The 72,089-nt window shown below is 30.8% G+C and overlaps 1 protein-coding gene and 1 long non-coding RNA gene across 2 annotated transcripts; one reads left to right on the plus strand and one right to left on the minus strand.

Moving 5' to 3' along the window:
• The first annotated feature begins 30,260 nt into the window (after window positions 1-30,260).
• Window positions 30,261-36,200, plus strand: LOC128284021 (uncharacterized). The gene is made up of 4 exons (XR_008274310.1): window positions 30,261-30,406; window positions 32,252-32,331; window positions 33,610-33,691; window positions 35,917-36,200. It is a non-coding gene; the product is annotated as an uncharacterized LOC128284021 (long non-coding RNA).
• Window positions 36,201-43,535: 7,335 nt separating this feature from the next.
• LOC108460027 (uncharacterized) lies at window positions 43,536-44,477 on the minus strand. The gene is made up of 3 exons (XM_017759413.2): window positions 44,105-44,477; window positions 43,861-44,022; window positions 43,536-43,769 (listed from the first exon to the last, which is right to left on the minus strand). The coding sequence occupies exons 1-3, from the start codon at window positions 44,336-44,338 to the stop codon at window positions 43,692-43,694; spliced, it is 474 nt and encodes a 157-aa protein (XP_017614902.1). The 5' UTR covers window positions 44,339-44,477; the 3' UTR covers window positions 43,536-43,691.
• Window positions 44,478-72,089: the final 27,612 nt, after the last annotated feature.

Genomic DNA, 72,089 nt, shown 5'->3' on the forward strand with positions numbered 1-72,089 from the left:
TCCGATCTAGTTAAAAGAATTAAAGTCTCAGTTGCAAGAGTTGACCGATAGAGGATTTGTGGGACCGAGTTTTTCACCTTGAGGTGTTCCTGTTCTGTTTATGAAAAAGAAAAACAGCACGATGAGAATGTGCATTGATTATCGTCAGTTGAACAAGGTGACTATCAAGAATAAATATCCTTTGCCCAGAATTGACAATTTGGTTGATCAGTTGAAAAATGCTACTTTGTTTTCAAAGATAGATCTGTGATCGGGCTATTATCAGTTGCGCGTAAAAAATTCAGACATTCTAGAAACTGCTTTCCGAACGAGGTATGGACATTATGAGTTTTTAGTTATTCCTTTTACATTAACGAATGCTCCTGCTATTTTTATGGACTTAATGAACAGAATTTTCAGACTGTATTTAGATTAATTTGTGGTCGTATTCATTGATAACATTTTTATTTATTCGCTGATGAGATTGAACATGCCGAGCATTTGAGAATAGTGCTACAGACTTTGCGTGATAAGCAATTGTATGCAAAGTTTAGCAAATGTGAAATCTGGTTACAAGAAGTTGGTTTTCTGGAGCATATTGTATCAGCATCTGGTATACGAGATGATTCCGGCAAAATTTCAACTATTTTGGATTAGAAGCCTCCGAGAAATGTTTCTAAAGTTTGCATTTTTTGGGACTTGTCGGTTATTATAGACGATTTGTGAAAGGCTTTTCTATGAGTGCTACTCCGTTGACAAAATTACTTCAGAAAGATGTGAAATTTGTACGGTCTGAAGAGTGTTAGAAAAGTTTTGATCAGTTGAAAGTTTTGTTACCTGAAGCTTCAGTATTAGTGCAACCAGAATCGGGTAAAGAATTTGTGATATACAGTGATACTTCGTTAAATGGTCTGGGACGCATTTTGATGCAGGAAGGCAAGGTTGTAGCCTATGCCTTGAGACAATTGAAATCACATGAAAGGAATTATCTGACTCACGACCTTGAATTAGCTGCAATTGTTTTCGCTTTGAAGATTTGGCGCCATTATCTGTTTGATGAAAAATGTCATGTGTTTTCTGATCATAAAAGCCTAAAATATCTGGTGAATAAAAAAGATTTGAATCTGCAACAGAGAAGATGGCTAGAACTATTGAAAGATGACGAGCTAGTTATTGATTACCATCTGGGAAAAAAAATGTTGTTGCTGATGCTTTGAGCCGAAAATCATATTTTGCTTTACGTGAGATGAATGCTCATTTAGTTCTATCGATGATGGTTCGATTTTAGCCGAATTAAAAGCAAGACCGCTATTTATTCAGCAGATTTGTGATGCCCAAAAAATTGATAAAGAGATAATAGCAAAACAAGTTCAATGTGAATTGAATTCTGATTCAGAATTTAGAGTTGATGATAATGATTATTTGAGATGTCGAGATAGAATTTGTGTTTCAAGAAATCTAGAGTTAATTTAGATGATTTTGAAAGAAGCCCATAGTAGTCGTTTATCTGTACATCCAGGCAGTTCGAAAATGTATAATTATTTGAAACAACATTACTAGTGGCCTGGATTGAAAAGAGATATTTCTAACTTCGTTTTGAAATGTTTGATTTGTCAGCAAGTTAAAGCTGAACATTAGGTGCCATTTGGTTTGTTACAACCGATTATGATTCTGGAATGGAAATGGGATAGAATAACGATAGATTTTGTTTCGAGTTTGCCACTATATCTGCGAAAGAAAGATACGATTTGGGTTGTAGTTTATTGATTGATGAATCAACTCAATTTATTCCGGTACGATCTGACTACTCATTTAATAAATTAGCTGAGTTATATATTTCCGACATTGTGAGATTGCACAAAGTGCCATTGTCTATTGTGTTAGACAGAGATCCGAGATTCACTTCGTAATTTTGGAAGAAACTGCAAGAGGCTTTAGGTACGAAATTTATTTCAGTACTGCTTTTCACCCGTAGATAGATGATCAATCTAAGCGGATTATTCAGATTCTAGAGGATATGATGAGATGTTGCATCATTGAGTTTGAAGGTACATGGGAACGATATCTGCTATTGATTGAATTTGCGTATAATGATAATTTTTAATCGAGCATTAAAATGGCACCTTTTGAAGCATTGTATGGTCGAAAATATCGAACACCTTTGTATTGGACTGAGCTTAGTGAGAATAAGATTCACGGGATTGATTTGATTAAAAGACTGAACAAAAAGTAAAAACAATCTGAGATAGTCTGAAAGCAGTTTCCGATCCTTAGAAATCATATGCAGATTTAAAACGAAAAGATATTAAATTTGAGATCGGCGATAAAGTTTTTCTAAAAGTCTCTCCTTGGAAGAAAGTACTTCAGTTCGGTAGAAAAGGTAAATTGGGTCCGAGGTTCATCGGACCGTATAAAATCATAGAGCATGTGGGGCCAGTTGCATATAGATTGTTGTTGCCACCTGAATTGGAAAAGATTCATAATGTATTTCACATATCAATGCTTCAACGATACAGATCCGACCCATCACATGTGATTTCCCCATCTGAGATAGAAATTCAGTTTGATATGACTTATGAAGAGGAACCGATTCGTATCTTAGCTCGTGAGATTAAAGAATTGCGAAATAAGAAAATTTCGTTAGTAAAAGTAATATGGCATCGACATGGTATTGCAGAGGCTACGTGGGAGCCCGAAGATGATATGAGATAGCAATATCCAAATCTGTTCAACGGTAAGATTTTGGGGACGAAATCCCTAAGGGGGGAGAGTTGAAACAGCTCGGTTTAGACCCTAGTCGGAATAGTAGTTTTGGGACCACAAATTCGAGTAAAAAAATATTTTAATATTATATTCTGTGTTTATAATATGTGAATTGATATCTGTGAAAATTCTGTGATTTAATTTTATCGTTTATGTACTTAATTTTGAAAAAGGACCTAATCGCGTAAAAGGTAAAAGTTGCATGTTATTTGTTAAAAGTGCCTATTTGATATGGCTTATTATTTGTGAGGTCCTTTTGTTATAAATAGATCATTGAATTTATGAATGGACATATATGCCAAGGGTTAGTGGATTTTAAATGTTTATAATAAGGTTATTTTAGTAAAAGATTAATTAATGTTTATTAATTAAACAAAACATAATGTTTGCATCAGCTTTTCATCATTTGGCCGAAAGTACAAAGAAAATAAGAAAAAAACAAAGCTTCCATGGTGTTTTAGGTTTCAACACTTTGAGCTTGAATTTAGGTATGAGTTTTGATCCGTTTTTGATAATTTCTACGTTTTTATAATCGTTGCTTTGTATTCTATCAAGCTCATGTCTCACTTTCTGAATTTGATGATGATTTTGAGTTGAGCCATTGATGAAATTATGAGCTTTGTTGTAATGACCCAAAATTCACAAGCATCGAAAAAGTGCAATATCAGGCATCCGTCTTAGTAAATCGAGTTCAAAAATAATTATTAGAAATATTTATGAGTCTAGTGATGTATTTAATTAGGTTTAAATTAGGTGAATTTAGCTTAATTAAGAATAATTAGGAAAAATGAATAAATAGAATAAGGTGTAAATGTTTAATTATAAAGTAAAAGAAAATAGGAGGGACTAAATAAGTAAATAAGCCAATGGCTTAAGATGAAGTGGTAATATATGGAAAAATCTTAGATTTTTCTTGATTTATATTATAAAAATATTATTTAATTAAAACATTATAAATTATATTAATTAAAATTAAAGATATTATATTAAAGGAAATAAAATATAGACAAATGTATGGTAGTGATTTAATACAAGTGTATTAATATTTATATATATATATATATATATGTGTGTGTGTGTGTGATATTTTATTTAATTAGTAAAAGATATTTATTAGATAAAATAATTAAATTGTGAGATTTTTTTGTGTAATGAACAAATTAGATAGTGACATTTGTAATAATGTGAATATATACATTTGTATTATATTTATTTATTTACTTACTTGAAAATTAAGTAAAAGATAAATACTAATTAAATAATTATATTAGGAGATTTTTAGTAAATAAATTGAAAGTATGACAGTTGTATGGTATTGATATTGTACAAATGTATAAAAATATGTGTACAATTACTTGATATTAAAATAAATTATAATTTATATTAATTATATTATAATATTTTTGTATGATAAATAAATAAAAGAAAGACAAATAGATGGTCATGATAATATACAAATGTAAAAATATTTATAAGTGCACATTTGTAATATATGTATTTGTGTCTTAAATAGATATTTATTATATTTATTATTATTATTTAATTAATTGATATTATATTATTATATTAATGAATAAATTAATAAATTGACAAAAGTAAGGTGATAGTAAAATACAAGTGTAATAAATCATATACATACAATTGTAATATATTTATTTATTTACTTATTATTTAAGAAATAATAATATTTATTAAGTTAATATAATAAAATAATAAACAAAAGTAAAATAAAAAGAAACAAAGCAAAAGAAGCAGAAAAGAAAACAGAAAACATTCGAACCGGGGAAGGAAAGAAAGAAAAAGAAAAAAAGAAGAAGGAAAGATTAGGGTTTTAAGGTTGAAGCTTTAAAAGGTAAGTCAATTAAGTCCTTTTCTCTTAATTTTGATGTTTTAGAAGCTTTAGAACAAAGTTTTGTTGAAATTAAGTTGAAATTTTGAAAGTTCTTAGGTTTTTGAACATAGTTCATGTTGAACAAAATAATGAATTAGGATTTAATTGAATGAATTTTAAGTTAGAATTGATTAAATGATTAAATTGTAAATTAGGCTATAAGTTTTGTGTTGTAGGGAATAAATTGAAAGAGGTTTCAAATTAGAGTTTTTATTATGAACATTAGATAGTTAAGTAGAATATGGAAGGAAATTGAATACAAATAAAGTATGAATTGAGTTACAAAAGTAAATGAGTTAATTAGGATTAAGTTGGAATTAGGGTATAAATTGGATAGAAATTCAGTTATTATTATTAATTAATGTTGTAATTAATAGTGTAAATTATTATTATTTTCGTAGCTAACAAAGAACCCGAGGCATTGGCACAAAAAGGAAAGGAGAAAGTTATTGAGAAGTAATTGCGAAATCCGAGTTTGTATTACTATAATTCAAATTATTTATTTATTCATTAAATGTTAAATTAATTTATGTCTATGGTAAGTAAATTATAAGGTAAGTGTTATTGTTGAATTGAATGAAAATTGAGTTAAATGATGAATATGTATTGAAATTGAATTGTATGTGGATTGAAATGGAAAAGTATATTGAATTGAGTTGTAATTAAATTGAGAATGAAATTGAAATTGAAAAGTAATATGAAATGCCCTATTAACTAGTCGGGCTGAGTCGAATATAATTGGCATGCCATAGGATTGGAAGTGTTCAGGGATGCTTCGACCTCGAGTCAATGAGACACTGGATGTCACTATTTTACTTTGGATAGATTCGATGAGGTTCTGGGTATCACTTTACTTCGGCTAGGCCGATGAGACACTGGGTGTCAACTTTGCTTCGAACTATCCGATGAGGTACTGAGTGCCAAACTGGTGTGTTTGGTTGGATCTGTGTATCCGCGAAAGTCCGAGTCTATTAATTGAGGTAATTAAAAGAAAAGTTAAGTCGAATAAAAGGAATTGGTTGAGCCATTGAAAGAAATGTGAAAATGGAACATAATTGAAAATGTGATTTGAATATGAGTATGAGAATGGAAAGCATGAACCAATGGTTCATGAATTAGATAATGGCTCAACATGAATGTATATGATTTTAATTGACGAATAGCTAAATTAAATTGTATGAATATATTGAGAGTGGCAAATTTATTATGTTTAAATTAGTTTAGTTAATATTAAAGTTATATGAATTAATTTATATGATTATTATGTTTATAATTTAAATTATGGTAATAACACTGAGTATGAAACACTCAGCGTACGATTGTTTCCGTGCGCAAGTTAATAGGTATTCAGAGTCTCGGTTCAACATCCAAGCGATCTCGACTCTAGCACAAACTCGATGATGTATTCTTCTTTTAGTAAAAGTGACATGTACTTAGGTGTTATTTTAATACTTTAAAATGCTATATGATTTTTGTTGTAAAGAATGATATTTGATATTGTGGTGTTTAAACAATGAAATGGTATGAAAATTTATATGATATATTTGGTATAATTAATACTAACATGATCTTTTGATACTTGGTTTAATGAAATAGAAATAGAATTATCATAACATATTTGGTATAGTTGGTAACAAATTGAAATAGAATGAATGAAGTTTATTTAATTAAACATTATATGCGAGTGTTTGCTTAGTAAATTACTAAGTTGATGTTAAGTTATGTGTAGGTGTATCTAAACATGAAATTGTATGGATTGTGATATTGGTTTTGAATTGGTTGCAATTTCAAATTGCAAGGAAGGTTAAATATTTATAAAGGGGTTATATTGAATTTTTCCTTAAAAAAAAATCAAATAGAAAAAGTTTTATATGAACTTATGATTATATTATAATATGTTCGATAATTATTTGAATATTAATCGTAAATTGTCAAGTAATGCCTCGTAACCTTGTTCGGTGACGATTTAGGGTTAGGCGGTGTTACATTTGTAATGTTAGTTGATGAAAAATGAAAGACATGTGTTAGATTAATATATTTTGTATTTGAATTTTTGATGAATTTGAGTTATTTGAGCTAAATTGTGAAAATGAGATTTTGAGGAACTAAAATGTGAAATAAATGAAATATATGGGCTTATTAGGGATACATGAATATTCGGCTATGCTTGGGTATAAAGAAATTATGTGTATTTTGTGATTTTGTGAATTAAGGACTAAAGTGTTAAAATGTGAAAATGTGAGGACTAAATTGTAAAATACCATAAATATGTGTATTTGAATTGATTTGAATGAATGTGAGATTGAATAAGTCAAATTTGAATTTATATAGATCAAGAACCAAAGAAAACAGAATTAGATCGGGGAAAGTCGAAAGTAGTCGAGTAGTCAATTCCGTTCGTTCGAATTCGTGCGAGGTAAGTCGATATACAAATAAATGTGTTTGAGTTGAATTATTATTGCTTATGTGTTATTGAATTGGGATAAATGACTATTCAAGTTGAATATGATAAAATCCAAGAAAGTTTCGATATTATGATGACGTCCAAAAAGCCTCGTACGAACCCTAGGAATAGTTAGGATTCATATGTCATGAAACAGGATCGATATGTGTTTTCATGTAAGACCACGTCTGGGATGTTGGCATCGACTTATGATTTATGTGTAAGACCATGTTTGGGACATCGGCATCGTATTTGATTTCGTGCAAGACCCTCTATGGTACAGTGGCATCGATATTCGATTACATGTAAGACCACGTTTGGGACATTGGTATTGTATGAGCTTTCCGAGCTATCCGAGTATCTTTATTGATTTCAAATGATTCAACGGGCATTTTGAGAAATGAATAACTATGTGGATGTGTATCCGAATCAGGTACGTTTGAAATGTTTATCGTCATTTGAGAATAAAATGTAAGTATATGTGCAAGTGATGATAAGTGATATAAGTATAAGAAAATATGCGATATGTGTAACTGAATTGGGAATATGTGAAATGTATATGAACTATGTGGTTTGTGATAGTATTTAACTATGGAGTATATGCATTTTATGATACTTATATGAGTTATAATATGAGTTTATTTGTATATGATTTACTAAGCTTTTGAAAGCTTACTTTGTGTGTGTTTTTAATTGTTTTATAGATATCGAAGCTACTGAAGGCTCGGGGATTGTCGAAAATCATCACCACACTATTGAACTCTATTTTGTTACCTTTTGAAAATGTGAATATAAAAGTATGGCATGTATTGGCTAAAAGTATTGGTGTGTTGTATTGTATATATCTAGCCATGTGCTATGGCTTGGATTTGGTTGTGTATAAGAATGAATGATGGCTACAAACCATATGATGCATTATGGTCAATATGATATGTTCATGAATGGCCAAGTGAATTGGTCAATTTGGTAAGTTTTGGTATGTGCTGAATTGAGGAATTGGTAAGTTTATGGCATGAGATTAAATGAAATGAATTGAGGTTATGAAACTCATATTTGGTATGACTTTGGCTTAGGATTGGATATGTTTTGATTTGTTTATTAAACATGAAAATTGGTTGGTGATTATATGATATGAAGAATGTATGTTATGTGATTGAAATTAGTTGAATTTGTGATGCAATTGTTACCTATTTGTTGCTTGTTGGGATGACCCAAAATGGGTGGCAATTTGGCTTTTCAAATAGCCTATGTTTGTCCACAGGGGTAGAGACACGAGCGTGTGTCTCAGCCGTGTGCGGCACACGATCATGTTGCACGGCCATGTGTCCCTTGGGGTACCCTACGATTTAAAGTCAGTATACCCTATAGTTTTGACACGGCCTAGACACACGAGCGTGTCTAATGGCCGTGTGTGGCACACAGCCTTGGCACATGGGCATGTGTGGCCATTTCGCAGGGTACACGGGCTAGACACACGGGCGTGTGGTCGGCCGTGTGACCCAAGTCAGAGAGTTACACGGGCTAGACACACGAGCGTGTTTTGTTGCCGTGTGGACAAGTTAGTATGTATGCCCTGTTTTTCCACAGCCTAGACACACGAACGTGTCTAATGCTGTGTGAGGCACACGGCTTGTCCACACGGATGTGTGACCTCTGTAACTTTGAAAAATATTTAAGTTTGAAAAGAAATTCGTATGAGCTCGATTTAGTCCCAACCCCCTTTCTAAAGCATATATAAGGTCTTGTTGACCTACGTAAGCGACTCTTTAATGATGTTTGACTTTAATGCTATGGTGATTATGAAAGGAATGCGAATTGTTCCGATATGTCCGGTAATGCCTTTTAACCCTAGTCCGGTGACGAATTTGTAAAACTGTTAGAGTTTTGAAAAATGTCATTGTTGAGAATTGAATGATTTAGGTGTAAAATTGATGGAAAGTAAGCTTAGTTTAAGAAAAGGATTAAATTGTAAAGCGTAATTGATATTTTTGTACATTAGGGATTGAATTGAATAAAATGTAAAATTAACATGAAATTTCTATAGAAATAAGAAATAGGAGGTCCCTAACGAGTAATTTTAAAATAGGATTTCAATCTGAAGTTTTTGATTAAAAGTTATGTTTGTCCCCGGTTTAAAGACTAAATTGAATAAATTGTAAAATATGCTTGATTTTATGATTGGTTTTGATTTGAATGGAATTTAATAATATTATATGTTTTATGATTTTATTTAGCTAACGTTGACACAAAGCCATCAAGAGAGAAAGGAAAATCGAAAGTTGATGACAAATAGCTTGGAATTTTGATTTGTATTTCTATGATTTGAGACCCATTTAATTGTTTTATATTCATGTTATTTTACATCATCTATCTTCAAGGTGAGTCGTTATTGGATTATTGAATTGAATTACTACGGTTTAGATTGACTATCGAGAGAGGGGCTAAATTGAATAGAATAGAAAGTTGTATGGATTGATTAATATGTGATAATTGGTTTGAAATTGAGTTAACATATGTTGTTTATATGATTTTTTTTTAATTGATGGATTATTTGGATATGATTAAATATGATTTGAATGATGTTTCTAATGAATTGGAAATTTGGTTACCTTATTACATATGCAGACCGAGTCAGATATAGTTATCATGTCATAGGGTCAGGTTATTGTTTGAAAACCATCGTTTTTGGGCAACCCAGGGTTTTAGATTGCACACATAGAGTCATTGTTGCTGGCCAATCCGGGGTGACAGATTGTTTAGAATGTGAAAACCATCCTTTTCGAGCAATCCAAGATGGCATTATGTACTTGTGTACCGTCATCATTGCTGAGCAATCAGGGGTTATGGATCTACTTATTTGTTCCGAGCCCGTGTTTGGTTAATAGGGTTATAACATGAGAATTGATTAAATGATATGTAAATGGATAAATGGAATTGAAATGCAATTTGTGGCAACATGTAAAATGAATTGAGAACGAGCCCTAGGGGCGAATGAATAAGCAAAAGGCATTAAGCTCGAGAGTAGGTGAAATGTTTAAATGAAATCAAATATCTACATATGTAAATGTTGATTTTATGAATTGAATAAGAATGGTACATATAATAGTATTACGAATTAGTTAAGTATTACGTGATAGGAATGGTATGTGGTAAGTTGCCATGTTCAAATGATGCTTTGTATGATTATATTGTACTATAAGATGTTGGTATGAAATTAGATAAGATTGTTTTATGTTTTGCAATTAGGTTGATTATATGCATACGTTTTGAATTTTTTTTATTGTTTTAGTTTAAATCATAGATTTGCCACTGAGCAATTTGCTCAACGTATGATTTGTTTTCTCCGTTGCTGAACGTATGATTTGTTTTCTCCATCATATAGAATATATTCGATGAATCGAGCAGTTATCTCAGTATCCAACAATTGATCCCTGACCCAGCAAAGTTCATATATTTATGTTAAAGTGTGGTATGTACCTAGTTTTGTTAAAGTCTGGTATGTACCTAGTTTAGGTAAACTTTTGAACTAGAAGTTGATGTATGAAATGGATTATATAAATACAATATGTATATGTGTTACGTAATTGGTATAAATTGTGTAAAATGTTGCAAAGGTTTATGACCTTGATGAATTTAGGTAAGAATACATATTTTTGAGTGGTTTGCACTAAATGGTTAACTTATATGTGATGATTCAATCGTAAATTGTTGAATAAGGCATTGAAATGCATGAATTAATGCTAGAGATTGTGATATATTGGCTGAATATGAAATGCTTGTGTTTGGTAGTTAATTTGAAAAGTTACAAGTTGATATTCATTTAGAAATTGCAAAAGCAATATGTGGCATCACCACGTCAAACGAATGCCATTGCAATAAGATCGAGGTTTCATGCCACAATGCGACATCGAACTTGCTCGTCGAGATGAGACTGAAATAATATGTCACATCGCGACGTCAACTGTCAGTTTTGTCAACATTAAAATTTAGTCCAAATTTGACCTCGGCTTCGCATTAGAGTTTTCATAAGCTCATAAAACCCAAAAATAATTATGTCATATCATATGCTCATCTTAATTGTATTTACATGTTAATTGGTATTAATTGAATATATTTTAATTGTAGTTGCTTCGACAAGAAATGTGACACTTTGTAGCTTAAACCCGACGATCGAGTTGGGTATAGGGTGTTACAACATTAATTATGAAAATAAATTATATGGGAAAGAAGTTATTTAGTTAGAATAATGAGCAAGTAATTTGGATGAGTGATAATATCATAAATTAAAAATAAAAATAACATTATAAAAAATATTTGTAACGCCCCAATTTTCGGGAATTCTGTGAATGTTGGCATAGGTTTAATTATGTTAGTGGGCCTCTAGAAAGCCCAAGCATAAGATAGAACCCGGCAACTTTAGTTAATTTTTGTTCCATAAGAAAAAGGGGGTGAAATTATGAAATAGGACCTATGTGAAAATGTTTGAAAATGCTATAGGCTAAATTGAAGTGGCCAAATTAATAGGAGTGCAAAATAGGAGGATTTGCATGACAAACCTCCTATTTTACATGAAGTGGCCAGCCATCATGTTGTTGTAGACAAAATGTGCACTTGATATCCATAATTTATGGTACAAATTTATACAAATTGATAATAGGTTAGGTAAATGTTTCATGATAATAGGTTAGGTAAATGTTCCATGATAATAGGTTAGGTAAATGTTCCATGATAATGGGTTAGGTAAATGTTTCATGATAATGAGTTAGGTAAATGTTTCATGATAAGAATTTCATGTCTTTTGTATTAAAGAATTAAATGGATGAAATATGAAGTTTTATTAAAAGAAAAATGGGTGAAAAGAACAAAGTTTTGTCCATCTTTGTTCATCATAGCTGAAAGTTAGAGAAAAGAAAGGAGAAGAGAAAGCTCTTGAGTATTCGGTCATTAGGAGGAGGAAAATTGAAGGTAAGTTCTTGGTACCTTGCTTCTATTTTGAGGTTCATGAGTTCTTCTTGATTCTACCTTAACTCTTGAAGTATATTTTGATTTTTAGTTGTGTTGTGAGCATTTAGTCATGAATTAAAATGAAGGAAATGGTTGTTGTTTCATGTTCTTTTGATGAAAAATGGAAGATAGGTGAAGTTGAGCCAAACAAATGAGCATGCATGTGCCTTAGATGTTAAAGGGAAAAATCAGCTAACATGTTGTGCTTTAAAATGATGAAATGGAGATTATACTTAAGTAAAATCATAGATATGTGATGATTGATTGGTGATATACATGTTTAAATAACAAGCATGCAAGTTAGGTGTGAAAGAGTGATTTGGTAATAAATCTGCTTGGGACAGCAGCAGTAACGTGACTTTGGAAAATCACCATAAATTGTGGGAGATGAGTTAGAAGCTGCATAAATTATGTAATTAAACCTTAATGAGTCTAGTTTCAAATGGAATAAACTAGAACATATTTTGAATTCTGTAGAATGAGAAATTTGATTCGTAATGAAGAGTGGTCAGATTAGTCAAACAGTGAAACATGGGAAACTTTGAGAAAAATATGGTATTGATTGGCTAAACCAAAAATTCTGAAAATTTTATGGATAGAAGATATATGAGTCTATTTTCAAGGAAAATTAACGGCACATGATTTGGAGTTTCGTAGCTCTAGTTATAAATAATTTAGTGATTGTTTCTCAGGAAGACAGCTTGCAGTGAAATTATGATTATGTGGTAAACATTGACAAAAATTTGTTAATGAGTTGCTTATTGATTTCTTATAAGCTTACTATGATCTGTAGGTGTGGTTGGCCGAATATTGTAAGGGGTTAATACGTAGTTTGTATTTGAATAGTTAGATTAACGTGTTAGTAATCCAATTGTAGGCGGTTCGTGTGTGGATCTCGTCAAGATATCGTCGCAAATGTGTGTAATCGACACCTCTCATAGACTAGATTGGCAAAAGCGAAATGCCAAAAAGTCGAGATTTTGGGAATTTGCGAGTGTGCGAATGCTCGTAAGATAGTTGGGTTTGTATATTTGGTAATCTAAAGTAATAAACTGCGATGACGCGATTTCGTACATTTTGATAATTTGGGCTTAATCGGCCAAAGATCGGGTTCATGGGCCAACGGGCCCAATTCAGTAAGTATGTGCGATAAGTGTTCTGATAGTACGTAAATAGTTAGGATATGCATGCAAACCCTAAAAGTAGCTAAATTACTATAATACCCCTATGTATGAAAAATTACTGTTATACCCCTAGGTGCAAAATTACCGTTATACCCCTAGGGTTAATTTTGACTTAAAAAGCATGACGATCTGATTCTGTATGATGTATGCCATGATTATATATCTGTTGCATGGGGACATGGGTTATATTATGGAGGAAGCGTTCTGGTGGCTATGCCACAAATATCTGATCTGGTGGCTCTGCCACATATATCTGCTCGTGGCTCGCAACGATTATTCAGATCCGTGACTCTGTCACATTATTCGCTCGCAGCCATGCTGCAAATTCGTGGTGTGTAGCGGTTGGGTGGGTCGAGTTGTCTCCCACACGGTGTAAGGTTGGTATGGGGTGTATACGGTTGGATAAGGTTGGGTTTCGCATAAACATGTAATATCTGCTCGTTCGCTATGGGCCTATGGGCTTTATTCAATTACATGCTCGGCTAAGGCCAACTTATTCTATTTCGTGGTTTGAGCTGATATAGGCTATGGTTGGGTTAATTTACATACTGAGTTTCCCAAACTCACCCTTTTATTTTCATCCACGCAAAAATCCCCAACCATAGTGGGCTTGGAGCTATGAGGGAATTGGAGTGGCCACCGCTCGAAAGTTTGATTTTCTTCCGTGAACTGGACATCCTTTTAATTACGTTTGAAGTTTTGGGTTTTAAATGTAATAAGGCCGCTTATTTATTTTTGATGGTTTTTAATATGTATTACTAAGATAGGTAATACTTATTTTAACTGTTGAAATTGGATAGCTTTAGGTGCGTTTTCAAAAACAACAGTTGATTTCAAAATAACACGACAACAAGCAAAGCTTCCATGAAAGTATTTTCCAAAATTAATCACTTTTCCTAAAAATGACTTAATCAAATCGGTTTCCTAGAAATATCCATGACGTTAAGGTGTGGCAATGGCGGTATGCATGTCAGGATTGGATCCAAAGGAGCTTGGTACTTAAGCGGCGATGGACTCACCACCTCTTTTCCAGTTTCCTACTTGGTGCACAGCTTCCTTTCACTTTAACCCTTAATGAATTAATCTTTTGAACATCAAGTACGATTTTCTGGACTTAGAATGAAATTTTTTTTTTTACGTTTTGATGTGGCATGCCGGATCCGGCCATAACTTCTGGGCCGGGTTTGGGGTGCTACAATATTCAATTAAAAACTTGTATATAAAAATATATATATCTTATATAATATTATAAAATAAAAAAAAATCAATCAAAATAAAATATAAGTTAAATAAAAAATTATAAATCCTAAATGATAATATATTATTTCAATAATAATATAAATTAAGATATATATAAAACTTATCTAAAATTGTTATCACTATTTTTTAAAACTTACTTAAATATTAGAAATATTTAATGATTATAATATTTTATTTTCTAAACCTATCATATAAATTAAAATAAAATTAAAAAATGTAAACAACCCCGATAATATATAGGGTTAAGTATAAAATTAATACCCGAACTTGTCCACTTATCCTAAATTGATACTTCTGGTTTTTTTTTGTCCTAAATTGGTACCCGAACACTTTTCCTTCCACTAGTTTGGTATTTGAGCCTAATGGCGTTAAGATTTTGTTGATGTGGCAGTGCTGGCCACTCATGTTCCACCACGTGTAGCACTCCCAAGACCCCTTTGACCCTTGTTGATCCAACCTCTTGGAAAAAATGAATTAAAATAATCATTTATAAAAAAAATAAAAAGAAAATAATTATTTTCCATCAGTTATTGAATCGGTTGGAACAAAAAGCTTTTTGATTGCTTAAGAAACCTTTTAGATTATACTTGAACATCAAAAGCCATATTTGATTTGATTTTATTGACATTGAATCCTTTTACCAGTCCCGTTTCTATCCTTCAACATTTGTGCGAGAAAGCCTTTCGATTCCATCTAAAAAATTCTTCGATTACCCATATGAGAAACCCTTTTGATTACCCAACCATCTGAAAAATTCTTTACCATCTCATTGAAAGAAACCTTGTTTCATCATTAATTAGTCAGCCCTTTTGATTACCCAACCATTTGTGGTATTCGAATCAAGATTACCCTATTTTCATCATCGATTATTGGTATTTTACTCAACTTTTTTGAGTTTTTTTCATCATCGATTACTCAACATAACTTTTTATTGATTGGATAACTTTCTTTACCCATATAGAAAGCACTTTTCATCATCGATGTGTTTTTTATTGTGTATGTTTTAAAAATAGAAAGTTTTTCTTTTTACCACTACTTGGATTTTGAATCATTCTCAGAAAGTGACACTTTTTTATTGGGACCTTCGATTTTCTGGTGTAAAGAATGTTTAATAATTTTTTATTATTGTTTAAATATTTTATTCGTACTATAACTGTTTTCTAATTTTTTTGTTGGCATTCATGTGTATGCAGAGAACTCCATATTGAAAGGAATTCTTTTTTAAGGGTTAAATAGATTGAGGCTGAAAGGTCAACCTGTTTGTATTTCTGTTATGTATTTCTATTATGTATGTCTCATTAGGTATGTATATTATGTATGTTATGTATATTACTGTTTATGCATGTATATTATGTTTGTTATGTAATATATTACTATTTATGTATTTTATGTATGTTATATAGTATATTATTATTTATATATTTTATGTATATTATGTAGTGTTTATGTATTATAAGTGATTTCTATTTTTTTTGTTGGCATTCGCGTGTATGTAGAGAACTCCATATTGAAGGGAATTCTGTTTCGTGGGTTAAGTCGATTGAGGCTGAAAGGTCAGTTTGTTAGTATTTCTGTTATGTATGTCTGTTATGTATGTATATTATGTATGTTATGTATATTACTATTTATGCATGTGTATTATGTATGTTATGTAATATATTACTGTTTATGTATTTTATGTATGTTATGCAGTATATTACTGTTTATGTATTTTATGTATGTTATGTAGTGCTTATGTATTATAACTAATTTCTAATTTTTTTTTGTTGGCATTCATGTGTATGCAGAGAACTCCATATTGAAGGGAAATCTTTTTCAAGGGTTAAATCGATTGAGGCTAAAAGGCCAGTCTGTTAGTATTTCTGTTATGTATGTCTGTTATGTATGTATATTATGTATGTTATGTAATATATTGTTGTTTATGTATTTTATGTATGTTATACAATATATTACTGTTTATGTATTTTATGTATGTTATGTTACTGTTTATGTATGTATGTTATGTTTACTACTGCTTATGTATGTTATGTTTATTATTGTTTCGTATGAATGTATGTATGTATGTATGTATGTTATGTTATGGTACTTATTACTATTTATAATATGTATGTTTATCATGTATGTATGTTACAGTTTATATTATGTATGTGCAGTGTTTTATCATGTCTTGGAATAAATGTGTGGTGCATATGCATTTGAGTGGAACTTTTGTCATAGACCCTTGTGTAGCCTATGTAGAAGAGGAAGTTCTGCAATGGGACTTTGACCTAGATTTTCTGTGTTATTACACTTTGTGTAAGATGGTAGTGGAAGTTAAGTATAGAACTGTGAAGAACTTTGTATACTGTGAGCGTGGGTTAGATTTTAGTAAGGGACTGACTGTTTGCTATGATAATTCATCATTCATAGTAATGATTAACTGATAAACCGTAATTTATACATATTTTTACCCCATGTTCAACGCATTTTATGGATGATTTCCCATTAGAATTGATGAATTTGATGCTCCTAATGCTTTAATTTCATGTTTTATACTTAGGAGAGCATAAGAGAGCGAAAGGAACGAGAAACGGGCCAAAAACGGACTTGACCTCCTCACACGGGCATACCACACGGCTGTGTCAATTTGGCAGGCTCGAGCACGACTTAAAGTAATCGCACATGGGCGTGTCCCTGCCGAGCCCAAGTTGAGTCCAATTCGGAAAAGGCTAATTTTGAGGGCTCTTAGGCAATCCAAAGCCTATAAATACACCCTAGAGGAGGAAGAAAAGGGACACACAGAATAGGGACTAAGGAATTACTCCAAGGAAGCCGAGTGATCCATCTCCGAAGCCGGATTCACCATCAAGACTGAAGATCTCTCCTCAATTTCCCCTCCAGGAGTTTTAGGTTTTCTTTATGTTTTGTATTCTTTATTATTCTGAGATGTTTTCTTATTTAGTTATGAACTAAAACCCCTAAATACCTAAGGGGAATGAAACCTAAGACGAATCTTGTTATTATTTTCTGAATTGTATGATAAATATTTAACTTGTTCTTAATTATGTGTTCTTAATTCTTGTTTTGATATCCCAGGATACTAACTCAAGATAAGCTATTATTCAGAGGAGGAATAGACCCTGTCTAAGAGTACATTTGCCATAATTAAGCGTAGTTGTTTGTGCGCCTAGACATAGGGTGACAAGATTTTTCTGGATTAGGGTGAAACCTAATAAGGGGATTCATAGATCGAGTTAATGCAACCTTAGGGTGTTAACTAGAGAAAGGTCTCAATTATTCAATCTAGGGATTAGATGTTATTAGTCTTAAATAGGGATAATAACATAACTTAGGGATCTCTATGGAACAAGTTAAATGAATAAATCGTCCGATTCGGAGCCAGAATAACAAGTACAGTCTAGGTGGATTTTTCCTTAGTTATTGTCTTAATTCAATCGATTTTCCCAAAAGCAATTCCCCAATTCTATTCTCTATGAATTCTTAGTTTAGATAATTAGTTAGTCAAAACAAAAACCTCTTTATTCTTAGGCTAGATAATAAAAAGACAATCATTACTAGTACTTTTAGTTCTTTTGGGTTCGACAATTCGGTCTTGCTAAAACTATACTATTGTTTGATAGGTACACTTGCCTACATCGCGATAATAGTTAGTTTCAAGAACGATTAATTATAAATATTTAAAACCTATCACGAAATCATGCTATCAAGTTTTTGGCGCCATTGCCGGGGAACTAAGATATTAGGAACACTCAATTTTTATTACTTTAGCCATTTATTTTTCTTGCAAGTTAAGTCTATTTTATTTTTATTATTAATTTATTTTTTATTTTTTTCTTTTCTTTCTCTTGGCAGGTTTTTATAGTTTATGACTAGAAGTAACCCGTTAGGACCACTACTTTTTAACGAAGAAATCGATCGCATAGTTTGCAGAAACCAAAGAGAAATAAGGTGAAGCTTAAGATACATAGAGAATGAGCAAGAGGACGATACTCAACCCCCAACTGAAGAGATGGCCGAAAACCAATACAATCAGCTACCTCCTGTGATTTCTGTTAATCAAAATTCTGCTCCACGCACTATGTATTATTATGCTAAAACTTCTTTAACAGGAACTGAATCGAGCATAGTTAGACTTGCTATAGCTGCTGCAAATACTTTTGAACTGAAATCTAACACTATTCAAATGATACAGCAATTTGTCCAGTTTGACAGTTTGCAGGATGAGGATCCCAATGCTCACTTAGCAAATTTCCTGGAATCCTGCGATACATTTAAGATCAATGGCGCTTTTGATGATGCTATATGTCTTTAGTTGTTTCCCTTTTCATTAAGGAACAAAGCTAAACAGTGGTTGAACTCGTTACCATAAGGGTCAATTACTACTTGGGAACAAATGACCGAAAATTTTTTACTAAAATATTTTCCGCAGGCTAAAACGGCTAAATTACGTAATGATATCTCTTTTTTTGTGAAGATGGATTTAGAAACACTCTACGATGCATGGGAGAGATACAAGGACCTTTTGGGAAGGTGTCTTTCCCATGGGTTATCGCTTTGACTTCAGGTTCAAACATTCCATAATGGCCTGAATCCTTTGACTCGGCAAATGGTTAACGCAGCTGCTGGCGGAACCATCAATAATAAAACACCTGAAGATGCTTATGAGTTTATAGAGGAGATGTCACTGAATAACTATCAGTGGCAAGTCATGAGGACAAAGCCAATGAAAACAGGTGGCGTTTATAACGTCGATTCGGTCACCATGCTCTCTAATTAGGTAGAACCCTTGAATTAGAAAATTGATGGTTTTCTTAGTTCTTCACAGGTTCACTCAGTAATGCAGTGCGAAGCAAGTGGAGGTGGAACAAGCCATTCGGAATACCAACCTTATGGCCACAACATGGATAACAAGCAATTAAATTACATGGGTAATAATCCTCGACCTCAAAACAATCCATATAGTAACAGTTATAATGCAGGTTGGAGGAACTACCCAAATTTCTTATGGGGAGGCCAAGGAAATCAGCGACTACCTCCAGGCTGTCAACAGCCACCCCATCAACAGGAAAAGAAACCAAACCTTGAAGAGATGCTTACAAAGTTTATCTCAGTGTCAGAAACCCATTTTCAGAACACCGAAACGGCACTTAAAAATCAACAAACGTCAATCCAAGGGCTCGAAACTCAGATAGGCCAGCTTTCCAAACTAATCTCTGAATGACCACAAGATAGCTTGCCAAGTAATACTGAACCCAACCCAAGGGCACAGCTCAACGCAATTAATGTTCAAGATGAAGAAGGATTCGTTGAGCCTGAGCCAGAACCGAGGCAAGAAACTGTGGTAAGAAGAGGTCAAGGTGAGGTAGGTTATAATAAAAACAAATTAGTGAATGTCGAATATAAACCTCTTGTGCCATACCCCAACGCGACAAGGAAAGGCCACTCAGATGAACAATTTGGTAAATTCCTTAAACTCTTAAAAAAATTACACGCTAATTTACCATTTATTGAAGCGCTATCGCAGATTCCAAATGCAATGAAATTTTTTAAGGAGCTTTTAGCAAATAAACGGAAGTTGGACGAGGCGTCGCATGTGCAGCTAAATGCAGTGTGCTTAGCTATTCTGCAAAATAAGCTATCGAACAAATTAAAAGATCCAGGGAGTTTTATGATTTCTTACTTAATTGGTAGTTTAGATGTTAATAATGCATTAGCTGATTTAGGGGCTAGTATCAATGTCGTGCCTTACAAAATGTTTAAGCAACTAGGTCTCGGGAAACCCAAATAGACTAGGATGAGCATTCAATTAACAGATAAAACTATAAGATTTCCTAGGGGTATTATTGAAGATGTGCTAGTTAAAATTGATAAATTTATATTTTCCGTTGACTTCATTGTTCTAGACATAGAGGAGGATAGCAGCACTCCTTTAATTCTAGGAAGGCCCTTTTTAGCAACTGCTAAAACAATTATTCATGTTGGCATAGGTGAACTCACACTCAGTGTGGGAGACGAAACAATCATCCTTCAAGCTCGCAATTCCGGTAACACATTGGAAATTGAAGGTGATCGTCTAAACCATTCTACTGAAACTGACAATATGGTGCAACCTTCTTTGCAGGAAATGAGTCTGAAGGAAGTACTGAGCCATTATCAAGCAATAGTAGATGACCTATTCATGAAGATCGAAGTCTACAAATTGAGGAGCTAGATGAATGGCGGACGCATAAACCGAGAACACCCGACAAACTGAATCTACGACAGAACGAGCTCAATACCTTTCCAAATCAACTTAAGGTTAGAGATAGAGTCTTATTAGATGCTGCAGATTCCCACATTGTCGCTACTACACCGAATGAAGAAATCCCTCTTACGGTACTCAGCATTTTCCCATTCGGTACGGTCGAGGTGAGTCATCCCAATTTCAGCACTTTTAAGGTAAACAACACACATTTAAAACCTTATTTTGATGAGATTGATAGCAGGAATGAGGAGTATAAACTCCTCAAACCACCATGATCATTCAACAGAGAGGTAAGTCGAGCTTAGACTATAAATAAACGCTTCTTGGGAGGCAACCCGAGCACTAACTGTATTAACTTCTTTAAAATTTAGTCTTCAACACCTAACTTACTAACAGAGCTCTTGAATACAGGCTTTCCACATAGACATGGCCAAGCACACGGGCGTGCTTAGGGCCGTGTGAAAACAAGGCAAAGATTTCCCCAAACACGGGCTACAATAAAATGCCACAGCTGTGCGACATGGCTGTGGTTGAGCCTGCCAAAACAACACAGACGTACGACACACCCGTGTGGAAGAACCATGGACGAACCTGTTAAAACAGCACGAGTGTGCGACACGCCTGTGTCCAGCACCTGTGGTCGAACCTGTTAGTTTGACACGGGCATAGGAGAAGCAAACAACGCCAGACACGATCGTGTGACACGGCCGTGTGCATCCACATGCCTAAGGAACACGGGCGTGTACTAAATGTCAAACGCGCCCAAATTCAAAATTCGAGAAACACACGGGCTGAAATTGGGGAATACGGGCGTGTTACTTGGCCGTGTGGCCCAAAATCTATAAATACCCTGCACTATTCACTTTCTTCCTTATTCAAAAACCCTAACCCTAGCCGCTGCAAGTCCACACGACCTCCTTGCCATGTCCGTGTGCCGCCTCCAACTCCATTTTTGACGCACAATTTCTCTCTCTTAGCGTTTGTTTACTTTTTTCACCTATATTCTACTTTTAATGTTTATTTTTAAAATAATCTTTATTTTTCTCTTACTATTTCCATTTTGTTCATTATTTCTGCATTATTAGATTATTTATCATACATTTCATATTAAATCGAGTTGTTAGGAAAGCCTCACTCTTTTTGTCATACACATGCTATTACTATGCCCATTCTCATGCCATTACAATGATAATGTCACGAAATTATGCTATCAAAATAATTATGTTGGTTATGTTTGGTCAATATTAGTAGTTATGGCTGTAATCTGTTTTTTATTTGAAATTTGTCTTCATTTTACTTTGATCATTCCTCAAGATGAATTAATGGTTTTGATTGCAGGTACCATGTCGTCTTCACGAGGAAATAAAACCGCCGTACTTGTTTCGAAGAAGAGGAAGGGAGTGTCATCTTCTACGGGTCCAACCACGAAAATTCGTCACCCTCTCCTGCAGTTTCCCCGAGGGCCCCAAGAAGAACTTTTCCAAATACTTCGGGCCTGACCTTTAATTGCGGGCCGTTACATCGACTGGGCTACCGTAGAATAAGTTCAGTTGGCTGATGCGATTCGGGATACTGAATTGTATAATAAATATTTAACTTGTTCTTAATTATGTGTTCTTAATTCTTGTTTTGATATCCCAGGATACTGATTCAAGATAAGCTCTTATTCAGAGGAGGAATAGACCCTGTCTAAGAGTACATTTGCCATAATTAAGCGGAGTTGTTTGCGCACCTAGACATAGGGTGACAAGATTTTGCCGGATTAGGGTGAAACCTAATAAGGGGATCCATAGATCGAGTTAATGCAACCCTAGGGTGTTAACTAGAGAAAGGTATCAATTATTCAATCTAGGGATTAGATGTTATTAGTATTGAATAGGGATAATAACATAACTTAGGGATCTCTACGGAACAAGTTAAATGAATAAATCGTCCGATTCGGAGCCAGAATAACAAGTACAGTCTAGGTGGATTTTTCCTTAGGTATTATCTTAATTCAATCAATTTTCCCAAAAGCAATTCCCCAATTCTATTCTCTGTGAATTCTTAGTTTAGATAATTAGTTAGTTAAAACAAAAACTTCTTTATTCTTAGGCTAGATAATAAAAAGACAGTCATTACTAGTACTTTTAGTTCCTTTGGGTTCGACAATCCGGTCTTTCTAAAACTATACTACTGTTCGATAGGTACACTTGCCTACATCGCGATAATAGTTAGTTTTAAGAACGATTAATTATAAATATTTAAAACTTATCATGAAATCACGTGATCATTAACCATATTAGAAAATTAGGGTCCATACATTTATATGTTGAACACGAGGTAGACACACTTGATGTTATTGATGATACCGTGTTGCTGCCTGCCATTATGGAAAGAGAAATAAATAGTGGGGTTGAGGAATCAAATTGTAACGAAGAAATAAATTGTAATTAGAGACTTAATGGTGGGTGATTTGCCACAAATCGATATGGAAAATTAGGCTTTTTCGATGCATTTAAGAAGTTTTTTCTCGAGAAAAATAAAGTTGTTAGCAAAGTTTTTCATTATTTTCATATTTTCAGGTAATAAGTGAAAATGTCTTGTTTTTGCCTATTTTTTTTACCCAAATTAGCCGGTAGTATCATTTGGAGGCTTAACGTGCGTTTGAGTGCTGTAGAGATGTGTCGAAGGTTGGAAATAAGCGAGAACAACACCTAGGGCAAGGGTATTGCGATATTCAACCTTTGGAATCGCGATACCTCTGACTATGTAGAAGACCAATGATTTCCTAAAGTGGTATCGCAATATTTCCTTTTGGATATTGTGATATCCACCTCCCAAGGAAGACCCCAAGTTTCAATATTGCCTAAGATATCTCGATATCCTCTTCGTGGTATCACAATATCACCTTCGTTAGAGGGACAAACTTAGATAAAAATGGAAATCTTTGTCTACTCGGCCCACCAATCACAAAAAGCCCGTGTAAAGACATTTTTGGCACCAAAAAGTCATTAAAATACACTTCAAAACAACCAAAAATTGTTGAGGAGGAGAGACACACACATTATTTAGCTTTAGGTTTATTTTTCTTTAGGTTTTCTTTAGTTTTTCTATGCACTTTTCTAGGGTTTTTATTTTTCTCTTCTTCTCCCTTAGATTAGAGTTTATTTTTCCGTATTTACTTTTTGTTCTTGTTATTCTTAGTGTTGGTTAAGTTAATTATCACTATAGCTAAGATTTATTTACATTTTCAATCCATGAATCTTGCTTTCAAGGCTCTTTAAGCTTTAGTTTAATGTATTGCAGTTTATTTTACTTTAAATTTGTTAAAGCTTGTTCCTTTTTATGTTTCTTGCCTTAGATTTCTTTGTTAAATACTTTTGGTTTTATGCTATTTAAGTTTTCTTGCATAAAAATTATAACTTTTATATTTTTCTTAAGCTTTACTTTCATGCTTGCCTTATTTTCCATATTTATGTTTATTTTCCTTACTTTGAGCATGTGTAGCTAAACCTTTAAGGAGGTTGATTGATAGAGATGTGGGTAAACTAACATCTCTTGGACAAATGACTAAATCGTAACAAATTGGACTAATTTGAATAGAACTAAAAACTTAGGTAGTGACACCCCTATGGGAACATTAAGGTAAAGTGAGACTGAAAGGTAATCTTTTGCACACCCATTCGTTAGTCTCGAATTAACCGACGAGATCAGAAGATAAACTAAACCTAATTCGTCTAAGTTGGTAAAATTGAGATCGAAAGATAAAATGAAGCCATTTGGTAATTTACGCTATTTATGTCCCTAGTCTGATATTTAGTGAACCATATCGAAGTCAACTAACCACTATTAATTACTTGTTTATAGTCCGTCTAGTTTTACATTTCTTTCAATTTAGTTCTTAAAGTAGAATATTTAATTTTCTTGCAAACTCATCTTTTTATGAATTTTCATACTATAAAATCGTATAAGTAGCCGCTTAAACTCTATTGTGTATGTTAGTTATTGCTCAATCACCTCTTCTTTTAGGTTTGACCCCTTGAAATACTTCGTGTTCCATTGGAACTATAAATATTACAACTGACACAATATGGTTGCATTTAAAACCCACTCTTTAAGTTGTTTCATAAATTTTTTATTTTTAACACGTATGCATCATGCGGGTCAGTGGGGCTAGAGAACCATTTGCCGAGTTGGGTAGGGAATCTAATGTGGGACCAGAGTTGGGTAGGAGTAATGATGCATGTGCTAAGAGTGGGGAAAGTTCTGAAAGTAGTGGAATTAGTGATACAGACAATTTATTGGGCAGTGAAGGGGTTTAGGGGTAGAGTCTTAGTATGAAGAGGAGAGAAATATCAAGGTTTGGTATAGAAATTTTAAGGGTTTTACAAGATAAAAAACTTCATAGAAACCCATGAGTGTTCAATAACTTTTAAGAACAAAATGGCATCTTACAAGTTTGTTGAGGAGCACTTCTTAAGTAAAATCATAGTGATTCCAAAGATGAAGTTAACTAAGATGAAAAAACTAGCCAATGAAGAGTTAAAAGTTGATCTTAATAGGGGTACGTACAATAGGGCTAGGAGATATGCACTAGAGGAGATCAATGGAAGCGTAAGCTATGAATTTAATAGACTATGGGACTATGCAAATGCACTTAGAAAAGTAGATCCGGATGGCAATATAGAGGTGATGGTAGAAAGACCAACCCCTACCGAGGTTCCCAAGTTTAAGAGATTTTAAGTAGCGTTTAGTGTATTGAGAAAAGGGTTTCTAGAGTGTTGTAGACCTTTTATTTGTCTGAATGGATTTTTTTGAATAGAGGATTCAATGGGGAACTTCTGTCTACTATCGGCAGAGATGGAAATTACCAAATCTATCCTATTTCATGGGTATTTGTGGAGAATGAAAGTAAAGAAACATGGTGTTGGTTTCTTAAGAATCTTATTTCAGATTTTTTTGTTTGCATTTAGGGATTGATGGAGTAGATATCTGAGTTGCTGCCAAGGGTTGAGCACAGTCTGTACAAGGCATTTATATGCCAATTGGAAGAAAGAAAATCCTAGAGGAAACTAGCAACAAACATTTTGGGGAGCATGAAAATTATATATAACTGTTAACTTTGAAGATCACATCGAAAATATTGACCGTATCTAACATAGTGCCAAGGTAAGTCTACTTAGGATTGATCCTGAGCAATGGTCAAAAGCATTTTTTTTTCTGGTAGGTCTATATGTGATGCAATTGATAACAATTTTGCTGAGTCCTATAATTTAGCAATTTTCGGAGCTAGGTCAATGCCTGTCATTTCCATGTATGAAGATAGTATGTAATAGGGAGGATTGTAAACAATTTGGCCAAATGTAAAAATTGGAATGAACAATTCTGTCCTAAAATATGTGAGAAGTTATACAAGAGTATCCAAATGAGTTCATATTGTCATGTTAAATGGAATGGAGCAGAAGGGTTTGAAGTGACAAAGTTTGGTGATGTTGTAATTGTTGACTTATTTCAATAGTCATGTAGTTGTCAGAGATGAGATCTCACTGACATCCCATATCCACATGATGTTGCAACCATTTTATGGAAAAAAACTAATATTTTTGATTTTGTATATAAGGGGTTTAAAAAAGATGTGTTTGAAAAATTGTCTGGCTTTATATTTTCTGTTATCCCAAGTGAGAAATTTTGGTTAAAAACCAATATGGGACCAATTGACCTTTCCATTCTGAGGAAAATGGATGGGAAACCAAAAAAGAACAAAGTAAGATAAAGTGCCATAAGTGTTTCATATTTGGACAAAACTCCAAAAGCTTTCAAACTTCATTTGATGTAAGTGTTTTGATGAATAAGAATTATAATGCAATTGTTGGCTAACTTGAGAACTCCTAACATGTTAAATTTGTAGAATATGCTTTTACAAGGTCCAGCAACTCTTGCTCTAACAACTCCTTCTAATTCTGCTCCACCAGCTTATTCTCAAACTGTTGCATTTGAAGTATTTGCATCATCACCATTAGCTCCTTCAACACAATCAATTCTTCCCACCATGCCAACCTTTTCAACACAACAAATACTTACAAGACTTAGTAGTAGGAAAAACAAATTGTGCGAGGGATTAGGTTATACACTGATGAGAGGATAGGGATGCAAAATTTGAATGTAAGTTCTGATTTTTGAACTGTTATGCTTATTTTATTTTGGTGACATATTTTTTAATTATATATTTTATGCATTGTAGTCTAGTATGAGAGGAGAAACCATGGTGACTGCCCTAACCAAGTGCATCAATAAAAGGAAGGGAAACAATAACATGGAAACTGCTGGTGGGACTCGGAAAAGTAGGAACACAAAAAAAAGCTAAGTCCAAATATCCACCCAAACACAATCGTAAGTCATGGAGATAGTTGATGTCAATCTGATTTTGTGGATAAGTTATGGGCTTTATTTTGTTATTTATACCTATCAATTGGGTTTAGTTAGTTAACATACGATGGATAATTTGATGGTTTTATTTTGTTGGATCATTTTGATGGTTGTACTTTGATGGATAGTTTATGTTGATCCTTTATATGATGGTTATATTGGATGATTCTATTTTGTTGATGTAGATTTTGGTATCTATATATACTTTTACAACAACATAAAAAGATTTTCCATTCAATTCAATTTAATACATTAATTTTTAACAAGAACTGCAACAAATACATGGACAACATGTCACCGTCCACAAGCAAGATAACCTAAAAACATCATCCATGATACAATTAACAACTTATCAACAACTATTACTTTGTTGTTCCTTGACATTTTAGTCTTGTATAATGTTATCTTCTCTTCCAAACGAGTAACCTTCAATCGCATTCTTCGTATTTTTTCAATATTAAGGTCATTGTTCGCAAGTCTTAATCTCCTATTCTCTGTCAATAACATCTTATTTTGAAGCATTATTTCATCGATTGTGCATCCATGTTCTTCTGTAATTGAATCCGTCTCGCCACTACTGTAACAGCCCAATTTAGACCCTAATCGGAACGGTGGTTTCGGGACCACGAATCCGAGTCAGAAAAATATTTAAAAATTATTTTTTGTGATTATTTTGTGTGAATTTATATCTGTGAAATTTTCGTGATTTAATTTTGTCGTTTAGGTATCCGATTAAATAAAAGGTCTTAATCGCGTAAATTGAAAACTTGATAGTTTAAAACATAAGGGCCAAATTGTTAGTGGCTTTCTAAGTTAGGGCATTTATGTTGTAAATATCCCATTAATACATTAGTGGGACGATATAAGACATATATTACATGGTTTTATATTATATCATTAAGGGTATATAAGTAATTAAACATTAAGTTAATATATGTTATAATATAATATATATCATAAAAAAATAATGTGCCATGTTCATTCTATTCTTTTGACAAAAACCAAAATAAGAAAGGAAAAAGAAAAGAAAACCTAGTTCGGCTATAAACAAGCTTATTGAGGTATGTGTTTAGCTCAGTTTTTGATAATTTTTACGTTTTTGAGATCGTTGCTTCGAGTACTGCAAAACCCATGCTTGAATTTTTGATTTTGGAGAATATTTTGAGTTATGCCATTGTTGAGAGCTTGTGATTTTTGTTGTTTGATGATGAAATATGAAAGATATGTTTTAGATTAACATGTTTTGTATTGGAGTTTTTGATGATTTTGAGTAATTAGGACTAAATTGCAAAAATAATAAATTGAGGGACTAAAATGTGAAATAAATGAATTATATGGGTTTTTATAGACATGGGCAAAATTCGGCCCAACATGGGTATTTTGAAATTTTGTGTTTTGTGTAATAGGGACTAAATTGTAAAAATTGTAAATGTCAGGGGTAAAATGGTAATTTGCACATTAATGTGTTTTTGGACTAAATTGAATGAAAATATGTTTGAATGGGCTAAATTTGAATATGTTTAGATCAAGAACCAAAGAAATCGGATTTGGATCACGGAAAAACGAAAGTTGTCGACTAGCAGCCCTGTCTCGTTTTATAACGTCCGAGGTAAGTTTATAAGCAAATAGACATGTTTAATTGTAGATAAATGCAAAATATATATGCTGGTATGAAAAATATGAATTTATATATGCTATTGCAGAATGTGAATAAGTTTGGTAACCATGTTCAAGCATTCGTTTTGACCGAGTTACGATGTCCGAAATGTAACACCCTGAAAATTTCTACAGTAAGATATTATCCTTAATATAGTAAAATAAGGAAATAAAGTGACAAGAAGAGGAAAAATTGAGTTATGTCACTGGGAAGTATATTATGATATATTGATTTAAGAAAGGACTAAATTGTAAAAGTGAGAAAAGTTTTGTGGCCCGAGTAAATACTCAAAATTTGAGGGATTAAAATGTAAATATGAAAAGTTGAAGGACTAATAGTGCAAATATTTTAAGGGTGGAATAATATAGAAACCAAGGAAAATTGATGAATTAGGACCAAATTGAATAGGTGAAGAATTATGAGGGACTAAATTGCAATTTTACCAAATTAAGTGATGACTCAAGAATGGAATTTTAAAAGATCACTAAGGGCAAAATGGTCAATTGGAAGAGAGAGAAATCTAGAGACAATGATGATGTTGGAGATATTTTAGATAAATTAAATAAATAAATATTAGTTTATTAATACTTTAAATTGATTTTTAAATGGTATTTTATTATTTTATTTAGTATGTAACAGCCCAAATTCGACCTTAATTGGAAAGGTGGTTTCAGGACCCCGAATCCGAGTAAAAAAAATAAAAAATAAAATAATAAAATAAAAATATATATTTTTTATTTATTTCGTGTTTATCATATGTGAATTTGCATGTGTGAAAATTTCGTATAAAAATTTTATTGTCTGAGTGCCTGATTTAATAAAAAGGGCTTAATTGCATAAGATGGAAATTTGATGGTTAAATGTGTAATGGCTGAATTGTGGTTATTTTTTTTTATATGGAGTAGTTATGTTGGAATTAGTCCACTATTGAGGGATGGCCGAATGTACCTGTAACGCCCCAATTTTCGGGAATCCTGTGAATGTTGGCATAGGTTTAATTATGTTAGTGGGCCTCTAGAAAGCCCAAGCTTAAAATAGAACCCAGCAATTTTAGTTAATTTTTGTTCTATAACAAAAAGGGGGTGAAATTATGAAATAGAACCTATGTGAAAATGTTTGAAAATGCTATAGGCTAAATTGAAGTGGTCAAATAAATAAGAGTGCAAAATAGGAGGATTTGCATGACAAACCTCCCATTTTACATGAAGTGGCCAGCCATCATGTTGTTGTAGACAAAATGTACACTTGATATCCATAATTTATGGTACAAATTGATACAAATTGATAATAGGTTAGGTAAATGTTCCATGATAATAGGTTAGGTAAATGTTCCATGATAATGGGTTAGGTAAATGTTTCATGATAATGAGTTAGGTAAATGTTTCATGATAAGAATTTCATGTCTTTTGTATTAAAGAATTAAATGGATGAAATATGAAGTTTTATTAAAAGAAAAATGGGTGAAAAGAACAAAGTTTTGTCCATCTTTGTTCATCATAGCTGAAAGTTAGAGAAGAGAAAGGAGAAGAGAAAGCTCTTGAGTATTCGGTCATTAGGAGGAGGAAAATTGAAGGTAAGTTCTTGGTACCTTGCTTCTATTTTGAGGTTCATGAGTTCTTCTTGATTCTACCTTAACTCTTGAAGTATATTTTGATTTTTAGTTGTGTTGTGAGCATTTAGTCATGAATTAAAATGAAGGAAATGGTTGTTGTTTCATGTTCTTTTGATGAAAAATGGAAGATAGGTGAAGTTGAGCCAAACAAATGAGCATGCATGTGCCTTAGATGTTAAAGGAAAAATCAGCTAACATGTTGTGCTTTAAAATGATGAAATGGAGATTATACTTAAGTAAAATCATAGATATGTGATGATTGATTGGTGATATACATGTTTAAATAACATGCATGCAAGGTATGTGTGAAAGAGTGATTTGGTAATAAATCTGCTTGGGACAGCAGCAGTAACGTGACTTTGGAAAATCACCATAAATTTTGGGAGATGAATTAGAAGCTGAATAAATTATGTAATTAAAGCTTATTGAGTCTAGTTTCTAATGAAATAAACAAGAACATATTTTGAATTCTGTACAATGAGAAATTTGATTCGTAATGAAGAGTGGTCAGATTAGTCAAACAGTGAAACATGGGAAACTTTAAGAAAAATCTGGTATTGATTGGCCATACCAAAAATACTGAAAATTTTATGGATAAAAGATATATGAGTCTATTTTCAGGGAAAATTAACGGTACTTGATGTGGAGTTTCGTAGCTCCAGTTATAAATAATTTAGTGACTGTTGCTCAGGAAGACAGCTTGCAGTGAAATTATGATTATGTGGTAAACATTGACAAAAATTTGTTAATGAGTTGCTTATTGATTTCTTATAAGCTTACTATGATCTGTAGATGTGGTTGGCCGAATATTGTAAGGGGTTAATACGTAGTTTGTATTTGAATAGTTAGATTAACGTGTTAGTAATCCAATTGTAGGCGGTTCGTGTGTGGATCTCACAAGATATCGTCAATCAAATGTGTGTAATCGACACCTCTCATAGACTAGATTGGCAAAAGTCGAAAAGCCGAAATGTCGAAAAGTCAGTATTTTGGGAATTTACGAGTGTGCGAATGCTCGTAAGATAGTTGGGTTTGTATATTTGGTAATCTAAAGTAATAAACTACAGTACGCGCAATTTCGTACATTTTGATAATTTGGGCTTAATCGGCCAAAGATCGGGTTCATGGGCCAACGGGCCCAGTTCGGTAAGTATGCGCGGTAAGTGTTCTGATAGCACGTAAATAATTAGGATATGCATGAAAACCCTAAAAGTAGCTAAATTACTATAATACCCCTATGTATGGAAAATTATCATTATACCCCTAGGTGCAAAATTACCGTTATACCCCTAGGGTTAATTTTGACCAAAAGCATGACGATCCGATTCGTATGATGTATGCCATGATTATATATCTGTTGCATGGGGACATGGGTTATATTATGGAGGAAGCGTTCGGTGGCTATGCCACAAATATCGATCCGGTGGCTCGCCACAAATATCGATCCGGTGGCTCGCCACATATATCTGATTCGGTGGCTCGCCACGATTATCTCAGATCTGTGACTCTGTCACATTATTCGCTCGCAGCCATGCTGCAAATTCGTGGTGTGTAGCGATTGGGTGGGTCGAGTTGTCTCCCCACACGGTGTAAGGTTGGTACGGGGTGTATACGGTTGGATATGGTTGGGTTTCGCATAAACATGTAATATCCGCTACGCTCATTATGGGCCTATGGGCTTTATTCTAATTCATTCGGCTAAGGCCAACTTATTCTATTTCGTGGTTTGAGCTGATATAGGCTATGGTTGGGTTATTTTACACACCGAGTTTCCCAAATTCACCCCTTTTATTTTCATCCACGCAGGTAATCCCCAACCATAGTGGGCTTGGAGCTATGAGGGAATTCGAAGTGGCCACCCGTTCTGAAAGTTTGATTTTCTTCTGGTGAACTGGACATCCTTTTATTTACGTTTGAAGTTTTGGGTTTTTTAATGTAATAAGGCCGCTTAATTATTTTTGATGGTTTTAATATGTATTATTAAGATAGGTATTACTTATTTTAACTGTCGAAATTGGATAGCTTTAGGGCGCGTTTTCAAAAACAACAATTGATTTCAAAATAACACGATAACAAGCAAAGCTTCCGCAATGAAAGTATTTTCCAAAATTAATCACTTTTCCTAAAAATGACTTAATCAAATCGGTTTCCTAGAAATATCCATGACGTTAAGGTGTGGAAATAGTGGTATGCATGTCAGGATTGGATCCGAAGGAGCTTGGTACTTAGCAATCCGATGGACTCACCACCTCTTTTCGGTTTCCTACCGGTGCACGACTTCCATTCATTTTAACCCTTAATGAATTAATCTTTTGAACATCGAGTATGATTTTCTGGACTTAGAATGGAATTTTTTTTTTCGTTTTTGATGTGGCATACCGGATCCGGCCATAACTTCAGGGCCGGGTTTGGGGTGCTACAGTACCCTTATTGTATAGGGTTATATTATTTTTATTTCAAGGTTAAAGATGTAAAACATGTTAAAGGCTAGTTTATAATATAATAAACATAAGAAATTAATAAAAGAAAAGAAAGCCATACCTCATTGCCTTGTTCTTGCCGAATGTTTGAGAAAGAAAGAAGAAATATGCTTTGAGGATTTCAGCAATGTAGCAAGCTAAAAATTTAAGGTAAATTTCATGTAGTTTTTGTTAATTTTTAATAGATGTGTGATCCTTGTTTAATTAGTGTTAAAGCCCATGTTGAAATTTTGATTTCGGTTGAGGTATGTGCATTCGTTCATAGAGGAAATTGAATCAAATTTGATTGTTTGTCTTAATTAAGGAGAGAATTTATGAATCTATAATTATAAGTGACTAAATGGTAAAATAATGAGTTGGAGGGACTTGTATGTGAGGAGATGGCATTCGATTAAGAGTATCTTTCACAAATTTGGTTCTTGTTATTTTGCATGAACTTAGATTAATTTGTAAGGACTTGAAAATACTAAGGAATATTCGGATGAAGTGAAATAGATAGAATGTTGAGTAATTACATGTTAAGGATGTTAAGGCTTAATTGTTAATGTCCGAATTTTGTAAAGGGGGCTGTTATGCGAATTAATTTTAAATTGTGTTATTTTATATATATATAATATATAATCTATGGGGTAATGTTAAGTGGATCAATTGATCGATTAAATAGTTGCTTTACTTTAATTCAAGCTCAAGACCCAAAGAACCGAGATTTGGATCGGGAAAGGCGAAGTTAGCCGAGTAGTCAACACTATTGTACGAAGTTGTCGAGGTAAGTTCTTAAGTAATTTAAATTCAATTCGGTATGCTTAGAATTTAAATAAACATAGTAAGGTAAAATGCTTGATTATATAGATGTATAAATATAATGTGATGGATATATGTTTGGAGAAATGATTAGAGCCGAATGTGGCTGAATTATTAATCCGAAATAGACATATAGAAATATAATGTGCTGCATGTGTGTTTGAATAAATAAATTGAGCCGAATGTGGCTATACTTTTTGAATTGAAATAAACATTGAGACAAGGTGCCGAAGGTATTTTTAAATGAAAGGATTGATGAAATTGATGTGTATAAAAGTAGTTGTGTTACGACTCATACTATGTGTAATCTTAGCAATGAGCTAAGTAGTGAATGATTGTAACATCGGGCTAAAAGCCTAGCAGGCATATTGCCGGTGATATGATTCAGGTTATAATTCTAGCAGGCTACATGTTGGTATGATTTTTCGTGACTAAGAATTGATGTGTTATTGAACAAGTTAAAAATAAGTGTAAAGCCAAGTATGAGTTAAATTGTTATTAATTCGTAATAAGGTACGCATGTGAATAGTTATGAGAATTTTTGTATGTAATTTATGATTGAATGATGGCTATGATTTAAATGATATTGATTTGGTATATCTAATTGAAGGTAAGTTATATTGAATTGGTGAAACATATAAGCCTATATTGAGTTGATATATTTGTTTATGTGGGGAATTGAATAGAAATTGCATATTCGGTCATATGAAGTGTTTCATTTAATTAAAGGATTGAATTTCATGTAAGGATATATCGTATAAATATATGTATATATATATGGTGAATTGTATATACTTGGCCACATATGTAAGTAATTATGTGATGGTATAATTGACTTTGAGTACTCGGTCAAGTTAACTCAATTGGATTAAAGTACGTCGTTAATATTTAATTCGGCTACTATGAAATGAAAGTAAGATTGAGATATGTTTGTATGGCGAATGGTAAGTATAAATTGAAAGTAATATAGTTAGCATGTATATAGTGAATGGCGGTATGAACCAGTTTGATATTTACTTAATATAAAGATTATTATGTGAACTAGTTAAGTATATTCGGCCTTGTGAATAGTATTGAATGAGTCTTAATTGTATGCATATGTGATAATGTGTATTTGGTTATGTAGCTAATTTATGTATGTGAAAATATATGGTATTACATGAATTTATATACTTGAATGTATGTGAACTAGATTTAATAACTATTTGGCTTTAGAAGTTAAAATATAATATGTTAATTTTGGCCACATGAACATGCGGTCTTAGTTATATATGTGCACATTCAGTTAATGGGATGTTATATTAAAATTAAACTAAAGATGACATTGAACGTTTACTATTTCTTTGTATTCGCCCATAGGTAAACATTTATGTGATGATATAATGAGATGGTATAAATGATTACATAGGTAAACATTTATGTGATGTAAAGTTGGGTATTGAACATTCGATAATAGTATATGATTGAGTAAAAGTATAACGTCATTGATAAAATCATTTATTTTGAAATGTTAATATTATTAATTCAAACTACAGGCCAAGAGGGTCGTGCTGTTATGAATTCAGATTGATACTTAACAGGCTTAAAGCCGTTGAGTTATAAGGAATTGACGTTAAAGAGTTTTGATACTGAAGTGTTTTATGAATATGAACAATAAGCTAAAGGGAATAGGTATGTTTTTAGCAAGTTTATGTTTGTGTTATAATGTAAATTACTTATTGAGATTATAGTGCAAATTTCATGAGATGAAAAGAAAAATTGTAACATTTGCGGAATTAAGTATTAAGTCTTAAATGTTTATGAGCATGTGATTAATTGAATTATGGTTATATTTTATACAAGTAAATTCGGCGATGGTAGGAATATAATTAAATAACTTGTGATGCAAGAGTTTATAACTTTGAAATTGAAAGTTTATTGATAATGTACATGAATATATTCGGCTGAAATGAAAGTGTTTAATATAAAGGCATGATATGTATTTTATATATATATATATATATATATATATATATACATTAATGGAAGTTATTAAATTGTATTTGTATAATATTACGAATGCATGGAATTAAGTTGGATATTTGAGTTGATACATATTCAAAGTTATGTTAATATATAGAGTGTTGTTTTGCTTAAGGCTTACTAAGCTAAGTTAGCTTACTGTGTGTATAATTGTCTTTTTCTTTGTAGATATTGAACCCAACTTGCGAGTTTGAAAGTCGTCAGAGGAGCTTAACACACTATCGACCACCTTTGGTATTTATAAAAGTTACGTTTTGAACCTATGGCATGTATAGGCTAGAGTGTGTCATGAATTGTGGTAATTCGGTTTGTATAATTGGGCCATGCGATAAAATGGCTTACTATTCAGTTGTGTTAGATTTTACGTCTTGATTAAGTGATGTTGTATGATGTATTTGTATGTGGTTTGATGGTTAGGCTATGAATTATAAATAGAAATGAATTATGCTTAATGTGTTTGATGTATAATAAGAAGAATAAAAATGAAAGTAGGTATTTGTTAAGACATATATAAATATAATTAGCATGTTTAAAATTTGGCATTGGAAATTGGAATTGACTACTTGAATAGTGATTCAAGTTATAAGGAATCATAATTGTTATATGCGAATTTCATAAAATATAATTTGTCTTTTGATTTATTAAATTTCTAATAATTATTTCATATGTATATCCACGAATGTCTAAATGTTGTGTTATGTTAGGTGATACCTTATAACCCATTCCTACAATAGGTTCTGGTTTAGGGTGTTACATAGTATATACAAGGAAAGAAAGATGAAGAATCATCACCTTTTCTTTCCCATGCAAACCAACGTGAGAGAGAGGAAGAAGAAAAGAAGTTTTCTTTCTGTACAATTTGGTCCTTCCACAAAAAATTCACCATTTTCACCTAGAAATCAAAAGAATTTCCATAGCTACTAAGAGAGAAAAATGTTAAGGAGACCACGAGGAGTTAGAATATCAAGTTGGATTCAAGAAATAGAAGCTGGAGGAGAGAGAAAATCAAGTTAAAGATTAGTATCAATAGAACAAGGTAAGTACATCAAGATTTCAATATGTTTTTAAGTTTGTTATTATTGACAAAGCATGGAAATAATGTAATAGTAGAGTTTTCTTACATAAGGTCCTATATTCTTGATATGTTAGTGAAGAGAAAATAAGAGAAAGTGATGAGAAATGGTGTAGAAAAAGAAAATAAGGGTGTTATAACATGGTAATTAATATCTTGCACTAAAACAGTTTTGGACAGCAGCAGTAGTCTAATTTTGACAAATCATCAAAAATTGTAGAAATATAATTATAGGATGAATAAAATATGAAATTAAATCTTATTAAGTCTAGTTTCTTATAGAATAAATTATGTAAGCAATGGAATTGTAAATCATGAGATATGATGAATTTTGTGAGACAAGGTCAGAATGATTTCGGGTTCCCCTATTCTGGCTTTGTAAAATCATAAAAAATTGTATAAAAATAATTATGGGCTTAAATTTATATATTTAGAATCCTGAATGAGTCTATTTTCAACAGAAATAAACGAGAACATCATTCAAATCCTGTACGAGGAGATAATTAATTTTTAGTGAAGAAGGGTCGGAACTGTCAGACAGCAGAACAGGGGAGACTTCAATTAATAAACTGCATTAATTGGCCCAACCAAAAATTATGAAATTTTTATGGCAAGAAGAAATATGAGTCTAATTTCTGTGAAAATTTATTGATTTTAATTTTGAGTTATATAGCTCTAGATATAAATAATTTAGTAACTATGAGATAGATGGACAGCTTGAATATTCATAAAAGTAAATAATAAAGATTATAGATAATGTTACTTACAAGTGTGTTATATACATTAAGAATGTGGAAAGGAGATGAGAAGGAAAATATATATGAATATTCATTTAGCATGGCTAATTTGCATGTTTTAGGCTCAAGGACTAAATTGAATAAAAGTAAAAATTTATGCGCAATTTTATAAAAATGTCAGAAATGACCAAATTGCATGAAATGGGTTATTTTATTATTTAGATTACAAAATTTAATGAAATTATTAATTTAGTTCAAGATCGGGGGAAAACATGTTTTAGGGATTAAATTGAAAAGTGTTGAAATTATGGAAAAATTCTGATATTTTATAGAATTCATGGACTGTTATCGATATGCATGATAATAATAGCTGGAAATAAAGATTAAATTGCAAGAATTTTAATTTCCTGACCCTAAGGATGAAATCGTCATTAATTAAAAGTTTAGGGGTAAAATGGTAATTTTGCCTAGAGCATTAATTAAATGCATTAGAATATGAAATGAATGAAAATGATGATCAAATTTATTTAGAAAGATCCGGACGACACAAATACGAGGCTTGATTGTGGAAAAGAAAAGATATCGGATTAATGAAATTATAAACACAAACAATCAATGAGGTAAGTTTGTGTAACTTGAATTGTATTTTTAAACACTTGAAATATGTGGTTATGTGATGAAAATATGATTTGAATGCTCAATTCATGATAATTGATGAAATATCATAATACTCGATATAAATTAAAAATAAATCCCGGTTGAATGGAATGGAATTCATAATTATACTTGTGAATTGTATTTTTGTCATGCATATGAAATTGATACGGATATATTTGATAATGCCGGATAAAATGATAAATCCCGTTGAACAAAGGAAAATCGATGGATGTAAGTTTCCCGAATTGGTTATAGTTCTGCATATGTTGCAGACACACTATAGCTTAAAAGAGCGTCCCGATATTAGCCCTCTCGAGCTTCCCGTTATATGGTTCTTGCGAGCTTCCCGTTATAACTCTTCGGAGCGTCCCAATAGATTGTGATCCGCATGTGTTGTGGACACACCGTAGCTCTTAAGAGCATCCCGATATATGGCTCTTCTTGAGCTTCCCGATAGTGCTCGCTTGAACTTCCTAAAATATGGCTATCCGGAACTTCTCGATAGGCTCTTCGTGAGCTTCTCGATATGGTTCTTTGTGAACTACCTGATTTCGGCTCTATTGAGCTTCCTGTTATAGCCTGGATTAGCTTCCTGATATTGCTCTTTATGAGCTTCCTGTTAAATAGCTCGAGACAATATAAAGGATCTAGCTCGGACGGGTGATCCTATCCTGATATAGCCCTCTCGAAGAATATGTGTAAAATGGATTTAGCCTGGACGGGTAATCCGAATTAGGGTCTGAATTTAGCCTAGACTGGTAATTCAGATCCAAGCTCATTAGAGTAATTGTCGTTGCAGGGGATTTAGCCTGGACTGGTAATCCCGCTGTAAGGTTGAGGTTCGCGGGAGTGTGCTCTCTGATATGAAATGTGTAAGACCATGGTTGAAAGATACCATTGCAACCTGATATGAAATGTGTAAGACCATGGCTGAAAGATATTATGGCAACCTGATATGAAATGAATATGACCATGGTTGAAAGATACCATGGCAACATGACGGGAAATGAATAAGACCATGGTTGAAAGATACCATGGCAGCGTGACAGAAAATGAGTAAGACCATAGTTGAAAGACACTATGGCATCATGTCAAAGATAAATAAGACCGTGGATGGGAGACGCGATGAAACCTATTGAACAATTGATATTCAGGTAATATGTATCAGATGACGAATGGTTATATGAAATGGTTGTGTGAAATGTTTACAAGAACTGGTCATATAGAAATGTATGTACAAAATAGTTGTATGAAATAATTATGAAGATAGATAAACGAAATAAGAATAAGTACATGGAATATAATTTACGTTAAGTTTGATATAAACTTTACCGGAATAAATATACATAAAATAAATGGAAATGATAGAGCATGAAATATTGATGTAATGAAATGATTGATATATACTTATGAAGAAACGGTAAGAGAATGATATGTTTCATTACATGTACATATATAATTATCTTTGATATGTTGATACAAGGAAATTATGTAAGTAAAGACAATTATTAAACTCAAGCGTGACATGTCGAGAAAATAAGTATATCAATGTTCAATTTATATGAAATATGTGCAAGTATACTAACAATGATGTTGTTTGACGCTTAGACAAGTGTTAAGCTATTGATTGAATGGTAACATGTTTAATTATAAGAAGCATTGAAATGGTAAGTACTTAGATGAAAATATTTAAGATTTTTTGAAATTTTTTTATGATCCCGATTTAATTTTGGTTGGTTTTTAATGTATGTTTGGGGCTTCAAGGGCCCAATAGAGAGACGTTATGATTATTTTCAAAATATGAATAATAAATGACTCAGAATTATCTAAAAATGTTCAATAAACTCCGGTAATGCCTCGTACCTATTCCGGCAATGGATACGGGTAGGGGGTGTTACACGAAAGCCCCGTATGAACCTTAGGAATAGTTAGGATACATATGCCATGACATTGGATTCCGATATATGTGTGCAAGTAAGACCATGGCATCGATATGTGATTCCGATATGTGTTTACGAGTAAGACCCTGTTTAGGACTGTGGCATTGATATGTGACTACATGTAAGACCACGTCTGGGACCTTGGCATTGTGCGATATATGTGTGATTGTCTGAGTGTCCTACCCAATTCCGAATGGTTCATCGGGCGAAGGTAAATTGTGTACAGATGTGTAATATGAGTTAAATGGCCAGGTATGAATTACCTTGTTGGCTATTAGTAATAAGGTAAGTATGTACTTGATATTTGTTCTATTCATGTGTAATTGATAATGATGAATTTAAGTGAGATTGGCATGTGTATTCGGCTTTGTGGTTATATAAGTTGAGTATCAATGAAATGATTCATAATTATGTGCAAGTCTGTGTGACCATGTATAATCGGCCTTATAGGTGATATATATATATGTAATGCTATGATATGATTTTCAAGCTTATCTATAAAAGTATATGTAGGCATGATTTTATTATAACTAGTTGTTTTTGGGAAGTTGATTATTAATATGTTTAAATGACCATGAGAGTATTCGACCAAATAAGAAGTGTATGTACTTGTTGTTATATCTTGATTCTTGAACTTGTGTATAAAAGTATATGTGTGTATTTGGTAATGTAAAGACATTTTGGTTGGAAAGTTGAATGATAATAGGTCAATTTGATTATTTGAATATTCGACCAAGATAGTATTTATGTACGAAAGTATACATATATATTATTTACAAATTATAAGTTTGAGACTAAATGGGATATGGTTACTATAAATATTGGTTAGCCTAATTGAGTTGAATATTTTGTTAGGTTAATTATTTGCTTATGACTTACTACGTTATAATAGCTTACTGTATGTATATTTGTTTCTGTTTTATAGATTTTGGATTCAAGTTACAAGCTCGGGGATCATCAGCAAAGTCAATCACACTATCAACCACCTTCGGTATTTTATAAGTTGAGATTCTAGTACTATGGCATGTATAGGCTGGAACACATTTTTGAAATGTTGGTTTTGGTTATGTAATTAAAGCTATGCGAATATGGCTTGCTATTTATGTTTGGATTTGGTCTTATAGGTGCTTAGTTATAAGGTTTAGTAAGTTTGGTTTTGATAATTTGGTTATGCTTGATAGTGGTTTAAATTCGTTTTAGTTAAAGTGATTAGTACTATGAATGGATGATGTTTGTGGTAAGTATTTCATGCATTGGAAATGGCTTTAATCTTAGGTTCGAATTCGGTTTTGGTCGAGTCATGGTCTAAGTCTATTTGATTATTATGCCGTATGCCATGGTTGATCATTTTTGTGTTATTTTGAAAATGTATCTAAGTATATAAAGCTTGTGAAGGTACTTTGTGCTTCGGCTATATGTTTTTATTGGATGTTAATTAAGTTAAGGTTGGCCATGTGCATGTTAAGTAAAAATCAAGACTTATACATGGTATAATTTGATGTTCACTTATAATTTATACTAAGGCATGTGTATATGATATTCAATCGTATTATATTAATTGAAATTTTTTATATGCTTTACTTGTGTATAAAGGTGTTTATATTATGGGTATTATATATATATATATATATATATATGTGTGGCTATTTATATAAACTTGCTAGTTACTTATAAATTAGTAAATAGGTACAAATGATTTATGATAGCCGAATAGACTAGAGAATGAAATAAGTTTATTTATAACCGAAAGCTTGTTTTTTTATTAGTATTAATGTGCAAAATACATGAATATAATAGTTGATGCCGCATATATGAATAAAAGAGTTGGCAAGGAAATTTATTTCAAATGGTGTATATCTTATGTAAGTGCTGGACTTTCATAAAAAAAAAAAGGGGTTTAATATTCAATAACGAAATTAGTGATGTAACATATATTCTGTATATGTATAAATGGTTTTGGTATATAATTTGGATCATGTGAAATTTATACTATGCTGTCGATTACATATATTCTTGATTTTCAATAATTGATTTAGTTATAATCATTAATGTGATTAAAATTTCGAACTATAATATGTGTGAATTGTAATATGATCGGTAATTCATCATAATCCTAATCCGGCGACGGATACGGGTTAGGGGTGTTACAACTACTACCTTCAACCCACCGAAAAAAAATTACAACCCCTGGTCTTCATTTCTCACATACAAAAAAAAAATCAGAATATTAAAAATCTAAGAATACATTTTAAACCCAAATTGCAACAATATGGGAGTACACACAAAACCCTTTGTTTCTAAAAAAACCCAACTATAACAGACCAAAACACAAACCCTAATTTACCTATTTGAAGTTCGCACGCCCAGAGAATTTTATTCCTTTGTTCTTTGGAGTATTTGCGTTGCAAACATGAGCCCTTAACCCACAATGGCAGTACAAAACCCTTTTCTTCACACTTGATTTTCTGTTTGTAGAAGAAGACATGATGGAGACGTGAAGGAGATGAAAAATGAAAGAGAGCACAAAACCCTATTCGCGTTGCAAATGAAAGAGATAGGAAACGAAGAAGTGAAAGGGAAAAAAATAAATGGATGAACAAAAGAGGGAAAAATGAAGAGACAACAAAGAAAACGAAAGAGAAAAATATAACAGGGAAAAATGTTGAAGACGATGGTGAAGAAATAAAAATGAAAGGAATAATATTATGGGTTAATAATAATATTTAAAACAATACGTTAAAAAAAAATAAACACAGGTCAAAAGGATCTCAAGAGTGCGACACGTGACGGCGTACGAGTGGTCAATGTGCCACATCAGTAAAATCTTAACACCGTTAGGTTCATGTACTAAATTAGTGGACGGGAAAAAAGTACGGATACTAATTTAAGACAAAAAAACCATAAGTATCAATATGGGAGAAATAGACAAGTTCATATACTAATTTTATATTTAATGCTAATATTTAGAGAGAGTTTTGGGTTGATTAATTGAAGTTTGTTGGGCAGGGATTTTTTCCTTATTTTTTTGACAAAAATACCCTTATCAATTCCTAAATTCAAGCTGGTTTTTATATATTATATATAGATATATAGATTTGAAACATACAATTGGGCCATCAGTTCAATTGGGCGACCTCTTACATCCTCTGGGCTGAATTAAACAATCATAAGCCCAATTTCTTTCAATCCAATTCTAATTTTTGTTAATTCGAATCAGACTTTGCTTTTTTTGGTGTTAGATTTTGGGTTTCGCATCACTCATTCTGGTTCTCAAGTGGAAAATCAATGCTATGGCAGTCACCACAACTACCCTCTTTCCTACTAAGAAGAGAGAGCTAAGGTAAATACCATTAATCAGTAAACTGAATTGGTCGTCTTGAATGAGGAAAAGATCATCAATGAATTGCAAGTCTATTCAACAATTTATTACATTTTTCCAGTTTACAGATTCAAAGTAACAAAAAGATCGTGAATGGTGGAATAATATCGGCATCAGTTAAGACTTTTAAGCCAACAATCTCCCTCCAAATTGGATCCTCAACTTAATTTTCCATTAACCCTTTTCTTCCGTTGCCAAACAAAAGATAATCCTTTGAACATTCGCTTCAGTTTGCTCTGTGAAACATAATTAAGCAAAGTGACGTGTATATATATATATATAATGATTAAAAAATGTAAATAAACAAACAAATACACAAGATTTTACCCAAAATTTTCTTCTCCGAAATATGTTTTTCTTCCCACTACAGTTACATTTATCCCCCTCCTCTGATGGCATACGTTGATACTTCCATCGTCGTTTTGTGTTACGAAAAATTCCCAGAAAAGAAATCGCTAGTCTTCTTGGTGCAATTGGGCACTTCCATTTCTGTTCATTGTCACCATTGGTATAATTGGAATTGAATAAATAATATAACAAGAAAAAAAAAAAAAAAAGAGGAAACACTTGCCTTTGATTTGGGACTTGAATGATTCCATTGAATTGGGTGGTGATATTTATCAGCCGCTCTGAGTTGTTGAGTGTAAGCTAAGAGGCGAGCCCGACGATCATAACATTGGCCTCTTTTGGGCTTTTTGGAAACAGGGTTTGTGTTGATGAGGGGAACGGATTGTGAAGAAGATTGGGCGGTGGTGGGATGTGATTCAACATACACAGTTATGATAACCCCATTGGTGTTTGCCATCTTCTTTCCTCTGTTTCGCTACTTCTTCATTTAATCTGTATTTCTTATGGATTTGGTAATGTGTCTCCAAGGAGAAAGTTGGCTGGAATATGAATCACTCCTTTTGTTTGCATTCTTGTGGACATTTTCCTTTCTCCCTTTAAAAGGTAAACTAATGTGATGGAGTTTACATTTTGATTATTTAACTTTTAAAAAGTTATAAAAATGGTTATTAAATTATTTGAAAATTTTTATTCAAGTTATTAAATTATACAAAAGTTTCTATTTAAGTCACTAATTTATTAAATTTTTTTTTTAAAATGCTACAAGTGAGCTCCAAGCAATGGTTTGATAATCAATATGGTGGATCAGTAGCAATCGACAAGTAAAAGAACTTACCTTAAATTCAAGTCGATCTGATGACCAGTGTCGTAGATTAGAGAAGGAAGCTAATTGGATTTTAATTTCTAGATTCATAACATTCAAAACTGTTTTATGAAATAAAAAATTAAATTATAAAAGAAAAGGGGAAGAAGAGCTTTTGATTGGTGCATGTGATGCACGTAGAGAAGGCCATACATAAATAATTTTTACAACTTAGTGCTTAAATGAAAACTTTCGAATAGTTAAGCGATAATTTTGTAATTTTCTGAAGTTGAGTGATCAAAACGTAAACATACTAATAATTTAGTGGTCTTTGGTTTAGTTTACCCTTTAAGTAATTAGGACTCAAATTTATATGTTTAGACAAAATTATATATTTTAAAAAATCAATATATTTGAAATAAATTGAATATGAGTTAAAAATATGTTAAAATATGTCATAAATACTTATACTCTTCATAAATTCAAAGTCTTGTATTTTTATTTTTAGGAATTTAGTCTCTTTACTTTTAAATTTTAAAATTTAAATTTATTACAATATTTTTTTTAGTTACATGGTTACTGAGTATTTTTACAGTATTAACAATTGAATTTAAAATTTGAAAATTAAACTCTTAAATATAAAAATATAAAAATATAAAAATTAAATTCTGAAAAAAATATAGCAATGGCAAATACTTTCAAGCAATCCATTTCTAATATAATGTGAAGAGGAGAAGCGAGCGTCTTTGCAAATGATGTTTGGGATTAGGATTAGAAGAATAATTAACTACCTCTTTTGTTCTTAACTTAAAAAGAAGAAAATTTCAACGTATTGAATATGAATATAATTAATGCTTGGTGGATTTGGTGAGCTTAATTGTTTTTATTCCCTTTTAATTAGCTTTCCCATTGCAATGCATCTTTATTTACTGTGTAAATTTCACCAAAAGCCTCTAAACTTTGTTTAAAATTACATTTTGATTGCCTAATTTTTAAAAGTTATGTACTAATCACTAATGTTATCGAATTTTGATATTCTGATTATTGGTTGGTTAATTTTTATTATGGGAAAGATATGACATGTTAATTCAAAGGGTTAATAATTAATTTGGACTTTAAGCATCATTTAGATACTTTTAAGATATTTCTTAACAATACGTCTTAAAAAGAATAAAAAATCTTTAAAATAAACAAAAGTAGTAAAAGAATATTAAAATTATAAAGAGAATATGAATTTTATAATTTTAACTTTTAGAGTTATTGCTAAGAAAAAAATTAAAATATCAAAATAATAATAGTTTAATGGTTAAATTAGTTATTAACCTTTTAAATTAACATGTCACATGATATTATTTGTTAGTGACATTTCATAACTTTTAAAAGTTAAATCACTAAAATATTATTAAAAAAGTTTTAGAAATGGTTGAGGTAATTTACCCTTTTTTTTTTTTTTGTTAGGGAAGAGTTTTTTTTTTTTTAATAATCAAAGAAAGAAAATAGAGTTATTTAAAATTAAACTAAAACTCTCCTACTTATAACATGATGCTATTGGGCCAAAAGGTTGTAGGGAAGTGTTAAATCTTGAGATTTTTTATTGGTTTTGGACCAAACTCCACTAAAGTGGTACTGTGAAAACATTTGATTGAAGGAAATGATTTTGGGCTTTGAATTATTTTGTGATCTAACCTCAATCATGGGCTAAAATTGGAAGGAAACCCAACAAGAATGCCAGGAAAAGAGCAAAAACTGAAAATTTTTATATAGTTCACTTGCATTTAAATTTCACAAATATTATTGTCGATCGAGTCTTAATTCAATTAGTATAAGTATTATTATTAATACAGAAAGATATGAATTTGAGTGTGCTGTAGTGCATTATCCTCCGATTTATAGATTGGAGAGAGGCCATGTCTAATTCTAGACATTATGTCAATAAAAACAAATATAATTAAAACTTATAATAAAATTGTTCAAAAAAATTCACAAAATTAACAGTTTTATCGCATTATTTATTTCTTTTCCTAGAAAAATGAATCATAAAAAGTATGTCATTATCTGGCTTGTGAAATTCAGAAATTAAAAAAAAAAATCCAAAGATACAAATGGAATAGTGTTTGAAGTATCCTAAAATATCTCTAAACTTTTCCATCTATTGATTTTTTTTTGGTTACTTCTCTTGTTGTTTTTCGATTATTATTATAATGAAAAAAAAAGGAAAAAACACAAGAAGAATGGCAATAAAATGATAAATAAAAAAAAGTCAGTTTTTGCTTATTCTGGTTGTTAGGTATAAGTAGGCGTCTATCTTGCTACAAAATTGAGGATTTGACAGCTGCATGAATTTCGAATTTTATATTAAATGGTTTTTTTAATCATTAATTTATAACTTTTTATTTTTCAAAAGATTTAAAGGTAAAGTTATTGTTTTTAGACCAAGTTCATATTACAGGTGTTAACGAGTCAAATTGGGTCTAGGTATGATATTAATATATTTTATATTTGTTCAAGTTCAATCCAACTTAAAATATAGGCTTAAAATTTTATCAAAATATGCTCATACTTGCAAAAGATTAACTCAAGCTCATTTTAGACCCACTCATATTATTTTTTAAAAATATTTATATTATATATTTTAATATTTAATATTTTTTATTTATAAAATTTTTATATAGTAATCTTAACATTATTTTAATATTTACATTAGAGCAGTATTTTATATTTAGTATAAGTTTATTTTTTATTGTCTTATAATTTGCATAATGTAATATAAAATAATAAAAACTTAAAACAGGTCGGGTCAGGTTTGGATCTTAAATGTTCAACTTCGATCCTGATCCATATTTTAAATAGGCTTAAATAATTTTTTTTGTCAAGTCTATTTTTCAAACATAATATTTTATCCAAACCCTCTTAAAATTTGGACGAGCCTTCAAGCCTAGATAAATAACTTAATCCATCTAACAATTGTTGGGGAAAAAAATGAATCCATGAGATTCACATTTTCTTCCCTTTTTATTGGAGTGCTGTACCTAAAATTAAAGCAGCAAATTTTAACTTGGCTTTTGAAAAGTTCAAATACTTTGGTCCCATATTATGGCAAAAGATAAAGCATTGGTTTTGAAATGATAATAAAAAGTCATCTCAAAAATATTCACCCACTTCATCTATGTATATATATATATATATATATATATATATAACAATTAGACAGTAGACTTTCCAAGTTGTATGATGCCTTGGACCCTGGAAAATCTTTGAATCAAGGAATCTTTAATTGCTTCATCAAGTTTCCTGTCTATTTCCATCTGCCTTATGATTTTGATCCTGAAAAAAAGAGAGGAGAAAAGTGAGAATCATGTTATGAATCTTTGAAACATATATCACAAAAGTGTGCTAAGCTCATGCTTGTACTTTTGTTGTTGGTAACTTTATATATATGTACATAAGGCAAATTTCTTCATTACAACAAAAAATGAACAATTTTGACAATTGAGATTATATATTGAAAAGGAAGTGGACATGAGGGCATGGATGGTGAATATGAGGACCAAAAATTATATACCATAACAACAATAGCAATAAGCCAAATGAAAGTGCAAATAGGTTATCATTTTTTATTTCTCCTTTCCCATTTTATCTTTGAGATTCTTATTAATTTAGTTGTTAATTTAATGACCCTTTTTTCCAGGACAATCAACATCATACACATTGTGAGGAGCAGAGTTGTTTTCCAAAAAAAATGAACAGCTAGCAAAGGTTGTAAAAGTTGCCCCTCAATCTAAGGACCTTATTCAAGTTTGACAAAACTAATTTGTCTGGTGGCGGCAGTATGTACTAGCAGAAAACAAAGGTGGCTCAATGCTTCAACAAAGGGCCAACATCTCTCTTCAAAACTTTAACCTCATCGATTCCCAATTAGCCGCGCCCAGTTGGTATTTATTTTGGTGACCCTTTCTATTTTTGTTACATTTTATTTTTAATAACATTTAACCTCTTTCCTCTCTGCTCTGCTGCATGCATCATGTCATGGTTATGTGTGTTTCGTTCATTAATAATTGGCCGTTGCCCTCTCCCATGCGCCGCTTCTCCTTTCCCCCACACCCTTTCCTCATTCCTTACTCCCTTTCTTTAACCTTTACCCTCTTCATTATATGGGTATGAATTTTGACGGTTAAACGGATTCTATTGATTTCCATTATTTTTAATTTATTTATTTAATAAAATTAGATGGATTGAGAATTGATTATTTCACCAATTCGATCATTGATTTATAGGGATGAAGATAGAATTTTTTAGGAGAGGGTCGGAACTAAATTATAAAATATTTGAAAGATTAAATATAATTTTACTATATATGAATTTATAATTTCATTACTTTTGAAGCGACTAAATAATTTTTTCACATAAAGTATAATTTTATCATGATTAATTTGTAATTTTTCAGAATGATCGAATTAAAATTTTCATTTTTAAAGGAGCTTGCTAACTCTCAACACTGTGTTTGCTGATTTGATTTTGAAAATTTTAAAGTCCTTTTGTTTACATATAAAAGGTTTTATGAAAAATTTTGTTCAAAAAAAAAAAAAAGGTTTTATGAAAAATATTTTTTTTGTATTTTATTGTGTTTGTTTCACAAAAAACAGCTTGATCAACGGAAAATGACTTACCTTTTTAAAAAGCGCAAGTCATATTTTTCAGAAAAGAGCTCCTCTATAGATAATTTTATTTTTATATAAAAATTAAATTAAATCAAGCCTAATATTATTATATTAATATTAATATTAATATTTATTTTTTAAAAATATTTAAAATATTAATATATTAATATAAAATATTATATTTTTCAATATTATTAAACATACATATTTAATTATTTATATTTAGTCATATAATAAATTATTAATATAGTTAATATAATTTATTAAAATAATAAATTATTTAATATTTCAATTTTATTTTAATAATAAATTTTAAAATTAATAATTTTAAATAATATTCTTCACATAGTATTGCAAATATTTAATATTAATATTTTAATAATAAATATTGTGTAGTATAAATGTTAAAATATGTCATAAGTTTATGTACTATTCACAACTTTGCAATTTAGTCTCTATACTTTTATTTTCAAGAATTTAGTCCATCTTCTTTTAGATTTGAAAATTAAGTTCAATTGTTGACATTGTTAATAAAAATGACGTTGTAATGAATCTAAATTTAATAAAATATTTTTAATATATGTAAAAACAATGTAAAATATAAATTTATATATATAAAATAAACTCGATTAAATAATTAAAAATAATAAAATCTCAAATGTATGTTTGTTTCATTAAAATAAATTTTATGAAATACTTTTAAAAAATCTGTCAAACAACAGAAAACATTTTACACAAATTCATCAAAACATCAAAAAATGTTAACTTCTTCAGAAAAATAAATTATTTTTAGTAATTATTTTTCAGAAGCCATTTTCAGCGAAACAAACTTACTCTCAATTCAATTCTTTTGAAATCAAGAATTCAAAATCTTATGTAAATGGCTGACAACATAAAATTTCACCACGTGTCATGAATGAATTATGTAAAAACTAGATCAATTATAACATTAAATAATTAGTAAAATGTGAATTAAGTATAAATGATTTTCATATAAATAATAAATAAACTCCAAAAAGAGCTTATATTGATTAGAATATTAATAAAAATTTGGCGAAGATTTTGACACTGTTATGGCTCTAATATCATATACGAAATATTTTTTTAAATTTCTCAAAAATATATTTTTAAAATTTTACAATAAAAAATATTACAAAAATTAATTCAACATAAATTTTATTTAAATTGTTATCAATTCTATTTTTAAAATTTAAGTGTAAATTTTTCAATAATTTTAGAATTTATATATTTAAAAAAGGTTACAGACAGATTATTTTACATATATATAATGTATTAAATATAAAAATTTAAATTTATATCGTTTTGCCTCTAGCTATGTTTCGGATAATTAGATTAAAAATGTAACCTAAATAAATCTAAAATTAAAATAAAATTATTATTATAAAAAGTGAGATGAATTATTGAAAATAATTTGAGAAACAATTTGACATTATAAGAAAAATTGCGCCAATACAACATGAGGAGTTATTTTTACTTAAATCCAACAATTATAATAAACTATTGCAAAATATGAGATAAATTGCCTGACATAAATATGCACATTATTTTTGTGTTGAATAAGAATTATGATAAACTTTGGAAAATACGATACGACACAAAAAAAATATAAACAGAATACACATGCACAAAGTCGTTATAAAATCTACGTAAAATGAATTATTAATTTTCCAACTTTAATAAATTTAAATATTCTAAAAATAAAAAAAATACCACCCTGAACATGATACAAGAATTAAATATATACAAAAGTGACAAAACCTAACCTAAAATAAATTACCAATGTGTAAAACTTATATAATTAAAATTTTATATAAATTTATAATACTTAAAATAAAAATAAGGACTCAACAAAACAAAAGAGAAAAATAAAATTCTAATTTAAATTACTATAATTACCCTTATGCATCATTTCCATTTTAACGTATCTATGTGTTTTAAAATAAGAAGGAATCTATAACCCGAGCTCGGAATTAAGTTATGTATTTTTATGATATGAGAGTTAAAATATAATTTCATCATTGTATTAGTTTATGTTTTTCTATTATAATTTTTAAAAATTAAATTAAATTATTGTAATTTTTGATAGAATTATAGTGTAATTTTATCCTTTACTAACTTATAATTTTATAAAATTTAAAAGATAAAAGGGTTATTTTCCCACTTAAGGGGTCAAGCAGGAAATGGAAAAGATCTTATGTAGATGGTCTAAAATTTTGACACGTGTATGACTTTAAATTTCATGCATAATATCATTATTTAATAATTTTATATATTTTTAAAAATCGATTATATAAAATATATGAAAATTATTTTGTATATTAAAGTATTCATTTACAATAGTTTTGATAATTATGTTTATGTAAATTTAACCAAATTTAAAAATTCTTTTAATATTTTATTATAATTTTCATTTATAATATTTTATTGATACAAACATTTCGTTGCTTATCAATTAAAGGTTTCACTTGCCTATTAAAACCAAATTTATAACATTTTCAATCCGATTTAAACGTTAAGCTTGAATTTGAAAGATTACATTGATAATCGAAATTATTCAATAAAATGATTGGAGGTTATAAAATAGACCCTTTAAAACATTTACTTTAGTAGAAAAATTTAGTGTGTTTTCAAAAGGTATAATATCTTTCAAAAGCCAATTGATTTTAATGTTTAATTTTTTCAAAAAGTGATTTTGAGTTTATATGTTTTCAAATCTCAATTCCATAATAATGCAGAGAAAAGTGATATTCAATATAGTTTTAATTAAGTAAAATTAGAATTTTATGCATATTTAATTCAAAATATATGTTCCAATATCCTAAATTCAAATTAAATATCATGCATGCTAAATAAACCCCAAATTTAATGCTAATGCCACAGTTTAAAAATAAAACAACGCATTACAGTTCCAAAAAAAATAAAAATTATAATATCTAAATACTTAGATTTAGGGCCGAGACCTTCCGGATGCTGAGTCTGCGTCTTAACCTAATGGATTATCTGTAAAGATGGAAACAATGAGGGAGTGAGCTTAAGATGCTCAGTGTAAGTTCAGTCACAAAAAAATCAGTGGAAACAGTAGATAAAACATACTAAATAACAACACATAGAATAATCACAATTGAATAGCAATTCAAAGTTCACAGTTATGCATGCATGTGCTTATGAATGGCAATGCAAATTCAATTTATCAGAAAAGATCCTACCCAACTCCGCTGCACACTACAATAAGAGTTCCCCAGAACTCATCCATCCCTACACACTGCATTTGTGGAAAAACCACCAGTAATTTGTAGATAAACTACTAGTAAAAATTGTGAAAAACCACCAGTAATTTGTAGATAAACTGTTAGTAAAAATTGTGGATAAACCACTAGTATTTTCAGATAAAAAGTTTGCAGACAAGCTACCAGTAAGTCGTGGATGAACCATAAGTATTTGCAGATTATTAAATTGCTAGTACTTCCTCCGTTCATATTGTCCCACCATATGCAATACAGTATGTCATGCTAGTAATAGAACAGTATAGAAACAATAGACATGCTTTAACATGTATTCGGTCAATGGTAACAGTAGACATGCTGAACATGCAGTCAGTAATATATAGTAGCAAAATTAACAGTAACAGTAGACATGTATTATTCACATATCATGCATATAACACTAACAATTCAATCAATCAAATCATGGATTCCAAAATATTCATATTACTAGGGACTCAATTGAGTGAAATAAAACTTTAAAAATAATTTGGGGACTATACAGGGGCTAATATGCACAATTCACAAAATTCTGAGTAAAACTATAAAATAAGGGTCACACTGCCGTATGAGAAAGCTAAAACCGTGTGGGAAGGGTACATGGTTGCATGGTCAAGTCGTGTAACAAGTTGTGGCTGTGTGGTAAACGCTAAAATTACCTTACAAGAGTAACACAGTCGTGGCAGGTTGTGTAGAAGGGTTATGCCTATGTTGTTCATGAACTAGCCTAGGATTTATAGGGCGCATGGTCGTATGGTCCAACCGTGTGGTCCACACTTTTGTGTAGCCTTGAATTCCACATGACTTTCCATCGATTCACTTAGCAAAGAATATACACCTTTCATCGCGGGTTTGATCAACGTTCCTCACGCTCGATTTTGGTCCTATTCACCTAATTCTGATCCTTCAAACGAAAAATTCACATGAATTAATTGTCGATATCAAGATTCAAGCAAGCTTTGTAAAGATTTGGCAAGATTATCAAAGATTGTTTAATTGAACCGAGAACATAACATCGAATGTTGGTATAACGAAAATATGAAATTCAACCCATAAGACGAGGAGTACTTACCGATTCTTGGCTAAGATATTGAATGCTTTTGATGGTAATTCTAAACTCCGATAGAAATTAAATGTACAGGGAAATGATTTGATTCGGGGAAAGCAAAATAATTGATAATACAAAGAAGAAAAATATGGTGCAAGAATGAGAGAAAAATGTGGTGGATGGCAAAAACCTATTAGGATTTTGGAAAGGGGAAAAAATGAAGACCAAATAGGAAATAAATTGATTAAATACCTTGGGTTTGCAAACTCTAGGGGCGACATGGATAATTTACCCAAAATTGATGGAATTAAAAGAAAATAGAAAGGGATGGGCAACTCAAACTCAAGTCACTAGGGGGAAATATTAGCACTTAACCATTGGGCCTTACACCCATTTTTTGCATAATCTTTATTCTTGACCATATATATTTTAGGTGTGACTTTTACTATAAGTTACTGAAGATAAAAGGAAAAGAAATAAGAGGAAAGAAACTCGAACCTAGGACTTCTAAGACAACGGAGCAATCCATTAAGTATACGCCATATGCAGTCATACTCTATAATTTTAACTCAACATTAATAACTTTTAAGAGATTATTTTATGGATCCTTCCCACCACATCATCTATGGTCCATTTTAATTATTTATTAATATTTCAGTAATTTTTTCCTATGTCATTGACACATAATTTTGGTAATTTTTTAACCCTGACACTAAATCCCGAAACTAGAATCTTGAATCCTGAATGAGTTCGAGTTTGGGGTTCAAAGTTTAGGATTCAAGGTTCGTATTTGAAGTTTGAGGTTTATGGTTTGAGATTTGGGATTTTAAGTTCTAGATTTAGGGTTTTAGATAAAAAAATCATCAAAATTATTTATCAATAATATAGAAAAATTACTAAAATATCATTAAATAATTAAAAAAGACCATAAATAATATTGTGAGAAGGGTCCATAAAATAAATTTCTAACTAGGTTTTCCAACATTTACCATATAATGTTCATTAATATTTTATATTTTTTCATAGATTCACTTTTCTTTTTGCATTGAATAATACTGTCGTTCAATTTTTTGGCATTGAATGATAATATCCCAGTAGGTATTCAATTCCTAGATTTTCGACCGACCAGTATCTCACCCCTCTTAGACGCTGATGCGTGAGGGAAGAGCGTTAGCAGATTTTAGTTCTTCAATGCTTTATTCTTGTAAAAAAAAGAAATTATCTTATTTCTACTTTGTGTTTTTCCAAGTAAAAAATATTAGTCCATGGCTATCAATTTTATTATTTAATTTCTTTTGTATTACATGTATTCTATTTTATTATTTGAATTTAAATTTATCTTAATTATAAATTTTATTTTAAAATAATATTATATATTATCAAATTTATAAATAATTAGTTAGTATATACTAATTTGAGCAACACATTATTGATTAAAAAATATTAAAAGTTTACCTCAATTTTCAAGATTTAAACTTAATTAAACTTGTACCTCTCCCAAATTTAAGTGTTCCAAATTATTTTCTTGGTTGCAAAATTTATTTAACTTCAAGTTTATCCTTATAAGAGTAATTTTTTCTTTTTTTTTTAAAGTTAATTCTTTTATCTAATTATTTCTTCGACTCAAATAATATTATTAAAGGTGTATGTATGCACATCAATTCATATTCATGACATTTTATTTACTAAAATATTTATGTGGATAAAAATATGAAATTCTTCTTTTTACCATATATGTATATATAGGTGTTAATTTAGACTACCTAAAATCACATTGGATTTAATATAAATTCATATTGAGTATGAGGATGAAGTAAAAAACATTTTGGGACTAGAATTAGATTATATATTTTTACGATAATACAAATGCAATTTCATCATTTTAATAGCTTATATCTAGGGGTGAAGCCAGGAAATTTTTTTAGGGGGCCTGAAATGAATTTTTAATTTTTAATAGTCTATATCTTTATAAATTTTAAAGGATTAAATTAAATTTAAAAAATTTTAGGAGGCCAAAGTGCAATTTTATCTTTACTAATTTAAAATTTTAAAATTTTTTAAAGGGCCAAAACAATAATTTTCTATTTTAGGGGAGCCAAGGCTCCTACCAGCCCCTGGATTCGCCTTAGCTAATATCTTTATGGTTTTTAAAAGATTAAATCAAAGTTTATCTTTTTTTAGGTGATCAAAGCATAATTTTATAATTACTAATTTAAAATTTTATAAATTAAAAAAAATCTAAAAAAATCATTTTAGAGGCGGAGCTCTGCTAGCTCCCTTAATTTCGCTATTGATTGAGTAGTAAAATCCTGTAAACAAAATTGAATTTATATTCTCATTTTTATGAAAATTATAATTTGCTTATTGATTTTTACCATAGGTTTACCTTTTCCCTTAAACTAGGACTTATTTAATTGTGAAAATTTCAAACCTTTTTATTAGTTTAATATATACTAATCTACTTACACCATTTACGAAAGGTTTAATTAAGGTTTGCCTAAACCTTGTCGCCACATGCATTACTTGTATAATAATATTTCATCAAAAACCCTAACTTACAAAATATCTGCTACTTTGTATTATAAAAATTGTGGTTATATCTTTCAACTTGATATTTTATTTTTTAATCTTAGTTTGATATTTAATTCAACTTGTTAATTAAATACGCAAAAGTGTTGATCCGAAAGCAACTTATTGATAATTAATTCTTTGGTTTTAGTATTAGAAATTCGCCTAACCAACTAGACCATAAGCTTCTTTTTTTTTCTTTTTTTTTTACTTGAATAATGTTTTTGAAAATGTTTGTGGTAATATAAACAGATTTTATGTAAAACTAAGTTGATTCGATTGGTATGAATATTATTGTCAATGCAGAAGGATGTGGGTTCGGGTATGCTGAAGCGCATTATCTTTCTATTTATGGATTAGAGATAAGCTATGGATAGTTCTAAGCATTGTACAAAAAAAAAAACAAATATGATCAAAACTTATAATAAAATTATTTAAAAATTAAATAATAATTAAAAACAATTTACTACAAAATGAGTTGCTCTAAAATATTACAATAATTTTAATTTTTTTTATAACAGTTGAGCCGCAATTTGATTACAATTAAGGACAAATTCAAATATTAGTTAATCATGCAGGGCGATGATTGAATTAAAAAAAAACAACATAATTGAATTGCAAAGAGGATGGATTCATTTAATCTAGTTTAAAATTTTAATTTTTACACATAATTATAAATTTTCATAATATGATTTTGTTAGTAAATCAAAATTTGATGCAACCAACGATACAATCTCGTTAATCATTAAATATATATATATATATATATATATATATACACACATACGAGTTTTAGGTTGTCAATAAGCTTAGTGATAATGGAAAAGATTCACAATACCAACAAATTCAACTATAAATGCATGAAATGAAATTATTTGGATGAATTAGAACATTATAACCAAGACCTTGGAAGTTCGAGGAGGAACATTGTAACCTTTTCTTTATGTAGTTGGTTGCATGCTGATGCGTTGCGAAATCAAATAAAAAATTGACTAAGGTAAGTGTATTTATCAATTAATAGTATAGCTATGATGAGTAAGATATCGTTTTCATGAAAACTAGAAGTACTAGTAATTATTGTCTTTCTATTATTTAACCGATAAATTTGAGTGATTGATTAAAACTAAAATTAACTAAATTAACTAACTACGAACAAGGTAAAGAACAAAACAGGAAAATAACCGATTAACAACCAAGAAGCAAAACAACACCCAGTAAATAATTCATCTAGATTTCATCTGTTACTATCAATCTAAATTACGCAATTTCTTTATTTAGTATCTTGATCAATAGAAATCCCTAAATTATGCTAATATGTCTTTCGAGAGTAAGAGCAATTGACTCTAGGTTGATTAATTAAATTTTCTTTCTAATTAAAACCCATATTATCACATTAACTCAATCTATGGATTTCCCTATTAGATTTGACTCTAATTTAGTAGATTTATGTCGTCTTATTTCTAGGATTGCATGCAATTCCAGTTAGTTATACAAAATCTACTCTTAAACAGGGTGTATTCCTCCTCTGATTTAAGCACATCAAACATGGATCAATAATCTAGAAATATCAAACCAAGAATTAAACACACATAATTGAGAATAAGAAACTAACTATTTATTGCATAAAATAAAAATCAAATGACAGAATCTATCATAGTGTTCATCTCCTTAGGTATTTATAAAATTAGTTCATGCTTGCAAATAAAAACATCCCAAAGACAATATAATTGAAAGAAATAAAGAAACTCATGATAATCTCTTGAGAATCAACTGGAAGTCTTCAATCTTGAAGGAAATTTGCTTCCAAATTGGCTTCAATGGTGTTTTTCGAGTTGTTTTCTTGAGTATTATATGACAACTCACTCCTATCTTCTTATTTTTGTCATATATATGTCTTAGAATGCCCCAAAAACCTAAAATTTGCGTTTTCCCATAGTTCAAAGTGCCAAATCGCAAAATCGACAAGGCCTGCTACATGGCCGTGTGGTAGCCTGTGTGGCTCACACGACTGTGTGGCCAAGCCGTGTGGAAGGGTCAAATCATGTGGCTCTTGTACCTTGCTCATATTTTTCGTTTTTCACTCCTTTTGCTCTCCTAAGTATAAAAACATGAATTAAAAGGATGAGAAGCATAAAATTCACAATTTACATCGAATAACCACCCAAAAACACATTAAGAACGAAGTTAAAATATGCTACTTTTAACACTTATCACATGCTCTAGTAAATAATATTATGCCATTCCAGTGAAAAATCTCAAATTAGATGCTTTTTTCTTTTGTATTATTCTTTTTTGTTTTATGGTTCATGTTTGGGGTTTATGACTATCCATCCCAATAATGTTATCTTCAAGGTTCAAACTTATGTCTCCCCTTGAGAATATAATGTGTCGTACCATTACACTTAACATTTACTGGTTAGATTAGATGCTTTTTAATGCTCCAATAGACTAATCTTTTAACATCGATGGAATCTTTTTTTGCTTTTTGAATTTTTCATTATTTTTTTGTATAGTGAAGCAAAATAAGATATCTACTGCAACATCATTGGCATTTTAATTATCTGTGGAGCATAATAAGATCTTTGTCACAATGATGACAACGATTTAATCTTTTTTTTAAAATTAAATCATTTGATTGGGCTTATGTTTTTTAAGTTAGGCTTGTAAACTTTTTAGGAGAAACTCTAGTCTTTCTTTTAAATAGGCATATAGTGTTTATTTATAGCATTGAATAATTTTGAATTTGAATTGAAATTTGTATGAAATTTCTCATCTTTCTCTTGAGCAAACTCCAATAATTCCAAGTGTGAAATCTTGTGAATTATGATATCTCAATAATATTAGTTCTTATTTTTTATAGCCATCGGGCTAATATTTTATTTCAATTGATATTATTGGTTCTTTTTTCTCTATAAGAAGTGGGTCAATAATTCAAGTTATTAAAAACTTGTACTTGGATGATTCAAGAGTTGTATTTCCATTCATTATTCTTGAGTTTCACAACAAGTACATAAGGTTTGCATCATTTAGTATCAAAGCTTTAGATATTTCCTAATCAAGTTAATCTATCCCTTTTAAGTTTCGTGCTTTTTATTTTCATTTCAATTGCATTTTTATGTTAATTACATTATTGAAATTCTAACTGAGAACATACCACCTAAAAACAATCTTGAGGAGAAACTTAGAAAAATTGATGATGGCCCTTTGTTAGACAACAAAACAAAAGAAATTCTTGATCAAAGCATCAAGATAACCTATGTGATTTATGCATGTGCAAATTTAGGAACAAATCTTCCTAGGGGAAAGGGGGAATGATACAACCCCACTAGTGGATCAAAAGCCTAATAAAATCAATGATGCAATCCCTCCAATGGATAAAAAGTTTGATATAATAAAGCTTTTAAATGCAATAAGGCTTAGTGATAATGATAAAGACTTATATATGCCAACTAGTTCAAATAAGAATGCATGAGCTAGGAAGATATAAGAAGCGATCTCTTGTTTGATCTTTCCAATTCTTGGAGATGAAATCACTTAGACTAATTGGATCATAAAACCAAAATGGTCAACATTTTGTTAGTTTAATAAGGAACATTGTGACTTAAAGCTATGTACTTGGTCACATGCTCCATTGAACCGAATAAAAGAATCTTGAATTAGATGTTCCTCACAACATACTTCAACGACCAATCTTTCCACTCCACCAGAATTGTTTTTGATTTTTGAGTATTTCATTCTTTTGTTTAATAGTGGAGCAAAATAAGATTACTGATCTAGTAGTGTCGAAAATTTAATTATTGCTAGAGTAAAAAAAATCTTTGCTCCAATGACATCTACATTTAACTTTCTTATTTTCTAATTAAAATTTTGATTGAGCTTATATTTTATTAAGTTAAGTTTGTAGATTTTTTTATAAAAAATCTTAGTTTTCTTTTAAATAAACATGTAGTCTCCTTTTGTAACCTTGAAAAATTTTGAATTTGAATTAAAACTTGTGAGAAGTTTTTTAACTTCATATTGGACGAACTCCACAATTCTAAGGTTGAAATCTTGTTTCAATCTCTGGATAATATGGTTCTTGATTCTTCAAACAAGCTGATTCATTTCGTTTCAATTGATATTATCGATTATTCCTCTATAGTAATAAGGCAAAAATTTGTATTATTGAAAACTTGTTATTAGATAATTTGGGGGGAGGTTATTTCCATTCGTTGTTGCTGAGTTGCATCATTGTATATGTAATGCCCTAAACCCAACCCTATTCAATGAGTCTAGATCTTCTGGAGTTACCAAATATGCTATTTAACAAAATTTGCAAACGGTTAACAAATGCCCCTTACATAAAACATTTTTCTTATCATTTTATTTAAAGACACAACATTAAAGACAAAGGAAAGTATTTAAAATTATATTTTATATCATTCTAATTACAATTTATTTCAACAGATAGGTTTACTAAAAAGACTCTTTAGGGCGTAATCTTACACTACGCCACTATCTAAAGGTGTCTACTGTATGCATAATATCTCATATTGTCGCTTCCTTGGTGTACTCTTGGCTTGTCTCTCCTCACGAGCTTAATCATACATTATAACTTGAAACGTAAACATAACACTTATAAGTTACACAAACTTAGTGAGTTTGAAATACATTTGACCTTTAAACCCTTCATGCTGAACTATTCATCCTAATTATTTAGATTTCCAAATCTGTCTTAGGCTATACCTTTATATAGTCGGATAAACCTATATATATACTTGTGCACCATTTACCATACTTATCGAATCATCCTTAACTTGACTCAATGGCTAACATCAGATCATACCAGACAATACTACCTCTTCTTCTTTATTCAATCAATTTACAATGATTATCCCAGAACATTTGTTCACAGACACTATTCACTAGGGAATATTTAACTTTTGGCATATTTCCATACGGAGTTGAATACCATCAGTATACCAATCAATTTACTTTCTATTTCAATACCCAATACGAATTAACAACTCATTCAGAAAACTTCCTCCCAACACTTATTGCAAAACACAATAATACCCAAACTGATAGATAGCACTAATACTAGATAATTCCAAAGTCAAAACATGATATCATTCAGATATGATGGATACCAACAACTCAGATTTCCCATCCCTACATCTCATGGATGAAATCAGACTGATGAACACTTATATATCTCTTATCTCTGAGAATACTCCCACATTCCAAACTAACCGATGATCATGGTGGATAACCTTTTTGAGCACCTAGATTTATTCAATGGTATCACAGAACTATTCGAAATAAAATAACTCCAGACATATTGTATCATTATCATAACTTATCAGAGTACGCCATCAGGGCCAAACAAGATGCACCACAAAGGCAACATACAGTATACGCTACAAGGACAACATACAAAATATGCCAAAAAGGCTAACAAAATGCCACAAAGGCCAAATTAGAATACTATAAAGGTCAAATAAAAAAATATCACAAAGGCTAACAAAATGCCATCTAGGCACCCCATGACTTGTCTTGTTTGCGATATGGATTTGTCTAAACTCAAATCGAGTGAGGTTTGCCTATCATCACCCAGAGACACGTAGAGAACCCTGGCCGATAAATGTGACTCATCTGCCCTTTTTAGAATGTGTCATGGCCATGGACTTTCTTTAGAATTATCATACCAAAATTCGTGTTTACTGTCATAATAGACTTCATCGAATACCATTGCTGTGTCCAAACTCACATCACATAACCTTTTAACACTCAACTATACCCTACTTCCCTAACCTTATAAATCACACGTCATATATCTAACATAAGTACACATTCATATAGATTAAACTCATTTTCTTAACCAAATCATACTTCAGTACACATTTCACACACATTAACATAATTACATAACACACAATATACATATCAGGAACATACACATAGTTGGTTTACAGAATCACATACTGCCATACATACAATTCATTACATACTAGACTCACAAGGATACTATATTAAGATTACATACCTATTTTTAGCAACCATTTAAGTATTCATACACCATTTCTAGAACATCGATCACAAGCAATCTATTTAGAAGGGCTTGTAGGAGTCGGTATTAGGGACTCACCTGAGACTCACTTTGTTGTAGATAGTAATCCTCAATTCTAAACGTCTTTCACAAACCAACAACATCAACTGCTTAAATGAACATGGATCCATATTAATAGACAATTTGCTAACATCTCATCTTCAAATAACCCTCATGCATGACATCTGGTTCATAACTTACTGCCTATATACTTCATAATATCCTTACTCTTAACATGGAAAGTTATCAGACTTACTAGGAGATGGAACATCCTTTGTTTAACCAAAGACTTTAGCTTCCAGTTTAATAGAGATGAAATACAATTAGATTTAAGAAGAAAGAATCAGAAAGAAAATTTGTAGAAAGACAAACCTTTCTCAAAACCTTCTCACACAAATAAATATATAACCCTAACCTACTTAGTGGAACTTAACAAGTGTTGCTTAATTCAGAATTTGTCCTTCTTAATGGCCTATAGATTTCGAGAGATATATAAATGAGAATCTTACATAATGGATTTTAGACCAGTAAATCTAATTGATTCCTAACTAGGTCATTTTACAACTTAACTATCATAATACTTCAGAAAAACAATATGTACTATACATTTGAAATTTACTTATACCATAATCACCTTTTTTTCTTAACAAAATCTTTTTCTTAATATAGCAGAATAACCTGAAATGGAATCTCCACTTTCTTACCAGGTGGTTACTATATGCCCACCCCGATTCACCAGAAGACTATAACATAGCAGATTACACTACACCAAACAAATAACTTTGCGACTTTACACCTAAATCTTGGATCCGCCATGTTTGCTGTGTGACAATTTATGACTAATATTTTAATAATCCCAATTTCATCTTTTATATTTTTTTATGTATATAATGTACCTTGTGTTTTTAGTAAATTGAAAATATCTAATCATTTATTCAAAAAAATTCTACCATTAAATATATATTGGTAAAAAAAAGTATTTTTAATTAATATTGAAAACAAGAGTATGGTGGTTAGGTGTACCAAGAGATGTGGTTAAACCAACTAGTACAACAAGCAGTGCACAAAATTGTCACAAAATTTTGAATTCAAGATTACTTGGGCCATGTCTTGAAGAGTTTTGACTTTCCTCTCCACAACATCATTCTCTTAGGGTGTTTTACGAGTAGAAATCTCATGAGTAATGCTATAATGGTCACAAAATTTGGTAAAGTCTTCAATTTTAAATTATCTGCCATGACCACTTCTAATTCTTATGATTGCTGCAATTTTCTCCTGTTTCTCATTCATGACTTTGATGCAGAGCCTTTTAAATGCACTAAAGATCTTTGGTTTTTCCTTCAAGAAAGATACCTAAGTAAATTGTAATAAGTTATCAACACATACAAAGACATGCTTTTTACTTCCAAGACTTTCGGTTTGCATTGAACCCATCAATACATATGTAGTAGCTCAAAAGGTCGTCAAGTGGTAATATTTGAAAACTCCTTATAGAAAGTCTCCACATGGCTTTACGATGGTTTCTCCTGATTTTGGTAAACCTTGTACAACAACATACCTTACAATCCTTTGTGGTTTTTGTAATTCACATGTTCTAATTTTGGTGCCATAATTCTAGTTCTTTTATTGTTGACTTATTGAATCTAAGTCCATCAATTTAATCTAACATATCACACCATTCTTTGGTAAACCTGGCATGTAAGCTTTGAACACATAGTTGGCTTATACTAATCAGGTGTCTATAGTCCCTAAACAAATAGAACCTTTTTTAGATTAGAAAAACCGTCAAAATCTAGATTACCTTTTCCAATTATCTTTCTTTTGATTTCATTACCAAATATAGCATGTGTTGGAAAAATCAATTTAGAAAAAAAATGTTTTAAGTAATACAGAAGTTTAACAAAATTCTTAAAATCGAGCCATGTGATATTTATAGTAATAAATTCTTAACTGAAATAGTACATGTGCTTTACACGATGCAATCTAAGTCATCTCCATGTTTTCTATCGAGCAGCCTTTTCTGCTAACCTCGAACCCCATATTGCTTTGAATGTGGCCTCAAACAAAATGAACCATGTGCATAGAATGATTTTTTTTTTTACATAATTTATTCTAAAAATAAATTACCACTATTTTCTAACATAATAATGACGCTCTCAAATGGTATATATGAGGTTAGCTTATAATTCCTATTTATAGAAAAACGACACAAGAGTTCTACTAAAATAAAGTGCAGTTAAATAATAATATTTTAATAGAAAAATCGTTATTATACTAGAAATAGAACAATAGGGGCGGTGACACACCTTAGGAAACACTAGGATTTTCCACCCCTCATGTAATTGGGCATATTGGGCTCCTCTTGTATTGGGTACAGTTATATGTGTTGTTCAGACTTTCATCCAACACTTATAGTTTATCCAACCCAATAATTATTTCTATTTCGAAAAATATTAATTAGTTAAATTAATTAATTTTCTCAATTAAATTATTTTCTCAACCCAATTCTAATTCCGTTAAAGTCATGCCAACCTTACTTCTATAAGGAAATGTATTTAATTGTCAAATTTAATAAATTATGATGACCAATTAATTTAATTCTCACTTCTAACTTCAATTATTTAATTTTTAATTAAATAAATTCAAATAAATTAATTTAATTTTCAAACCATCTTTTTGTACTTAGTGAGAAACCGCATTCACTACTGATAGTGATATTTATTACATATTATAGGTTTTACATGTAACTCGTTTCGGGTTACCTTGAGCTAGCAGAGAGACCTGATTGGACATATATAATTAGGGCTCAAATAATTTACATTTCCTATTAATAACAATTATTTATTCATGGGTTCATTCCATTATAATATCGTAATTGAACTCTCCTTTTTTATATACCATTACGAAAGCTATTAGTTAAGTGCTCGTCCAATGACTTTGTCATAAGTGTGTTTTCCTCATAGGATATACTTAACCTTTTTTGGGATAAAATTCGTTATCTTTGGGATAAAATTTGTTATCCCAATGTGATACTATTTTATCTTATGATATCCATTAAATCTTCCAATATGAAAAAGTCAATTACTAAACAATAATTAAATCATTTGCCTTATGAAAAATTACTCGTGGTCATGTTCTCTTTTTTTTCAATCATGTAATTCCAATGAGAAGATATCATTTACCTTTATAGCGTTATGATTCCACTATTTTGGTATGATGCTACATCATGCAAAAGCCGTATATTCAACGTACCAGTATTCAGTTCCTTACCTATTTGAATTCAGGCTTTTAATACATCAAAGTATACAAGTCATACATATATAGTCCATTATCCACTCAAGGTTAAGGTTACCAAACTATGAATGTCACAAGTGAATAGATCTATAAACGGATCTAAGGAAAATTCAACTTGGGTCTTGTCCAATGTATTGTCAGTCTAGATAATCACAACTATGTCTCTATCTTTCAAGAGTCATCCGGTTTGATATCTAAGATAAGGTATCCCCCCAATTAGACTTGGTAGACAGCATAATAGTCTTTTAATCAATTTTCTCAATTTCGATTAGACTTGGATTGTTTAGCTTATCTAGTAATACAAGTTGTCTTATTGCATTATGTGGTCTGATCACATAATGCAACTTAATATTAGTTAAACATTAGATAATCAATGAACCAATATTTGTTTACATTTTGCTTTGGTTGCAAAAATCATTGAGGACAAATACACGTAATATAAATGTGAATGGAATTTTATTTAAACCAATCTATTCGAAAAATTACAAGTACAAAATGACAAATATACTATACTTAGGGCACTAAATCTTAACAACATGCTTTTGGTAGCAACTCTAAAAATCCTTCAAATTTGTCTTGACAATTGTCATATGCCTTGAACAACCACTACCGGAATACCAAAAATTATTATATTATCGATAGCTTTCAAATAGGTGTAAGAAGCTACAAGACAAGTCTAACTTTTCCTTCTGTAAACCCTTTTGTGTACCATCTTATTTGGTGCAGTTCCATGCAATAATGAATTTTAAAATTGTAATAATTTTGTAAATCATTGAGCATCTTGGCCTTGATAAGTGCTAAAAGTAACATATTTTAATCTTACTCTTAATGCATTTTTAGGTGATTATTCGATGTTAATGATGAATTTTATGCTCTTAATCCTTTAAATTCATGTTTTTATACTTAGGAGAGCATTTAGGAGCAAAAGGAGTGAAAAACGAGCGAAAATCGAAAAATTAGAGTAAAGTATAGGAGCCACACGGGCTGGCCCTTCCACACGACCATGTGAGCCACATAGGCTGCCACACAGCCATGTCAATTTCACAAATTGGCACTCTGAATTGTGGGAAAACAAGATTTTTAGGTTTTTCGGGCATTTTAAGACGTATATATGACAAAGATAAGAAGATATGAGTGAGCCATAATAGAATATACAAGAAAACAACTTGAAAAACACCATTGAAACTGATTTTAAAGCATATTTCTGTAGAGATTGAAGACTTCCAGTTGATTTCTTAGGAGATTATCATAAGTTTCTTTATTCTTTTAGTTATAGTTTTTGGATGTTTTTATTTGCAAGCATTAACTAATTTTCTAAATACCTAGGGGAGATGAACCTTATGATGAATTTTTTCGCTTGATTTTTATTTTACGTAATAAATACTTAGATATTATTCTCAATTATGTGTGCTTAATTCTTAGTTTAATATCTCTAGACTATGGATCCATATTTGATGTGTTTAAATTAGAGGAGAAATATACCTAAGAGTAGATCTTGTGTAATTCAGTGGAGTTACATGCAATCCTAGAAATAGGATGGCATAAATCTACTAGATTAGAGTCAAATCTAATAGGTGAATTCATAGATTGAGTTAATGCGATAATAGGGGTTTTAATTAGAAAGAAATTTCAATTAATCAACCTAGAGTTAGTTACTCTTACTCTCGAAGGAGATATTAGCATATTTAGGGATTTATATGGATCAAGATACTAAGTAAAGAATTGCTTAATTTAGATTGATAGTGACAGATGAAATCTAGGTTAATTCTTTCCTGGGTATTATTTCGCTTCTTGGTTGTTAATCGATTATTTTCCAGAATTGTTCTTTTTTGTGTTCGTTAGTTAATTAAATTAGTTAATTTTAGTTTTAATTGATCACTCGAATTTATCGGTAAAATAATAGAAAGATGGTAATTACTAGTACTTTTAGTCTTCGTGGGAATGATATCTTTGCTCACAGTAGCTATACTATTAATTTATAGGTGCACTTGCCTTAGTCAAATTTATAGTTGTTCCGTGGACATCAGGCCTAAAATGGTCAAAGATCTTATAATAGTGACATGTTGGTCATCTTCCCTTTTTTTTTTTTCTGCTTCTTATTCTAAATAGAGATTTTTTTTATAATATTTGTTTATTTAAAGGAAGATTTGTTGTGCCTTAATAAACATTGTTCCAATTCTTGAGGTAGAAGACCTATCAACATATCCCAACCCTTCATAACCAATATCATGTTTCCTTATAACTAGTATTTCATCCATTTTTTTTACTTTTCAATTAAAGCTTCTTTAGAATGGATTAAGTAGGAACAAGTTTAACCTTTTATTTTAACAATAGTTGATTCTTCTCATCAACTATTTTTACCAATTTTTGATTTTCTTCTTTAAGGCTAGAGACTTTCTTTCTCAAATTCTTATTAACTTGCACACAATGTCCCATTTTGATAGCATCTCTTTGTAAATTTTCATCATCTACGTAACTACACCACTTTCGTATTCACTCCCATTGCTGGCTTTAAAAGTAGTGTCAAGGCATTCAATGATTGATTTTAGTTTTGTAGAAAAAGCTACATAGTTGCTCAGAGGTTCGTCTTTACAACCTTCACTGTTAATGTCCTTGTCACTTTAAGTGGCATTGTAGGGCTTCTTCTTCTTCTACTTCTTGAAGGTTTTTGCACATTCAAGCTGAATATGTCCATAACATCTCATACCCAACCCAATTGTCGGCTATAGGATGCCACATAGCCTAATCAACAATGACAAATTATATCCAATATTTGATGATAAACATCCAAATACGAGCTGCCTTTCATGTATAAATATATATATTGGATCATCAATACGTCCTATGGTGTAGCAAAATAAAATATTTCGACAATCGACAGTTATGGATCCAAGTACGAGGAATGAATCGGGTTGAAATGGGGTTGGAAATCTACCTTTACAATCTGATTTCCTTAACGATGTCGATTCCAAGCTGCAACAAAATTGTCTCGGCCTTTACATTGTCCTCCCAATCGAAGAATGAACAATAGAAAATACTCTTGAACTTTCAGATAGTGTTTTCACAAAAACAGCTGCTAAGCCCTCTATGTTATTTTTTTCTTTTACTTTGGTAAACCTAACACACAAAAACAAAATTCATATCCCTTTTATTTTTTATTAATATCACTTATTAGAAAAATGAGATTATTTCTTTATATTCTTTCCAAAAGAATATAAAGTTCCATGTCTTTTTTTTGCTTTGACCAAAATTGTTATTATAACTATTTATATTAATAATTTCGGTAAACTATATTTAGTTAATATTTTATATGAATCAAATTCATATATTAATTTTAACTATGTTCTCTATTTGTGTACAAGAAGTTTGTACATATAATGCATTTCATATTTAACTGTTAAATTAAATTAATTCAATAATAAATTTAATTAATGTGACAACTAAACACAATACCAAATGTATTTAGATTCTGTTTGTTTCAACCTTAGGGTGTGACCCTATAAGCTCTTGTAAGGTTAGCAGTAATGCTAGAATGTTTTTATTATTACAAGCAATGAGTGACATCTAGAAATCATCATTGCAACCCAAGTTACAAGAAGTCATGATTTGACATAACATTTTGTGATAATGTTTTTCATGTACTTGGAAATACTGTAATCACCGACACCTAGTGTTTGGAACACCCTAATAACATGTCATTTATATCCTAATCATTCACTAAGCTCACACGGGCCTTAACTTGTATTTCATAATATTTTCATATTTATGACATTATACCATTATCAACATGATCACATACATTCCATAGAATAACATGATTAAACTCAAACATGTACATTTGCCATACTTTACCATTGAAACCTTTATTTCCACTTTCAAACTTACCTCAATTAACTATGTTCACAATACACACATACATATACACATATATAATTAGAATTCGAACCATGAATAAACATAACAAATCTAAAAGAAGTAGCTAAAAGAAGTAGCTACCAACACCATAACGAGGACTATTGATAACTTTTCCTTTCTCGTGGTTATCGACCGGTTGATCCGTTTCTCGATCTATAAATAATAATTTACCTCAACTAACCAATTCAATACCTTAAAATATCTAAATTCATGTATTTGACCCTTTAATGAAATTTTACATTATTACCCTAAACTTTTACCTCGTATTCAATTTTGTCCCTAAAACCAAAACTTACACATTTGTCACAATTAAACAAAAACCAAGCTAGCCGAATTCTATCCTATATATTTAAAGCCTATAATTATTGAAATTTCACAAGAATTTCATGTTAAATCTGTTATTTTATCATTTTAGTCCCCAAACTTAAAACTAACCAATTTCACTTTACAAAATAGTCCTATTTAACAACCAAGCTTATAAACCTATCATTTAACTTCAAGAATCATCCCAAATCATCAATGGTAAATTTCAAAACCATTAAATCTTTTACAAAATAGTCCTTGGATTAGCTAGATTACGTTACAACAATCTCAAAAATATAAAAATCATGAAAAACAGGTTGAAATATACTTCCATGCAAGATATTTTTAAGTTGGCCGAAAGCTCCTAAGTTGGCTATGGTGGTTTCGGTTGAATGATAACAATGGGGAAAATGATGATTAAGTTTTCTTTTTGTTTCTTCTATTGTTTTAATTATTATAACCTTTAACTTAATATAAAAAAAAATTACATTAAACATATCCACCACCGTCACACCTTAATAAAAATTGAATATTTACCAAATAATCCTTAAACGAACTTAAATCATGCGTTTTAGCTAATAATAATAATCAATAGTGATTAATTTTTATGCCTTTTACGATTTAGTCATTTTTACTTAATTAACTAGCCAAGTATTAAAATTACCAAATCAAACTTTAATACGACACTCTAATAACCTTGTAAATATTAAATAAATAATATTTATTGACTCACTGATCGGAATTGTGGTCTTGAAACCATTTTTTCGACACCACTAAAAATGGGTTGTTACAACGGCGGTTCAGATGTTGACTTCACTTCTTGGAGCTTTGAAACTCACCTAAACTAGTGCACGAAACAAATAAATCATACTTTTAGTGATAAATTTCAGTGGTACTTTCATGATTTCAAGATAATATTACATAAACATTAGCATTATACTTCGATACAATTGCATATACAAATATACTTAATATCTATTCATTCCATTTTCTATAATGCCAACTAATTCTCATCATATGTCAATACATATAACCATATCCATACAATGACAAACCAATTCACTTGCCAATCTTCAATCCTTAAACCACATTCAATTTCAAAATCAATCATGATCAAACATGCAATTATATGCCTTAAACAACTTGCCATCAAGTAACATATTCACTTAGCATTATTTACCTTTGCAATTTACCATTCGATCTCTTTTTAGGAGTCGATTGACCCATTTACATTAATTTCGGCCCCAAGGCTAATTTTCAACTAATTCACATATTCTTTTACACACTTCTTTTGCTTTGATTCACAAATTTATCAAGCATTACCATATCATTATCATGCCATTTCATGTTGATATCATTTACTAAGTTTACCTTTTTACAACCCCTATTAACATAAGTCAGACTCGGACGGATATACAGATTGCCCAAAGAATACACCAAACTGGAATAAGAGTGCATCATCGGATAAACCGAAGTAGGGAAAATTGGCACGTAAAGTGCATATTAGCATATGAAACGCATCCTAGCGCACAAAGTACATACTAGCACATGAAGTGCATATTGCCGTATGAGGTGCATCCTCATACACAAAGTGCATCCTGGCGAATAAACATATAAAACTGTACATAAACGAATCCTATGGCATGCCAATTATGTCTGACTGAGCCCGATTAGCTAATAGGGTATCCATATTCACTTTCATTTAACAATTCAGTACATATATCATTTCTTGTTCACAATTATAACTACAATCGAGTCCATTATCAATATGCATGTATTTCTTATCATTCAACATATTTTTATCCAATTTTGGTATCACATATCATATTCTACATAATTCATTCCATTTCCTATTTTATTCATTTTAGTCCCCTATATCGATATTCCATATCAAACCAAATCAAAACTATTCACAATACCACCATGTACTCTCCTTGACATTCAATAATTTAATTAACACATATAAGCAAGCAATTAAACTATCCTAAATCATAAAAGTACAAATATGGTCTCGCGTGACTCATCGATAACTCTAGTTTTTCCTTTCCCTCTCGAAGGCTCAGCATTTATGTTAACTACATATAGTCACAAAACATATAATATTATCAATTTCCTTTCAATCCACAATCAAATACAAAATCAAGCATATTTTTTTAATTTATTCAATTTAGTCCCTAAACTCGGGACAATCATAATTTTCGATCTAAAGCTTCAGATTAAAATCTTATTTCACATTTACTCATTAAGGACT

Source organism: Gossypium arboreum, chromosome 2 (genome assembly GCF_025698485.1).
Source record: "Gossypium arboreum isolate Shixiya-1 chromosome 2, ASM2569848v2, whole genome shotgun sequence".
Lineage (NCBI taxonomy): Eukaryota > Viridiplantae > Streptophyta > Magnoliopsida > Malvales > Malvaceae > Gossypium > Gossypium arboreum.

Coding starts and splice junctions, on each gene's coding strand:
- LOC108460027 (XM_017759413.2), bottom strand. CDS start 44,338: ATGGCAAACACCAATGGGGTTATCATAACTGTGTATGTTGAATCACAT. Junction 44,023..44,104: donor ATTCAAGTCCCAAATCAAAG/GCAAGTGTTTCC, acceptor GACAATGAACAG/AAATGGAAGTGCCCAATTGC. Junction 43,770..43,860: donor TTCGGAGAAGAAAATTTTGG/GTAAAATCTTGT, acceptor TATGTTTCACAG/AGCAAACTGAAGCGAATGTT.